Source organism: Heterocephalus glaber, unplaced genomic scaffold (assembly GCF_053883595.1).
Source record: "Heterocephalus glaber isolate CG9 unplaced genomic scaffold, H.glaber_assembly_v1.0 deba00001472, whole genome shotgun sequence".
NCBI classification, from domain to species: domain Eukaryota; kingdom Metazoa; phylum Chordata; class Mammalia; order Rodentia; family Bathyergidae; genus Heterocephalus; species Heterocephalus glaber.
In genome coordinates, this window is record NW_028258315.1 from 89,252,218 (window position 1) to 89,323,376 (window position 71,159).

At 47.0% G+C, this 71,159-nt stretch overlaps 1 protein-coding gene across 2 annotated transcripts; it reads left to right on the forward strand.

Moving 5' to 3' along the window:
* Nucleotides 1-7,427: 7,427 nt before the first annotated feature.
* Wnt5a (Wnt family member 5A) lies at nt 7,428-26,623 on the forward strand. 2 transcript variants are annotated; one of them, XM_004864328.4, is made up of 5 exons: nt 7,428-8,476; nt 14,008-14,141; nt 15,411-15,661; nt 20,021-20,313; nt 23,736-26,623. In XM_004864328.4, exons 1-5 carry the CDS (start codon nt 8,471-8,473, stop codon nt 24,192-24,194), a joined length of 1,143 nt encoding a protein of 380 aa, XP_004864385.2. In that variant the 5' UTR covers nt 7,428-8,470; the 3' UTR covers nt 24,195-26,623. The 2 variants fall into 2 exon arrangements, with proteins under 2 accessions (XP_004864385.2, XP_021099717.1); XM_021244058.2 differs by lacking the exon at nt 7,428-8,476 and adding an exon at nt 13,688-13,819.
* The last annotated feature ends 44,536 nt before the right edge of the window (nt 26,624-71,159 follow it).

A 71,159-nucleotide genomic window follows, 5' to 3' on the forward strand; every position in this document is an offset into this window, starting at 1 on the left:
AAACTATTTTCAATGAGGTCGTCAATACTGTAAAGCAGACTGTTTGGGTTTCAAGGTCTTGCTTTCTCAAACCAGCCTTCTCTAAGAGTCCAAAGGGCCTTTCTTCTCTGAGCCCACTATTCCATAAAGAGCAATAGCATGCCTTCTAATGGTGAAAGACCCACTCTCTTGCTAGAATATCTTTGGATAAATTTCTAGGGTTATCAAACCAGCACAAAGGGGGATCCCTAATGTTCAAGAAACTCTTTTTAGCCCTATTCCAGAGATATCTAGCTAAGACTTTGGCCCAATAACCTTACCTAAGCAACACTAACATCCAGAACTTACTTATAAACATCTTGGGGATTTCGGGTCATCCCAGTGTTTGAGATGTTCTAGAGCTTGTTCAGGTTTGGCACGTAGTAAGTGCTCAGTGATTATCTGTTAACCAAAATGGACAAACCAACATGATCTGACACACACTATAGTAACTGAATGAGTGAACGAATGAATGAGTAGGTGTTAGTTACATTACTGCATGTTAAAACAAATGCTTGAATATGCAGAGTAGGTAATCAATAAATATTTGAATGAGCAAACATTGAATGAATGAATGAGAGAATGAGTGGCATATATATTCTGTGTATGGCCATTATATTAGAATAACTCAAGTTACATCCAATAATATGTGAAATTGCTGCTCTTTGATTTACTTTCTGTGCTATGATTCAGACCCAACAAACTGACTCTCTAAATTTATGATTTGCTTTTATGTTCTGTTGGTGAATTTTGAAAGAGATGTTGATACCCTATGGATTGAATCCCATTTTCAAGCAGCCAACAGATACTTTTGAAGCTCTCTGAATTGAGCATGCAGAGGAAGGGAGGGGTGGCACTCTCGTATGGACTAATCTCTGTTATGACAGGGCTGCATGAGTGAGGGGAGGCCACGGTGGGGGGACTGTGCCCCTGGGCTGAGCAAAGAGGGCTGGCCACAGATGACAGGTGAGTGGAGCCATCATGTTCCTGTGTGTGCTCGGTAGATATATGTACCCACTGAAATAGGTAAATTTAATCCTTTGCCATTATTCATTTCACTTTCTTGAATTCTTTGGTATTTCCAAAGAGTGACTGCTTTTCTTCTGGGTTAAGTAGAAATCTTTGCTTAAGTTAAAACCACTTACTTTAAATACATTCAGTGACATCCAGATCTTTTGCCCTGGGAGTGTTTCTCATATTTTTTATGTGAATTATCACTTTACTTTAATGGACACTTGAAGATTACTGCATCGAGGATTAAACTGAATGGAGGAAAGAAACTTTTATGCAAAATTAAATGGTTTATTGAGATACACTTAGGAAATCATCATAGTCACTGACTCAGCATTGAGGATCATAATGGTAAAGTATACAAAATTAAAAAGATTTAGGATATAGTTCTGTTAACTAGAATTGGTTTCAGTCCCTTTTAAGGAGATTGAGAATATTTGAATAGGAGAAAAATTATATTAGAGTAACTCAAGTTTAAATCCAATAACATATGAAATTACTAAGATAAGTTAGAACACCTTGAAATGTTAAGGAAAAAAATCAGTCAGCTTCCTGGTTATTTTGTGTATTGCTTGGTGTCAGAAAAAACAACTACATGATTCAGTGGATCAACTTGATCCTTTTCATTTAGACATGTTGCTATTTCTCTTAAAACTTTTTTTCTATCAGTAGCTTTCTAAGTAATTAAGAGTGACATCTGTTGATGGGAATGTAAATTAGTATGGCAAATATGGAAAACAGTGTGGCACTTCCTCAAAAGCTAAACATAAAACTACCACATGAAGCAGTGCTTCCACTTCTAAATATGTATCCAGAGGAAATGAAACTGGCATATCGAAGAGGTATCTGTCCTTTTGTACTCTAATGTTTATTGCAGCAAAAAAGAGCACATATACATTTTGGCTTAGGCAAGCCCTATGTAGGAGGGGCCAAGGGGAAATGGGGACACATTTGGGGAACTAGGAAGATGCCATCTAAGAAATGGTCTTGTCTTTCTCCATAGGTCCATGAAGTGTAGTAGTTAAACCCCTGATATTTACACCCTGATCACCAACGTCCAAACCCTCGCTTAGCAGTAATGAGCCATGACGAAGCTCATCCCGTTACTCATTGTTTCAGGGTCTATTCTCTGTGCCAGTCACTGGCCAGGGACAGCTTTAAACAAGACAGATGAGATCCCCACCCTCCTGGAGCTTGTATTCTAGAGAAGGAAAACAAAAACTAGACACACAGACATGTGCACAAGTTAAAGACCATCTTAGATCAGAATGAAAGAAGAAAAGCATACACAGTATGGGGCAGAGGCTCGTGGGAGGGGACAGGGGTTGCTTTAGGTGAATGAGTATGGGGTAGGTCACCCTCAGGGAGCAAGAGTGCCAGATGGGCAGGGACACGGGGACACACACAGGATGGTACTGTGGAGCCTGGCCAGGCAGGCAAGCTTGTTGAGACTTGAGGTGAGAAGCACTAGGAGTCCCTGAGGGGCGACAGGCAGAAGAATGACAGGGCCTGGGCCGCACTGGGGACAGCCAGCCCACACACCCTTGACTTCACTCCAGGGACCACGCAGAAGCACAAGCCCAGGCCCTTTGCAGAGAGCAGAGGATTCCACGTCCAGTCCCCAGCAAAAGGCAAGACTGTGGGTGAGCTGCCGAATGTGCAGGCTGTCTGGTGTTCCTGATAGAGGCCAGGTGAGTCCAGGCCTCAGAGGAAGGCAGTTAAATAAGGGCAACTCTTTGACAGGTCTGCTGAAGGGGACTTGAATTGGTGTTCCAGGCATCAACTCCTGTCTCACTAAAGCAGCTCATGTTTACTGGGATGGTGACTTCTTTGCATCTTCCCTTTTCTCCACATAATGCACATAATAAGATCTACCTTGTGAAGGAGAATGAAACAAGACGATGAATATAAACCAGTGAAGACAGGACTAGCGCTGGGCACACAGTCAGCGCACAGTAAATGTTACCTGCAATTATTAGTATCGCTTGCTATTGACTCAGCACTTATCTGCCTCCTTCTTATTGCGTTCTTCTCTGTAGCCAGGGCAGATGATTGTATAATTGCCTGCCACATTTTCCCTCTTCCTGTGACCCCCAAGCTGTCCTGTCCTCCTCAGGCTCCTCCTGTGATTCTGGATCTTACCCAGCGGCCTAGGGACAGACATTTCTGGCATTGTAGCTATCATTCTTTGAGCTATCACCATAAGGAGATGCTAGACCAAGGTCTTTTGTACATTTGCAATTGTTAGACAACATCAGTGTTTTGTTTCTCATCTCTACTTTGCAGGTAAGGAGATTAAGGCTCAAATGTGACTGTGTAAGATCACTCAGTTACCAAGAGGCAGAACTCAGATTCAAGCTCATTCCTGCAGAGCCATGATGTCCTCTGAAATAAAACAGAAAACTAAACCCAAATCATTTGTCAGGCCCTTAAAAAACCACCTGAGTCTCAAAATAAGAGGGGTTCTAAGTTAGGTCAGACCCAGCACAAGGAGAGCTGGTGATTCTTGAGGAGCCTCCTGGAGTCCAACCTGAGTCCAAAAAGGTCCTCTAACCTCAAGGGACCTTTGTCCCCCATAGACCAGTGCCTGGTGGCAGCATAATGTACTGGTATTACTTTGACTGTGGCCATGTGGTGTGAGGAAGCCCCACCCCTTTCCGGCCTCTTTGTCCTGTTTAATGCTCCATCTGGGAGCCCTCTCACAAGGCCCTGCTGGTCTTGACTCTGAGGTGAAGGAGTAAACATCTTGGGGCTCTTTATTAGTTTATTTCAGAAGATGGAGCCTGTTTGTCCCTGGGGCCCGTCCCTCTTTTATGGCCTGCAGCCCTTCTTGACAAATTCTAGTGACTGGAGAGAAAACCGCTTTCTACAACAGATCATTAAAACACCACCATAAACCCAGGGGCCATAAAACATTATTTGCTGGGCATAAAAGAAAGGTAGATTTTCCCAGAATGACAGCCCAGGCCCTGCTTTCTCCTGCTGGGAAAGGCAGCACAAGGATGCAATCGTTCATAAATTCCTTATCTTGCACTCTGCTTTGTGAAATAACCCTGTTGGGAGAGCAGCCAAAAATATTGATTTATTTGTTCCACAGACTAAAAAGCATTTTTAATGAGAGGAGCATGGTGATGCCTTGCCAGTGTGTCTTCAGATGACTCAATCTGAGAGCACACACCCTCTTGCATAGACAGTTTGCAAGAGGAGACCTGGAGTTCCACAAACTGGAGTACCATGGTCAGGAAACTGCAGACAGACAGAGAGGCATCCACTTCCCCCTTCCAACTGTCTGCTTGCTTCACAGCCAAACCAATCAACACCCACAGGGGGACCAGTCCTTACAATGGAGCCTAGCTTCCCAGGACAGCTTGTACCTGCAACCCCCACGGAAGGCGCAGTGGGGATTCACATCATCCTCTGAAATAATTCCTTCATCTCTTCAGCCATTCATTCATTCAGTCACTATTGAGCACCTCCTATGTGCTGGGCACTGTTCTGATGACGGGGTCCCAGCCTTGGGAAACACAGATGAGGTCTTGCTGACACGGAGCTTATTACTCCTAAGGAATCATTTCAGCACACCTGTTGTTAATATCAGCAAATAAAACTCACATTCCCTTATCTGAAGTCCTCGGGACCAGATAGGTTCACTGGAAAATTTGAATTTTTTTGGAAAGTTAAAATAGCCTGTGAGGTTGGCAGAAGTACCAAGTAATCAAATGTGTTCATATTTCTTCAGTGAAAAGTATAAATATTCACAGCAAATGGAGTAAATCAAAACTACAAATGGTCTTGAAAGGAGTTAAAACCCTGTTTTGGGGCTGCTTTATCTAGAGGAGCCGGAGTCATTCATGGTCACGGTGGTATCTTCTTCTTAGTCCCTAATTTTCAAGGCCACCCCACTTCATTCTCAGTGTACTCCTTCAAAGTACATCATGTGTCTGCTGCTTGTTATATGAAGCTTTAAGAGGACTCTGAGGTACTGAGAGGTCTTACGATTTGTCCAAGATGTCACAACTAGAAAGTGGCAGGACAGGGACTCGAACTTGAAACTCCAGAGTTGGCCCTCTTCACCACTAGCCTACACAGTCTTCCACTAGAAGAGAGTTTGCATGGGCCAGGGATTTAGCTCAGTGGTTCTGCTGCCTGCCTGGCAAGTGCAAGGTACCAAGTTCGATCCCCGGTACCAAAAAAAAGAAAGCAAGAAAGTTTGCAAAACACAACAGCGAGTAGAACTCTTGGGGGCTGTTTCTGACACAAAGGCAACTGAACAAGAGAAGCAGGCAATTATCCAGACAACTCAGAAAACAGCATTTAAAAAAAATGGTTTGTAGCTGGGTAGCGTGTGTTTCTGCGTGGGTGGAGCAAATTCTCCGGTTAAATGGCCTTGCCATCTATCTGAATGCCCTGGACCCTAGGGCACTCTGCACCAGGTGCCAGGGGGCCTCTGTGCCCTGGTTGGAGCTCCATCCATAGCCACTCACTTCCTGCCACACATGCTGCAACATGTGAGCTGAGTCCTCGAGATCCGCTGCCTCGTGGCAAAGCTGGAGCGTTTACCCAGGGAGCAGTTGGGTTCCAATCGCCAAGGGAATCTTAGGGGGCAGCCACTGGGCAAAATAGCTGGGGAGAGAGGGAAGACTGCAGGGATACTCCTGGGGCGATTCATCAGTAGCACAGACCCCTCTTATTTTGTAGTATTTGCCTCCCGTGCCTCCCATGGTAGAATTGAAGTAGATGGGAAAACTGTGAATGGTGAAGGGTCGCTATGTGGTCAGAGCCTAGTGAGGGCCGGAGGAAAGGAGACTCGAGCTGAAGGCGGCGGGAGTCTCCCTAGCGGAGCTTTGAGAACCTGGGGCTTTCTGTCCTTTAGGCTTTGTGCGCCCTTGGAGAAAGGAGCGAAGCCAGAATGAGCAGGGGTATCCACCTTTTGCATTCCGTGGGAAGCGCGAATGGCCGTTTTTGCACTCCAAGCGAGGAGGCCAGAGTTAGGGAGGCGCCCAGGGTGGAGGAGACGTCCAATCAGCAAGGACAATAAGGGACTGGAAGGGGCTGCTCAGCAGGGACAATGTGGCTGGAGACTCCGCCTGCGCGCCCCGAGGGTGGTCAGCCAGGGGAGGTGGTGTGGGGGGATGGGGGGGGATGGGGGGGCAGAGCAAACCCAAACCACCGACACCCCGAAGCACCCAGGCCACGGATTTTGCCCCTTAAGGTCAAGTGCGTGACGATGGATGACAGAAACTGATAACTCGCGCGTGTGTATGTGTGTGTGTGTGCGCCCGCGCGCGTGTTCCACCTTTAACCGCTGGAGGATGGGAAAACGCTGCACATGAATCGCGCCGCCGGGAGGCACAGTTCGGGGGTGGCGCCCTAGTGTGCTGGAAGGAGGGCACACATCCCCCAGCCTGGCCGCGCCGGAACCCCAACTGCCGCGGTTAGCTGGAAGCCTGTAGAGGTTCCGGAGCCCGGAACCCGGTTTGGCCGAACTCCGAAGTCTTCTCACCTGAAAGCAGCCGCCTCGGTCCGCGCGGCAGGAACACTCCTCGCCCTGGCGGCGCTGGGTCGCAGCCCGACGCGCAGCGCCGCCCCAGCCCCTTCACCCCGGGGCTCCGCAGGACGGCGCACCCGCCCTGCCCTCCAGCCCTCGGGCTGTGCTACCCTCCCCCGGCGCGGGAATGAGGCCTCCTACGAGGTTCCATGTTTGGACGCGGTCTCTGCGGAGCCCCAGTGGGAGCAGTTTGTGATAACCAAGCCAAGGGGTCCAGTCCGGAAAGTTGGGGTTCAGCCTCTCGCGGTCGGCGGCTTTGGAAGAAGCGCGGCCAGCCAGCCAGGCGGCGGGCAGGCAGCGCCTGCAGAGTGGACCTTTCTCTTTCAACAGATGCTTGGGGGATGGGGAGCCAAGAGAAGGGGGCCCGAAGGGGGTACCCCGCCTCCCAGCACCCCAGCCCGTAGTACGGCTTTAAAATCCGGCGGAGTTTGTCATAGGCCGGCCTTAACACGCATGCGCATACCAAAGTTGAGGGTTCCCCCCCCCCCCCTTCCAGCCGGTTTTGCTTCTGCAACTTTACATTTTCTTTTTTCTTTTTCTTCTTCTTCTTTTTTTTTCTTTTCTTTTTCTTCGCCCGAGAACACCAGGGGAAAGAGGAGTCCGGGGAGAGGGCGGGAGAGGGCGGGAGAGGAGGCAGTTGGCCAGGAGGGCGGGGGGCGGTGGGGGACTCGTCCCCGCGGTCGGTCGTTGTGTCTGCGGGGCGCAGGAGCGCGTGGAAAGCCGCCGCGGGCTCCCCGCGCCCCCGCCTCCCGGAGTCCGGCCCGCGGCCGCTGCGCAGCGAGCTCCTTCCGCCGCCCGCCCGCCCCGCGGACCCGGCGCCGACCAGAGGTGGGGAGGTGGGCGGCCTCGCGGGCCGTGCACAGCCGGAGCTGAGCCGCCACGGAGCCCCGGGCTCCCGCCGCTCTCCAGCTCCGCGCCCGCGGTGCCCTCGCTCCCCTTCGCCTTGGCCCTGGCCAGGGCGAGAGAAAAAGAGGGACCGTAGCCGAAGAGAGAACAGGGGCGAGGAGAGAGCCGGCGTCTCCGGGGCAGTTACCCATCGCCTCCTTAAGCCACCCGCAGCAGAAAGTTCAGGACCGACTTCCCTCATTTTGCGCCCCACTTTTGCTAGACCCTAAAATGAAAGGACAGAATTCGGCGCTGCCCCTTGCAGCTCTGTTGGCGACTGGTGCGTTTTCAGTGGCATCGCCCGGAGAAAAAGCCCTGCGCGCCTGATTGTTCTGTGGCCCCCGAACTCCAGCGTGTGCGTGTGTGTGCACAGACGTCCACACACACTCGCGGCCGTAGGATCAGTCCCTGGAAGCAGACGCTTCGGCCACAGACCCGGAGAGGAGGAGCTGGAGAGCAGGAGGCGTGAGCCGCCTGGAGTTTGCAGTCCGTGGTGTGAATGAACCGGGGGCACCTGGGCGCAGGGATCGCCCCCCCCCTTTCCCCGCCTCAGGCCAGAGTTAAGTAGTGGGGCATTTTTTTTCACCCCCTTGTGAAGAATTTTTTTTATTATTTGTTGTAAAGTCTTTTGCACAATCACGCCCACATTTGGGGTTGGAAAGCCCTAATTACCGCCGTCGCTGATGGACGTTGGAGAGGGAGCGCCTCGCCGCGGAACAGTCGCCTGCGCGCCCCCGCCGGACCCGCGGCTCCTTCTCTGTTGCCGGCCCGCGCCCCTAGGCGCCCGCCCGGTTCCCGGGCCCGTCTCTGCGCGGCCCCAGCTTGGGAGCCCAGGCCCGGTCGCCAGCGCCCGCTTTGGCTCCGGTTCACTGCGCCCACCCGACGCGCCCGGGAGGACTCCGCCGCCCCGCGCCCGATAGTTCCCCCGGCGAACCCCGGCCGCTCCGCTCGGATTCCTCGGCTGCCCTCGCCCGGTGGCGACTTCCTCTCCGCCCCCTCCCCCTCGCCATGAAGGTAGGTGTTCGGCGCTCGCCACTTTCTCGCTTTCTTTCTTCGGAAGTCCACTGACTTCCCGCACCTCTCCCCATCCCCGGCCTCCGAGCGCCCGAGAGGCTGAGCCCCGGCGGGGCTGACGGAGACTCACATCTTCGCCCCCACGCTCCCCACCCGCGCTGCCTCGGCCTCCCGGGAGACCGCCCCTCGTCTCCCCAGCCATCTGCAACCTCTCCAACCCCGAGAAGACGTGGGGAAGAGCGAGGGCAGAACACTGCGGTTCGCGGGAGACTGTCCCTTCACCCCGAGAACCCCGAGTGTGATTTACCGTGTATCTTCAGTAACAGGATAATGATTTAACTCAACAAATATTTATCGGGCCCACTGCGCGGGCACCCGGGGAGTGTGCGGCCGGGGCTCGGAAAGGGGGAGCGGGGATCCGTGGTCGGGAGGCCCGGCCGAGGGTCTAGGGGACCCCGTACCCCAGAGCAGCACCCTCCCCACCCCCACTCCACCCCCACCCCCACCGCCGAGTAAGTAAGCCCGTTGTGGCGCAAAACCGGAGCGATTCAGACCCCTGTGCCTTTAAGAGTGCCTGGCGGGGGGCCAGCGGGCACCCCGGCCGGGGGAGCGGGTCGCGTTATTAGGGCTATTAGCCGCCGCCGCCGGTGAACTCCGCGCTTTGCGGAGGCGGTGGGGGCGGGGAGCGCCCTCGGTCCGGCCTCTGATCCTCAGAGCGGGGAGCGCGCGCCGACCCGAGCCTAGTCCGCCTTGTTCTTTAGAAACACTCTGGCCTCCCTTGGGAGAGCGGGCGGGCGGGGGACAGTTTGCGAACTCGTGTTTGTTTTAATTGTCAGTTGTATGTTAAAGTCGAGTCACACACCCAGAGGGTCACGGAGAGTTCACTTTTATGAAAAGTTAACTTTTTTCTTGCAGTATAACTTGCAGTATAACAACCTTTATTTACTCTTAACGCCTTCCAACTTTAGACCCGTATTTCCATTTTTCTTGGTCGTGCTGCTGAGAATTGGAATTAAGATATTTCCTAAAAGCAAAAGTCTTCCCCCTCAAAGAGGGTGGGGTAGGTTAAAAAAAGAAAAAGCCCTGCGGACCCTCGGGCTGTGTTTTCCTGTCAACCCGGCCACTTCTTTCTTTAAAGGACCGCTTGCTGTTGGGCAGTGACTTGGGCCCTGTAGCGCGATTACACCTCTGGCGAACCCTGGCTGCAGGACCAGCCCCAGATTTGGTTTCTAGATGGCCTCTACCAGGGAGTTCCAAGGGGTCAAATGCTGCTCTAGCACTCAGTGACCGACCTAGGGCCGGGTGTGTGTGTGTGTGTGTGTGTGTGTGTGTGTGTGTGTGCGCGCGCGTGTGTGTAGGGGGAAAGGATCCGTAGTCCTCAGGTCTTGGACACACTAGCCTTGGCCTCCCCCACCATGTGTTTTCAAGGGAGTCCTTCCCGGGGAGGCCCAGCCTGAGTCCCTCGTATTCTCCTCGCCTCCCCAGGGCGCTCCGGTGCTCCAGAGGTTAGCGCTGTGCGCTCACAGCTCGAGCGGTACCCGCTGCTTCCCTCTCCTGCGGTGCGGTGCCGGCTGCCCCCTGTTGGCTGTTTGGAGGTAGGACGCCTCCGAGCTCCGCGCCTTGGAGGGGCCGGCTGCTCTTCTCCCTCTCCCTTCTTTGCTCCCCCTCAAGCCTCTGGACCACCGTGGCCCCTCTCCTAGCACAGCCCCTCAGAGACCTCTAGAGGACAAGTGCATTGCTCGGCCGTTCCAATAAGAAGGAGGCTGTGGGTCCAACCCAGACAGCAGAAGGGGCTCCGGCCGCTGACGGAGGGAAGGGATGTTACCTCAAGTGCTAGTCGGAGGGACAGCATTCTCTTCCGAGGCCTCGGGTGTGGCTCCAGTTGGCTCCGTAGTTCTCTGTGGTCCCTGACAAGTGTTTCCCCTCCCATGGCCTTAGATTCTTATCTAGTAAAAAGTGGAGGTGAAACTGCTAAACTTTGGAGACTGGACTGATCTTTAATTTTCTTTCTTCCCCCACGGACTCTGCTCCCCTCTGGACAGAGTTGAGCTTGCGGAGAGAGTTAGATCGCCTGTGTGACAAAGTGTAAGTGGTGTGTGTGTGTGTGTGTGTGTGTGTGTTCGAGGGGATGGGAGCAGGAATAGGACGGCATAGATCATGCTTTCCTGCGACCCTCGCTTTCCTGGATCCCACGACGTCAGTTCTGAGGCCCCCGCATCGCATCAGAAGCTGGTCGTGTACCCTGCACCGACTGGGGCTCCCGGAGCTGTCTCTGCCTCCTCCTGCACTGTTCTCTTCCCTCCCAACCCCGCTGGGCTGTTGTGTGCACACGGCACACGTACGCAGCACAGCACTGTGGACACGCATACCCGCAGCCCGGGGCAGCTGTAGCCCTCAAAAGCACAGGCGCGAGGCGTGGGGAGCGATGGATCCTTTGTCTGCTCCCCGAAAGTGGACCCCCTACCAGCCTTGGCTGACCCACTCTCTCTCCCTTTCGCTTCTCTCTGCGGTCCCAGGGACCCCAAGTTTTTGGCTGCAATCCCCCCGCACGCTTCGTTTCTCCATCTCGCTCCCTGCCTTAGGAAGAGATCAGACTGATGGAAACAGTTTATTTTCCAAGAGCGGAGGTTTTTCTGGGAGTTTCCCCTCTTCCTCTTTGTCCCTGGTCAAAGGCACTTTGACCCCGTTGGTGTCCCTCCCCATTTCCATCTGCAGTCTCAGCCTCTACGTGTAGAGTCCAGGAGGAAAGGGACGCCGAGACCGGGAGAGGCAGGGCCCGTGACCAAGGGCGCAGGATTTTGCCCAGCGTCTCGCCATTTCTCTCAAGGGACCGCCTGTGCCCTTGGTGCTGCTCGGGCCTGCGACCGAGCCCTAAAGCTTCCTCGCCCCGAACCTCTGCTACTCAGCTTTCCTGAACAGATTTCCCTCTCCCTTACCCGGTCACCGCCCCCCCCGGCCCCCCCGCACTGCAGGTGACATCTTTAAACCCACGCGAAGGCTTGGGGGAGACTTAGGGAGGAGGCGCAGCTTGGAGTTGGTCTGCGTTGGAGACCAGGCGCCCAGACGCCCTCCCGTCTCCTCGCCCCACCCTGCGCCGACCCTCTCAGATGCCCTCTGCCCTCCTCTTCCGAGCTGGCGAATAACATTCCCCGGGGCCTTACGGAGCAGGCTCCTTGAGCCCTGTTCACATTTAGTTCATTCTCTGGAAAACCAGCTTCTAACCAGAACTTTTGTTTTAGCCCTGGTGTGAGAGTCTCCTGAGAGGTCTCACTGCATACTGTCTTTTCGGACCAGACCTCTAGGTAAACAGATGGGGATGTTATACCCTTCGATGTGGGCTTTTCGAGTCTCTCAAACTTGTGGGGCCTTTTCTGGATTGCGGCGGGACTGGAGCGGGAAGAAGGCCAAGGTGTTTCCGGGCAAGCGCGGAGGTTAAGTGGAGCCGCTACTCAGGGACGCCCCGCTGCGCACACCCTGGAGCTGGGGGCCACGCGTGCTTCTCGGAACCGGACAGCTGACTCCCAGCTGGGCCAGGTCTGGGGCACGGTGGACTCCCGCAGGAGAGTCGGCCCCGAGAGGGTTTGGTTTGTGTGGCTTCGGCTCTAACAAAGAGATCCTGTAATCCTCCGAATCTGTTATCAATTTCTTCCCTGCCCCGGCCCCGCCCCGCGCGCCCCGCCCGCGGCCCGGCTCCGAAAGCCCCTGCGGTGGGCGGCGATCTGGGCCACCGACTCCTAGGCCCCTCCGAACCTGCGTCTGTGCACGCGTGTGAGCGTGTAAGTGTGCAGGAAGGTGTGTGCGACTGTACGCGTGCGCCCGAGGCTTGGACCGCCATCGGGGAGAGCAGACTGCAGTCCCGGCTGCGCGAAGCCGACCTCGCCGCCTGCCCCCTCCCCCGGAGGAAACTTGACACTTCGGGCGGGGGTGGGGAACAAGCCTGAGCCCTCTCCCTCCTGGGCTGGGGAAACCCCGATTCCCATTCCCCCGGATGCGCCCCTAGCTTTGCGGTGCTTTGCAGACGACAGGGCCCGGGCTGCAGCCCCGATTTGCTGGCGCAGAGGACCGCATAAGCCTGGCCTCTTCGAGAAGCCGAAGGCGTCCGGGCACAGGAGGCGGCGCAGGGAAAACCCCGCGCCCTGCTCCCGAGCGTCTGGGGACAGCGCATCCCTTGCGCTGCAAGTTCCAGGCAGTTCCCTTCCGCCTCGGGATCAGGCTCACCTCTTTTTCCTTTCCAGCGGAGGGGACTCCCTCGGGCCTTATGGAGATCGAAAGGGGATTTTGGAAACCCGCTCCTCCCACCCGCACTCGCCTCCCTCCGCCACCGTCACCGCAGGTGGAGAAGTCACCAGTGGGCGGGAAAGGGCAGAGGCGTCCCAGGCCGACTCCTGCCCCTGGAGTGCTCGGGAGGGACCTCCGCGCCGGCCCAGTGCCCGGCGGTCCAGGGCACAGCTGCGGCTCCCCAGCCCGCGCGTCGCTGGCTCCGTCGGGAACTCATCCTCCGCGCCCTGGCCTCCCGGACCCCTGCCTGTCGGAACCGACCCCGCTGGTCTGAGGGGCTGCAGAGGCGAGGCTGGAGGCGGGTGGCAGCGTCCCGGCCCGGCTGGAAGAGAGCGATCGCAAAGTGGCCGACGACTCCAGACCGGGACCAAGAGAAACTCGAGTCCTCGGGGCTTCCCGTCCCGAGCTCCGCGGCAGCTGCCAGGCGTGGGGACCGGAGAGTGAAAACTCGGGGGTGGGGGTGCTCCTGCCCTTCCCCCGGTCGGTCCAGGAGGAGGCCGCGGGCAGGAGGGGGGCACTCTTTTCCGGTTTCCTTGCTCGGGAGACCAGACCTCGCTTCCCCTTATCCCCGAGGGTCCCCCAACTCCTCCCCGCCCCAGTCTGGCCGAAGAGCGTCCTAAAGGAAAGCCCGGCTGGTGCTCGAACCCCATCTGGAAGTGGCTTCCCCCAAATCGGCCCGTAAAGTGCTTGTGAAACACGCTGTCAATTGGGAGCCGCGCTTCCCAGCTGGGCACTGGCGCGGTCCGGCCTCGCCCCCCTGCCCGTCCCCCGCCCTGCCCCCACCCCCCGGCCACCCCGCCTCCCCGCCGCCCCCGGCGCTCCTCTCGCCCTTGGAATGAATTCGGGCTCCACTTGTTGCTCGGCCCAGGTCGGGGAGAGGACGAGGGTGGCGGAGGGTTCCGGGAGTGAATTCCCGGGGAGGGACGAGTGCAGCGAGGGGGGACGGGACTCCAGCGAGAGGAAGGAGGCCGCGCCTGGCACGGGGCTTGGACTCCACGCTCTGAGACATGTTTGTAATCGCTGGCGCGCCCCGCGAGCAGGATCCCAGCGAAATCAGACTTCCTGGTGAGGTTGCGTGGGTGGATTAACTTGGAAAAAGAAACTGCCTATATCTTGCCATCAAAAAACTCGCGGAAAAGTGCAGTCAATCAACAGTAAACTTAAGAGACCCCGGATGCTTCCGTTGTTTAAACTTACATGCTTGAAAATTATCTGAGGGGCAATAAACATCTGCTCCTTTCTTCCCTCTCCAGAAGTCCATTGGAATATTAAGACCGGGAGAAGCTTTGGGGACGGCTGGAAGTGCAATGTCTTCCAAATTCTTCCTAATGGCTTTGGCCATATTTTTCTCCTTTGCCCAGGTTGTAATAGAAGCCAATTCTTGGTGGTAAGTTTATTCTATGTGCATATTCTATTTTTTTTAAAGAGTCGTCTGTATGATGCTGCAATATTTAAAGGTGGGGAGTGAGTTTGGGTGCATTTATCTAATACGTATATGCATAGTATATTTTCTTTATGGTTATTTTAAGTCAGGATATTTTTTTTCCGGTACCAGGGATAGAACTCAGGATCTTACACTTGGGAGGCAGGCGTGGTGCCACAGAGCTAAATCCCTGGCCCTTTTCTTTTAACTTTCTAATATTGTAAAGCTTATCTTCAGTCTCATAGGGAATCGGAACCTATAAATCTAGGCCTTTTTCTATGAGGCCCTTGTTCAGGCATGTGCTTATAGCACATCATGTAATAAAAGGGAACAGAAATTCGCTTCTCTAATAATTGTAAGCCTATCTATAAAATGTACTCTTTGCCACCTCTGGGTAGTAAAAGTGAGTTTCACCTTTTATTTCCTGATACTGGAGGTTATTGACCTACGGAGTCTGAAGTGGCAGAGCCATAGGAAGACAGCTCAACTCCAAGTGGAGAATGTTTGGGCTTGAAATTTGATCAAAAGCAGGTGAACTTGAAGTAGTCCTGTGTCCCCAAGTGGGGCTTCTTTCTGGAAGGGCCTTGTAGATAGACTGCAATGTATCCAGAGATTATTTCTCGATATTTTACCCCTGTAAATGAACAGCATTTTTCTGACTGTCAAACATAACTTCTGTTCACTGGATACCCTGTCTTGGGTCCTTCACAATCACATAAGGAACCCTTTTTAAGTGTCAAGAAACGCAGTGAGTTTTTTTCACTCTCTGTACTTGACCCTCTGTTCTTGCATCAGTGGGAAGAAACTGCTGTCCCCTACCCGTGTCTAGTCATGTTTGCTTTCAGCATTCTTGTCTTTAAGGCAGATCTGTCCAATCTGGGGGCAAAGTGAATCAATTTCTCTGTAGTCAGCAGCTGGGCCCCAAAACCACCATTTCCCCCTTTTCTGAGTGGATGCTGGGAATACTGGTTTGGGTGTATGGCAGCAGGGCCAAGGAAGGGAGTGAAAATGCTGAGGAACCAGATGGTGGATAAACACTACACAATACCTCCGTGTTCTGAGTGGAGTTTAAACAGAGGAGTTTTATAAGCCCTTCTCATACTTTGTCATGAGGACAAGCAGGAGAGAAAAAGCATCTGTGTGCTTAAAAGTCTGTATTGCTGACATGCTTTCAGGGGCCCCTACCTGAAGAGTTCGTGTAAATCTTGAATGCACATCTCCCCCTCTTTGCAGGTCGCTAGGTATGAATAACCCTGTTCAGATGTCAGAAGTATATATCATAGGCGCGCAGCCTCTCTGCAGCCAACTGGCAGGACTTTCTCAAGGACAGAAGAAACTGTGCCACTTGTATCAGGACCACATGCAGTACATCGGAGAAGGCGCGAAGACAGGCATCAAAGAATGCCAGTATCAATTCCGACATCGGCGGTGGAACTGCAGCACCGTGGATAACACATCCGTCTTTGGCAGGGTTATGCAGATAGGTAGGAAGCCACTTCAAATCTCTGGAATTTTTTTTTCCTAGAAAAAAATCTTTAGTGTTTGCTTGCATGCTTGATGGATAAGGTACCTGCCAGCCTGTGTGATGGATTAGGAATTTTTGTCATTACAGAGAACAGTGTTAATTCTGGTCTCCATGTGTGATTGTGAGTTTGGGGCTTTTTTAACCAAATTAGGAGGAGCATCACAGACACCTTAGTTTTTCTGAACACTTTCTTTTTCTGAAGTGTATTTTGTTTAAAGTAGTAGCAGAATACTTATTTTGGTTTTTCAAAAGTAGATGTCGAAAGCTGAGTCATTTAGATCCTTTTAGACTTAAACTCATTGACTGTTATAAATTTCTTAAGCTACAATTCAAATAACCTGAGCATCCAGCTAAAAGTTGTCATCTTTCAGAATGCTGGATATGTTGGCAGTGTACAAGATTTTAATTTTCTTAATATAGATACTTCCTGAGGCTACAATGATATGTATGTCAAAAGTTTTATTTTAGTCCCAGAAAAATTTTAATTAGAAGTGATCTAATTTATGTGTGTGATTTTGACAATTGACAGAAAAACATATGCTTGAGCTCTCAACCTAGAAACTTTAAAATAGTTTTAAATGTACTGCTCACAGTCTGAGTTTTAATTTTAAATATGTTGTTGAGCTTGTTATTCCTTTCAGGGAGGAGATAGCATTTAAATTACTGGGCTACAGGCAAAAATTTTGAAAAACTCAATTCGCCTTTGGTTTGGTTTCATAGTCTAGGGTTCTGTTTGACATATGTGGTCTTATATGTGTTTTCTAGTGTGAAAATTGGAGGTCTCTTTACTTTTATGCAAACAAATCCTTATAATTAATATGACTGTGGTCATATTACAATAAGAAATAATTTATCAAAGCAATTAACTGTTTATACTGATGGAAGATAAAAAATTGGCCTGGTATCCATCACAGATGGATAAAATGCTTTCTCTAAAAACAGTGAAAAGTGCATTCATTGAGAACAAAAAAGAGTTGTCAGTAGACATTGGAGCCAAGGGGCTTCATAAACTAAACTAATTCAGGTTTTGAAGCTGCTCCCTGTAACTGAATGGGAAAATGGCCTGTGGCCCCAGCCTGCAAGTTTCCTGGGGCTTTGTCCTTTCTGTTAATCATTAAAATGTGCTAATGTATATAGTGGGGTCCAGTGGAGAGGCTACTGCAGGGGCAGGGGACAGGTCCCTGCATGTGGACTGTCTTCTGTAGTTCACTGGGGATGTGGTGGAGCCTCAAGATTCTCCTACATTCTGATATTGTTGTAAGCACTAAAGACTTTTAAAAACTCGGTTAGCATGGCTAGTCAGCCTGCCCCCTTCTTATGTAGTCTTCCTCAACCGTGTGCCTCTCAAACTATGGGACCCCATTACCTGGACACAAGTTAGCAAAAAGCATGCACCTCTGATGCTAACCAGAAGGAAAGGAACCTTTGGAGCTGTTTTTCTGTGTAGTCACTGGAACACGGCTTTAACATCTTCTCATCTTCATACGTGGCCTGTTTAGGGTCAGAATGTTCAGAATAAGCTATCATTTGCTAAATGAATTTGAGTTCTGCTGGAGATTTATTTTAAATGCGGTCCAAGATTCAAAGAGCCTGTTTTCCCAGCAAAATTCTTGTGCAAAGGCCTGTATTTAATTGTCCCTTGAAAGTATGCTCTGAGACCTGTTAGGTGGCGCTTCCGTTCAGAGTGATGGGATGTGGGTTGGAGGGTACCTCCTGATAGCCTCTGATGTTTTGGGAGAATGAGCTGCTATCCTGGGAGCAGGAGCACTGAGGCAGAGGCCTGCAAGGGCCTGATGTCTGGAAGCAGAAACTGCTGCTGGGTGGCTTGTGATGGAAGCCTGAGGAGGTCTTCTTTTTCTTACATGTTTGAAAGAAGAGATTGAGAGCAGGAAAATTAGATTTTTAGAGACAAGGAACAAAGAGCCAACTCCAGTAGTGGGGAAGTGACTTTCCTTTCATTTCTCCACTTCAGGGAATGTTTGACCAGAGTGAGCTAGGACAATTTTAAATGCTTTTGATACCCAAAGGTGTGTGTGTGCCCACCCCAAAGCACGTAGCACCCTCTGAAACACTGAGAGTAATTCTTGTCTGTCAGAATCTGACCCTGTGAGGTCTGAGAAACGCAGCTGCCACTTCCAGCCCCTGTTCAACTCATTTTCTCAAGGTTCCACTTGCCTCAGAGGCACCGTGCACAATGGTCTCATGAGGGGCCTGCTCTTCATTTTGGAGGCTTCCTCATTTTTCATCACGCTACCCTTTCCTTCTAGCTTTTGTCCCTGGCCTGTCTTTGTTTCCACACTGTGAAAAGATGTCAGGAAGGCGCCATTTTTAAGGGGTGTGAGGATCCAAGTAAACGAAGATTTACACAGAGGAAACCTGACTGAACCCCAGCTGAGATGGCTGCATCCACAGGCTGGGAGCCAGAGAGCGCTTCTCCAACTGCCCTGTTTTTTAAATTTTTTGCTGCAATTATCAGTTAGCTTAGAAATTTCTACCAGGTTTATATTCTGTGGCAAAAAGGGAAATGCTCAATATAGACTTCTAAAAGAAGCAGTATTATCTGTGTTTTGTCTGGAAGCCTTTTTATGCTCTGTGTACTCAAGGGACAGTGTCCTATTTCCCTCTGTCCTCACGGGACCATTTTATCTCCTCTTCCTCTAGCCACAAGCTCTTTATTCTACAAGGGCCACTGAATCTTCTGTGTTATCAGCGTTAATCCTCAGATAACTGCCTAGAATCTGCCTCCTCTCATTTGTTTCCATTCTCCTGATGTTTTCTGCCTCTCTAATTTGAGCTAGATAGATGTAACTCCCAGAAGGAACTTTCTGGATCCTCCTTGCAACCACCAGTGTGCTCCTCCTCAACTCATGCATTCCCAAAATGTGGGTGGGGAGGGTCTGTGGTGAGTCAGAACCGTCAGCACTTGAGGAAGGGGGCATGGAAGAGGGCTGGCCGGAAGTGTGGGCCAGAGGAGCCCACGGGAGGGGCGGGTGCATGGCCACCCTCCTGCAGAGCGAGCCCTCTGCTTGGGGCCAGTCCTGTGGTCAGCTATCCTTGTGCTGCACCCCCAAATTGTTAGCAAACTCTCAAAGTAAGTCGAGGAGAAACTGATTCCAGCACAGGGATCTCAGCAGCAGAAGGGGCCCTTTTCCCCCTAGGGCTTTAGTTCAATACCCTTATTTTACAGTGAGGAAAGTGAGGCCCCCTTCCCCACCCCCAGGCTCAGCTTGTGCTGGCTGTTAACCCCTTCTCTCTCCTAGTACATCTTTATTAAGTGTTTTTTTATTACATGTAGCAGAGTCCCCATATCCAAGTGGAATTTTAGGGTGTCTCTGGTGTTCACCTCCAGTTTTCTCCTTACACATAGGGCTCCTACAACTGTGTCACAGGGAGAAAGTCTTCGCCAGTATTGGGGAAGAAGAACCCCCCCCCCCCACCTTCCCTAGATTCTTTTCCCCCCTTCTTGCTCTCATTTTAATACTTTGAGAAAGTGTACCGGTCAGGTGATGGTGGGTGGGGTGGGGTCGAGGGGCAGGGGGTGGTGGCGGAAGTGGCATTAAAGAAGAGCGGGCTGATTGAAGAGTGCACACTCATATTCTTGAATGTGAGGTACTGGTCCAATCAGCTTGGGATTTAAGAAAGAGCAGATTTCATTTATGCCTCTCTCTGAACAGGTTAGAAGTATCCCAAGGGAAAGGAAAGGGCCTTGTGCAGCATGATGGAAGAGGAAGGAGAGGTTACAACAGCCAGAGGAGGCGGGTGTGCCAGGCCAAAACCAGTGTGGCCAGCACCAGTGTGGCCACAGGCAGTGTCTGGCTTAGCTTTCAGCCCTCAGACTTTCAGAGGCTCCAAGCCTAGCAAATCCAATGCTCCTGCTCAGAATGAAAATAATATCAAACCCAAGAACAAGGGTAAAGACATGTACCCTGATTCTGAGCTTTCCTTCAGTGATTTCTTTCATGTGCATTTTTGGCTCTAAGTTCTGAATATCTTCCAAAGAGCTGTACTGAAAGTCAATCCAGTGCTGCTAGAGACCTGCCTTAGGCTCTGAAATGTCAGTGTGAAGACACTTAAGCATCTGCTTCTCCTCTGTGACTTGTGGCTTCTGGCGAGGTGGGCCCAGGGCCTGGGCAGGTGAGGGGTGAGGCCTGAGGCTTCTCTGCCTGCCCTCCTCTAGGGGCTGCAGCGCGCTGGGGCTCGCCCCGGGAGGACCCGGGGACACCCCAAGAGATGTGTGCTGGCTTCTTGGCCTTCCCCAGCGGGGCGGCGGGTTTCGGGGTCCAGCCCCGGCAGCCCGGTGACGCGTACCCCTCTGCAGGCAGCCGCGAGACCGCCTTCACGTACGCCGTGAGCGCCGCGGGGGTGGTGAACGCCATGAGCCGCGCGTGCCGCGAGGGCGAACTGTCCACCTGCGGCTGCAGCCGCGCCGCGCGCCCTAAGGACCTGCCGCGGGACTGGCTGTGGGGCGGCTGCGGCGACAACATCGACTACGGCTACCGCTTCGCCAAGGAGTTCGTGGACGCGCGCGAGCGGGAGCGCATCCACGCCAAGGGCTCCTACGAGAGCGCGCGCATCCTCATGAACCTGCACAACAACGAGGCGGGCCGCAGGGTGAGTGCCGCCCGCCCCGGCCTCTGTCTCCCGGGCTGGCTGGCTCCCTCCTTTCCTCGTTTTCCGGCCTAAAAAAAGTCTTCCTGCTTCCTGTTTCATCTCCCTTCCCCCTTCCCTTCCCGTTCTCCCTCCCTGTCTCTCCTCTGGCTTCCCCACCTGCCATCTCTCCCCAGGTCCCCTCTGAAGAGCGGTGCACACCCCGGAAGCCCTCCCAGGCGTGAACCGCCCTCCGGGAGCCCAGCCTGGGTGCCTGAGAAAGATCCTTCCCTGTCTTTTTAGCCAGTCCCGAAGCCATGGGCTGATAGAGCCCAGAAATACAAATAGAAATGTTCACAACTCCCTTCCCCCTTCCTTGGAACATGTTTTTTTGGGGAGGGGGGTCCCAGTTTGTGAGAGAGAACAACGGGGCCCCTGCTGAGAAGGACCCCTCCCCAGCTTTGGGCCTTCTTCCCCTCCTTTTCTCTCTGCCCCCCAGATGCCATTAGGTCCGACAGATGGAGGGTCTCTAGAAGGGCTTTTCTGAGAAAATAACAGCATTTTTAGCAGTGAGGAATTTTACAGGTCTGACCGTCGGGCGGCGGGCAGGGGTCCCCGGAGAGGAACGTGCTACAGCAGTGTCCAGAGAGGACAGAGCCCTGCCCTCGGAGGCTCCTTCCCCGCGTGGGGCTATGAAACGTTACTCTGCAGTAGTTAAAAAGCCCTCCCCTTTCTTCCCTATGGTTCAACACATGGCACTTTATGGCTGCTCTAAAATGAAGGGGTGAAAACTTAACTTTGGCAGTTCTGAAAACCAGGGAGATTATTTTTTCACAGAACCCAAGGTAGGTGCCAGGAATTTTCTGGTCAGGGATTTCACTCTTCTATATTTTGGGGTGAGGGAAAAAGGAAGATAATCACAGAGTAGACCATAGAGGACTGGAAGGAGCCATAGACCCATCGGTCCTATACCCTCATCTCAAAGATGGGGAAACTGAGGCCGACAGAGTTACTCCGTGGCTGTGGAAGAAGATTAATGGACTGAAATACAAGACCAGGGTCACTTGCGTTACACTCATTCCGCACAGGCTGAGGTGGAGCGTGGGAGGTTTGGGAATGAGAGAAATGTGGGTTTAAATCCACTTTTCTCTGTTCGCGTGGGTTTCTGGGCCTCAGTTTGTACATTTCCGTGTGTCAGTGACCATGACAGGAACTCTCAGTTGGGGTTGCTCTGAGGTCCAAGTGAGATCATGGTGTGGTTTGAACCCTACAAAACTGCTGATACTTGACTATTTCTCCAAAATAACAATTTCATCTGAGGCAATTTAAGGTTTTAGTTTAGTGTTGGCCAGTAGTAAGTACTTGATAGATGATAAGTTAATTATTAAACATTAGGATATACAGGCTGTAGAAAAGCCACAGATTGTGTAGATAATTCCAGCTCACTAATGTGCTTCTCAGATTCCATGTTAAATACTTAGAAGTGTCAGGGAAGTATTAAACTCTGCAGTTTTGCTGGAGCTGCCATGAGGGCTCAGGTAATGGCTCCAGCAGAACTGTGGCCTCCCCTTTCCCAGGTTCCTCCTGCTGCGCTACCTGCAGGGTGGGCTGACGCTCTGCTCTGGACTGTGGCTGTCACCCACCACATGGTGGGGGTCAGGGGTCTGGCCCAGGCTCTCTGAAAACCCATAAGGCCCGACTCCCACCTCGGCCAGTGACACAAGTCTCCAGGACAAGTGTGCTGAGTCTTTGGGGCACAGCCGGGGAGCCCACAGTCCTGCTTTGGCCATCAGTAGTACTTTCTTAACACTTCGGCGCTTCACACTTCCGTTTTCTGGGGCTTGATAGCCAAGGAGAGGGTGAAGGGACGCTTTAGTGGTGAGAGAGGACTGAGGAGAATGTGGAAAGCACTCTTGCTGTTACGACTGCACTTCATATCTGCAAGGGATCAGGGAGCTGAGTTGGGCTGGAGGGTGAGCTTACATAGAAGACAGCTTTTCTCTAGGATGCAGGGCAGAGTGGTGGGAAGTAGGCCCTTTGCCAGGAAATCATATTAGAATTCTTCAGGGCATCAGCTTTTTGTTTTCCTCAAAGGAGAGCAGAGGTTAAATATGTTTGCAGAACCTTCCTCAGGCTAGCCGAGAGCACGAGCATCTTTATGCCAAGAGAGTACACTTCTGCCTTTTTGAAAAGAAAGCCCTTGTGAATTCCTGGAGGACGAAGGTAACTGTTTGGGTGGACGCGGCCTCCAGGTTCCTGGGAGGTGCTGGCCAGCACACCCACAGCATGGGAACCCTGGAAGGTTGCTGGCAGAGGGAGCTGTGGGCAGCAGGAACTATAAATAGGCAACCACTGCCTCCCAGGCTGCTGGGCATGGTGCGGTGCTGTGGGGCCAACCCATGGGCACTGCTACCGGAGCAGACACCATGCCCTGCCACCCTGGAGAAAGACCAGATTTACTGTGTGTGTCTTTCTGCCAGGCACTTTCCGTGCCTCCCTAATTTTACCCTGCAAACAGTACTGGCAGGTTGGTACCTCACAGTCCCTTCACAGAGGAAACGGACGCTTAGAAGGTGCAGTCATTTCTCTTAGTTCAAGGGCAGAGCCAGGAGCGGAATCCATATCTGCCTGGTTTCAGGGCAGGTGCTCTTGGCCAAGGGAGGGAGTCAGCAGGGCAGCGACCTGTGCGGGAAGCAGAAGCGAGGGCCCCTGAGAGCCAGGCCCAGTTTCCTCACGTTCTAGCTGCACGCCTTGTGCAGGCCGCCTGTCCTCTGTGTGTCACTGTACCGTCTTCTAATCCAGCCTATGTTACAACGCTGCTGGGATAATTCAGGGAGGTCAGCAGCGGGCTGGTCTTAGGGCAGCATCTGGCACACAGCAGTAGCAGTAGGAGGGGAAAAGGTTTGAACCCACTCCCACTGGGGCTGGACCCCTTCCCATCTCTCCACGTAGCAGCTGGGTGCCCATGGGCAAGCCACGGAGTTGGGCTTGGAGACTAACTGCCTGGGTTCGAATCCTGGCGCGCCACTTTGCAGTGCTTTGACTTGGAACTGTCTCTCCTGGCCTTACTTCCTCTCTCTCTGTGAAATGGGGTGATGCCCTTCAAAGTCGGACCACAGGAAAGGAATGGTGAAGTCTGTAGGATGCATGTTCATGTGCTTCTGCTCAGGTTTCCCTGCAAAAGAAGAGGGGACTGCAGTGACTCCCTCTTGCTCCCATCTAAAAAATGCGTGGCAGTCGATGATGTAATAATGAGTGGCTGAGAACATATTTGTTTGGTAGAGATTTTAAAAGAAGGCAGTTCGAGACTGCTGGTAGTGGAGTGTGAAATAAAACAGCCCCCCACCCCGTGCAGCCGCTGAATGTGACTCCTTTGTTAGCCTAGCCCGTACCTGCATCTTGGGCCTCCTTGAATCTGCGCGCTGACCCTGTCCCTTTCCCCGCAGACGGTGTACAATCTGGCCGACGTGGCCTGCAAATGCCACGGGGTGTCCGGCTCCTGCAGCCTCAAGACGTGCTGGCTGCAGCTCGCAGACTTCCGCAAGGTGGGCGATGCGCTGAAGGAGAAATATGACAGCGCAGCAGCCATGCGGCTCAACAGCCGGGGCAAGCTGGTGCAGGTCAACAGCCGCTTCAACTCGCCCACCACTCAGGACCTGGTCTACATTGACCCCAGCCCCGACTACTGTGTGCGGAACGAGAGCACGGGCTCACTGGGCACGCAGGGCCGCCTGTGCAACAAGACCTCGGAGGGCATGGACGGCTGTGAGCTCATGTGCTGCGGCCGCGGCTACGACCAGTTCAAGACGGTGCAGACCGAGCGCTGCCACTGCAAGTTCCACTGGTGCTGCTATGTCAAGTGCAAGAAGTGCACCGAGATCGTGGACCAGTTCGTGTGCAAATAGTGGTCCCCTGCCCGTCGCCCAGCCCCGTGCCCAGGACCCACTTATTTATAGAAAGTACAGTGATTCTGGTTCTTCTTTTTAAAAATATTTTTTATTTTTCCTCACGAATTACAGCCGGAACCGTGTTTTTTTTTCTGTTACCATCTAAGAACTCTGTGGTTTATTATTAATATTATAATTATTGTTTGGCAATAATGGGGGTGGGAACCAAGAAAAATATTTATTTTGTGGATCTTTGAAAAGGTAATGCAAAGCTTGATAGTATAGGATGAGAGAGAAATAATGCGTACCCTAGCCTAGCTGTGTGGACGTAGCACACAGCCAGAAGGTAAAGGAAATACATATTTTTCTTAGCTGTAGAGTCATCTGGGATGGGTAGGATCCAGCTGGTGCAGGGTGGTACAAATGTGTGCAAGATTTCAGCTTCTGTGACTAAAATGAATTGGAAATGCTCTGGTGCAAGATAAAAGGTCTTGAGAAAACAAAACAAAATCACAGAAGATGAGAGCGACCCACTTTCCTAGGGGCTGCCAGCCTGCTTTTCATATTTTCAAAATAATGATTTAAAATATAAGAGCAAGCGTCTTACATCTTCAGAGAAAAACAGGTGTGGCATGTGTCTTATTCTTCTCAAATATCCCATCTGTGGATTGTCTCTGTTCTAATAGCTTGTGAAACTTGGGGAGCAGTTAAGTAAAAAACTTGGGGAGCAGAAAAGTCTCCAGAAATTAGAAAATTTGAAATCTACATGGAGATTTGAAGGTGTTCTCCCCAAAGGATTCGGGATACAAGTCTTTTTGTTGGGAATGAGGTGTTTGTCTTAGAGATAGTGCTGGGTTCTTAAGTGCTAATGGGAATAAGACATGAATTCCATCCACAGAGCCTCAGCCCGAGCATCAAGATGATTGCATACAGAGCACAAAAACCCATTTCAGGAAAAAAGTGAAACCCACCTTCCTACTTGACCCCAAGCCCTCTCTGATCCCTCTGTGCTGCTGTGATGCTGGCCAGGCTTCCAAACAGCAGCAGCTCCGCTGGGTCCCTTTTGAGTGTAGGACAGGAAATGAAACATGAGGAGTTCCGGAAAACAGTTTGCTACTTAGGGATCTTTTTTTCTAAATCTTTTACTTTGAGGCACAGTAACTTCCCATGGTTTGATGACATTACTTAGCAGAGTCCACAGAGGTGTCACAGTGTTTCGCTGTTGGAATTCTGTGTTTATCCACTCGTGCTTTTCCTATTATACTGCAGGTGCACCCTAAGACTGTTCCTAATGTACTGCAACAGTTGCATTTATAAGGGGAGCGATGTGTTTTAATGGTGCCTGATATCTCAAGTCTTTTGTACATATCATATATATATATATATATATATACATATATAAATATAAATATAATTATATCTCAGTGCAGCCAGGATTTATATTTACAGTTTACTCTGGGCTTGTTTCTGGAGCACTGTTGTCCTTCACTGCAGTCCAGTTGGGATTTTTCCAAATGTGTTTTGAGTCTTGCGTTTGGCCTGTGGCCCTGCTGGGATCATACCCTGAGCACCAGGAAGCAAGCTTGTTTCTGAGGCAGCTCTGCAGTCTGATTCGCTGAAATGCATGTTGGTTGGAAGATTGCTTTTCTCTTTCCTGGCCTGCTCCTCTCCTCAGCCTCCCTTTCTGTAGACACTGTGGAGAGGGCATCGTTTGTTCGTCACAGACATGGACATTAATAGATACAACCCAGAAGCATCCTGATCATTTCGCTTTGCTTAGTTTGTTCCACAGAGTGGAAATGGGTGCCTGTTCAATTTGGTGGGTTTGAGTCCCTGAGGAGAACCCAGCTCACTGAATAGATAGCTAATTAAAAAAATATTTAACACAAGGACACCTCTTTCCCCAAAGTGCCATCACATGTGTTCTTATCTCAGATGGTCACTGTTTTCAAGGTTTCCCAAAACGCGCCTCTCCTGCACCCTTCCTGGGCTCGGTGGCCTTCGCCTGCCCTCAGCCAAGGAGTTCTTAATTTATTGCACAAGGGTATTCACTTCCCCTCAGCTGCAGTGAATTGCAAGCAAAAGATCTTGAAATTAAAAAGCACTATTGAGTTTAAAACGTCACTTTTTTGGTTTTTATTCTACAAAAACCATGAAGTACTTTTTTTATTAGCTAAATCAGATTGTGTTCCTTCTTAGTGATTCGTGTTTATGAACAGAGTTGAGTTTAACAATCCTAGCTTTTAAAAGAAACTATTTAATGTAAAATATTCTACATGTCATTCAGATATTATGTATATCTTTTATGGCCTTTATTCTATGCTTTTAATGTACATATTTCCATCTTGTGTGATTTGTATATTTCACTGGTTTAAAAAACAAACATTGAGAGGCTTATGCCAATGGAAGATAGAATATAAAATAAAATGTTACTTGTATATTGGTAAGTGGTTTCGGTTGTCCTTTAGATAACTCACATGGAGATTTTTGGAGAAGTCATGAGGGATAGTGTAGGATAACTACATGTTAAAATAATGGAAGAGTGGAGAATTTTACAAAAACCAAACTATTTGGAAGCTTCAAAAGATTTCTATATGTAGCAGAACAAAAGGGGAATTCTCTTTTCCTATATATGTTCCTAAAAAAAAAATCAAGCAGATGGCTTAAAGCTGGTTATAGGATTGCTCACATTCTTTTAGCATTATGCATGAAACTTAATTGTTTTAGAGCATGTTGCTATTGTAACATCCCAGAGAAGAGCTACAAAGCCACATACTTTTATCCATGACCAGCGTTTTAGTTCCTCCCACCCCGAAATGTATCTTTGTATTTACCACTGCAACAATTGCACCTCTCTCTTTGAATTTACTGTGGGCCATGTGTGATGCTCCTCTGCCCCTTTGAAAGCAATTTTTATGAAAGGAAAGCCTCAGTCCACAGAGAATGAAAACTTTGGAAACTTAAAGGTTTGTTGTGTTAAGTGCGATTCATACACATGCTTGCGCTTCATGCAAATGTGCACTGGGGCTGGCCAGGGCTGCAAAGATTGATCCTCCACCCTTTGCTTTTTTTCTTTCCAGATGACGTCTAACGTATTGAAACCTCTTAAGGATGCCAAAAACACATTATTTTAAAAAACAGATCAACATATAGAGTGTTTTAAATAGCATTTCTGGGCAAATTCAAAAGGCTTGTGGTTCTAGGACTCACATCTGGTTCAGTTTTTCCTGAGTTGTATATTGACCAGTGTTCTTTATTGCAAAAACATATACTGGATGTAGTAGTGTCAGTGTATTTTTTCTTCTCATCCTCAAGTGGATTCAAAATCTTCCCGATACGGAAAATTAGCAAAAAATGTATGCACAGGCAGTGACAAACAGCCATGTTCAAAATAGCATTGTGGGCTCAAGTACGGGGAAGGCTTTACCTTCAGTCCAGTCTCTCTGCTCAGTTCTTGGGGCTACTCGACCTCCCGAGGCTGGCACTGTAGAGGTGTGAGCCGCCTCCGGAACTCACGATCTTGCCAAGGCTGGTTCTCTGATGATTTCTGCAAACTGTCCTTCAAGCCCCTGGCATTATCACATATGCCGTGGTCATAGGGTGCTGGGCCTTCCACATGGGACACTGGTACCAGCTGACTCCCAGGAGATCAGCACAGGCAAGCCTCCGAAGGCCAAATGGCCCACAGTAGTAATGTATACAGAGGGAGAACAGTGCCTGTAACTTGAAGCACGTACTGAATGCGAATGCCCACCAAGGTGCAGGTCTGAAATACTGCATTAGCACTGTAAAGTATGCATTAAAATATTTATTTTTTAAAAATAAGTATTTTCTAGTCTTCCCTCTGTGGAATGGTAAGAATGAGATGTCATGTTTTGAAAATAAGATAATGAAATAAATTTTTTAATTCAGGAAATAAGAGGCATAGGAGTTGAAACTTAGAAATGGGATCTTATAACCTACCTATTGACATAAACTTTACACTTAAATCTGGTGATTTAATACTGTTTTATTTTAGGGAGACATCTTGTTAACTAACTTTAAAACATGGATGTAGAATGATGACAGATTGGTATGATTTTTCAAAAAATGTATCGATATGAATCTAGAAGGTTGAATGAAAATGCTGTCTGAGTATTTCAAAACCAAAAAGCAATGGGGTAAAATCGCATTTTAGACCATTTTTATATGCAGTGTACAATTTGCTGGGCTAGAAATGAGATAAAGATTATTTATTTTTATTCATATCTTGTACTTTTCTATTAAAATCATTTTATGAAATGCAGTGCAGTCGCGTATGTGTGCTTAGCAGAGAGGGGTGTACATCTGCTTGGGGGGGCTGGGGTTCTGGCACAGCGGTGTGAACCTATGGTGCGCATGCCATAGCAGGCTGTCTGTATCATTGGAAGCTCTAAAAGGTTTGCCATCATTGGCCTGGGGCATCCAGAAAGCACAGTAATATTTCAGGCATGTAGACAATATGATACTTGGATCGTAAGGATTTACTTTGTATTCTCACACTCCTTTTCTTTCACCTATTGCTCATTTTTCCATTTCTTACATGCTCTGCTGCTGTTAATGCGTGAGCATTGTCTTGGGGGGCTATTCTGTGGGGTGGACAGCTAGTACAGAGCAATGAGGTCACCACAAATTCTGAGGCCAGGAAAGACCGAACGTCCTAAGGAGAGACGCAGTGTTTTGAGGGGCAGAACAGATCAGACCACCTGGAATGTTGCCTTCTCCTTTGGTTGCCAGTGAGTTTCTTAGCTCCGAGTTCTGTCTTGGCACCACTGACATCTTGGCTGAATCATGCTTTGCTGTGGGGCCTTGCCCTGCGGGTGCTTAGCAGTTTCCTGGAGCGCCCACTGGATGCCAGCGTCGCCATTCCACTTGGGATGGCCGAAAATGTCTCTAGACATTGCCCAGTGTGCCTTGGGGAACAAAATCACCCCCAGGTGAAAACCTGGGCTTCAGATGGAGGGACTGAGATTTGGAGCACTTGGGGAGCCCAGGCTGATCCCAGTGGGGGACCAATTGCCCCACAGGTGCCCTGGGGACTCTCACTGGGCAGGGTTTGGAGATCCAGCATCATCTCCGGAACAAGCTGGCTTAGTAGCGAAGAAGGTGGGCTCTGGGGCCAGATGGTTTGGGGTCAGATGCTGCCACTCACTGTTCATTTGTAAAGGTTGCATAACCTCCCTGTGCTCTGAACCCTTGGCCTTTAAACGGTCCGCCTGTCTCTTAGGGTTGCCATGCAGGTAAAATGGGCGTTTTGAGCTGGTGTTACCACACACAAAGAGTCGATAAACTATTTTGGAGAGGAAGAGGATAAGGAGAAGGATGTGGGGACAAGCCTGAGGGCCCGGCAGTGCGGCCAGCTGCTTAATACACTCAGTGCGGTTGGCTCCTGTGAGGAAGGCACCTGTGGGAGGCTGCAAACTTGTGTGCTGCCTTCTAATCATCCTTCCAGGTCTTCCAGATGTGCTGTCCTTGATTCGCATAGCATTTAAAAAATACTCAAATTGGCTGCCAATATTTAAATGAGGAGTACAGTATCTTCATGTTAAGATTTGTGTTTCTGGGTTGAAAAATGGGAAGAGCTGGCCACTTCGGTATGTTTGTGCCAAGACTCATGAGGATGTAGCAGCAGCCAGCCAGATCCAGCAGCCTGGGTTCCCTTTTGGACAGGGCTGGGGATCTCCAATTAGCCAGTCATTTATGTCACCTCGCTTGGCCCCTATATGCTTTGGCATTTGTGATGTTTTTAACAGTGGTGTTTTTTTTGGTTTTGTTCTCAGTCAAGGTTTCTTCACTTCAGCACCATTGACATTTTGGGCTGAATAATTCTCTGATGGGGGGTGTCTTGCAACTGCAGGATGTTTAGCCTCTGCCCACTCAATGCCATTAGCACCTTCCAGCCCTGACACCTAAAATGTCTATAGACATTGCTGAAGGTCCCCTAAAGACCACTGGTCTAAACCAGAAGAGCGTGCACTTACACGCAGGCCAGCAAGGTTAAAACAAAGAAAGAAAACGAATCACCAGAAAATTCTTTCAGTGCAAAGAAATGCCTAATGTATCACAGCAACTCGATAAATATTTAATGAGTACATGAAAAGCATATCCCATCCTGTGTTTTGGCCCCACCGTTCACTGGGAGTGTGGCCTTGAGCAAATTCTTAATCCTCTCTGATCTTAGGGTCCTCAAATGGGACGCAGGGACGAAAGCAACTGCTCAGTTAGGGTTGGTATTTAAAGGACACGATATAACCTGCAGACGGCTAGCTCCAGAGCCCAATAATAGCAGCGATTTAATAAACAGTACAATTACTTTTAAAAGCAAAGGCAGTAAATCACCAGCTGAATTTTCCTAGACACACAGCCAAATAAGCATGAGCTCCATTCTTTGTTTCTTCTTGCACTGCAGCTTCTAAAGAGCCTCCCATCACTCACAGACCCAAGATGCTCCACAAGAAGCGTTTTGTGGCCAGACAAGCTTCGGAGATGGTCAGCGGCTGATCTGCACCCTGCTGAGATGAGGATGCTCATTAGCATACTGGCAGCACTATAATCAAAGAGCAGCAGGAAGGAGCCTGCTGTTGAACCTGGATGGAAGGTTTCTGAGGTCTGTTCCCTGCGCACCTGTTACCACCTCCGGGTGAGCTGGGAGGTGCTGCTGTCAGGCCCCCTGGCTGTGCTGTGAGATCTGGCACCGTGTGGCTCGGTGCTGGCAGCTGCTGAGACAGGAAAGGCTCCCTGGTGTCATGTCTGCAGAGCTGCGCATCACAGGCTCCCAACCTGGGCGGTGAGATGGGGAGGCAATGCGGGGTCCTGGGACAGGGACCAAGGCACAGGGAGGGGAAGAAAGAGGAGGAAACAGAGTGAAGCTGGAAATGGGGGAAACGGAAAGTATAAAAGGCAGAAGTGGCAAATAAAGAGAAGATCCAGCTGTCCTCTGACCACCACCTGCAGACAAATCTCATCTGAACTAGCTAAAAATAAACATGTTACAGGAAGGTAATATTTGACAAGCGCTTGTTCCTGCCTCACCTGTGCTGAAGGTTTTCTCTTTCACCCCGCTTTGGAAAGATTCCCAGGAATCTTCCAAGGTGGCTCTTGAACCCTGGTTCTGTATATGGCCAAATGGAAGCTCGGAGAGCTCAGGTCTGGCCCCAGAGCCGCTCTGTGCACCTGAAGCTGGTGTTCCACCTGCGTCCGTGAGTGAGGTGGTCTTTCAGGACAGGGGCTTCCTCCCAGGTGAGCTGGGGCAGTCTGGGCAAGGCCCTCCTTGGACCACATGAGGCTTGTTTTCCTGGGTGGCTGGGAGAAGCCCTGGCTGTTGGAAAAAAGAGGCCTTTTGCTGATGTATATGGGCTACTCAGGATGTGGCCAAGTTGCCCGGTGTCTAAGTAGTGCTCAACCCCCACTCTGGGATAGCACCTTTAGTAGGATACCCTTCTCCCACCCCACAAACCCAGAAGGAGGGACAAAGTCATTCACCATCAAGAAAACCTAGCTCCCAGCTCTGTGTCCTTTGGCCACTTACTTAACATCTCTGGGCTTCAGTTTTCTCATCTGTCAGATGAAGTTATGATAATGTTACAGGGCAGTGGTGAGGACTGTGAATTCCATTAGCAAAGGGCCTGACGTGGAGTATGTGCACCAGCAGTAGTGGGAGTGGTGATGGTAGCCTTCCCTGGCATTGGGAGAAACCAGTCTCCTTTTCGTCACCGGCTGTCAGTGACTCATGAGCTTTCCCTGACGCAGCACATTAATTGCAGGGCCCTTGCCACAAGGCCTGGGAGGCGGCTCCTAAAGGTTCCTGAGAAGGTTCCGGCTGGGGAAGCAGAGGGTGGACAGGCGAGGAGGGGCTCAGCCTCAGCTCAGACTGGCCAGCTCCTCCCCCTCCATGGGAAAGGCTGCAGGATGCTTTCCCAGGCTTCAGGAGAGACCTGGACACCAGCAGGGGCAGGGTGAGGACTCACCTCTCTACAGAGCAGGCATCTGGGGCCCAGGAGGAGAGGCCAGTGCCCTGGACCCACAGCATTTCCTGGGGGCTGCGAGCTGTGTTCCTTGAGCAGCCACTAAGCTTTCTCTGGGCCGCTGTTTCCTCATCTGTAAATGGAAATAATAAGGCCCGCTGGCTAATTATCGGCTCTCATTTACTGAGCACTTACATCCACTGACCTTGGTATTAGGTATTTCCCCTTATGCTATTTTGTTTGACCCCACAGTGTCTGATAAAAGGAAATGCTCACTGTCCTCATTACTGAGGAGGAAGCAGAAACCCCGAAGAGCGACTCTCTCCAGCTACAGAGGCAGGAGGAGGCAAGGCCAGGTGTGTGTGTGTCCACTTCCCCACGAGGTCAGAGTGCCTCAGGGAGCTGGGAGGATGAAGAGGAGGGCCTGAAACTTAAGCTCTCATCCTAACCAGAGGCCGGTGGTGTGGCGTGCTGCCCCCGAGCTCCTCCCACTGGGGCCAGGAAGGAGGTTTACCTTGCACAGGAGCTGAGGTCCCGAGAGTCCTGGACCCAGGCTTGGTGACTGGTCCTCAAACACTTTCACTGTCTGCACCTTGTGCCACACTAGCTACCACTTTGATCTGTGGCTTTGGGCAAATCCTTTGTCCTCTCTGGGCCTTATCCTGCAATACTTGCACGAAGGTTGGGAAAGGGTCACATGAGTGAGTTTGATAGACTGTTCATCAAAATCATGTTCTGGGGCAGGTCTTACACTGAGGTCCACAATAGGACCGCAAATCCCAGTCTTTGGGTGTGAGATGAAATTGCATGAAATTTGGTTTACACTGCTTTGGCACAGCCCTGCCAGGACCTAGGGAGCACATCTACTTGGCATGCTCGCCTCCCTTCCTCCCTCCCGCACACGCCCAGCACACCTGATCCAGGTGCCTCTCCCGGCATGGAGCAGGGGCTTTGGAAGCAGAAGCACCTGCACAGTCTTGGCCAAGGTTCTTGACCTTTTGGACCTTTTGGACCTTTCATTTCCTCCTCTGTAAAATGGGCCAAGCTTGTCCTCTTACAGGAGTTTTGTGAGGATTCCACAGGAAGTGGTTTGTGCAGTGATGGCCATGCACAATCACTCAATAAATGGTGAGCATCATATTATTATATTAGTCTGCAAACCCTCACTCCTGCCCTGGAGAGAGCAGCTTGATGCGTTGTTCAATGGCAGGTGATTTACTAGTTAGTCCGATGCGCTGCTCAGCTGATTGTTTCTTGGGCTCATGTTTGCTGAGAGGACAGACAGAAAGACAGCACTTTCCCTTCACCTGGCCCCCAGCGGTCTTTAACGGCAGGATTTCTGGTGTAGATTTGGATTTCCTCTCCTAGGATCTCTCCTGACTTCCGGGCTTCAGGCTGAGCCCAGGACCTGCTAGGTACATTCTTCCACTCCAAACTTTCCATGTGTACCTGTGGGTGCCAGGTCTTTTGTTGGGTGCAGAGATGAATATAACTCTCCCTTTCCTTGGGGAGCTGGACATCCAGATCAAGGCCTGGGCAATCCCAGGGCAAACTAGGGAAGAAGAGTTTCCCAGGGCAGCCCCCCTTTGCTGGCAGTAAGACCATACTCCATGCATGTTTTCCACGAGCAGTTTAAACCACTTGAATTCGGGGCTTGAAAACCAAGAAACCAGTTCTGAGTGTTTTCACCTCTCCCACCGCTTCCTCCTAAATTTCATTAGGGCTGACAATTTGTATATCCACTTACAATGTAATGTGATTTGAATGGCTGACCATAACTACTAGAAATGGAGGTTCCCCTGGGTGCTGTGCAGGGAGGAGGTGGCTGGAGATGCTCCCCAGGCAGTGGGGCCTTCCCCGAAATGGGTGTCCACCCAGGAGACGGGAGGGACTGCTTCTTGGCCTCCTTCCTCTTCGCCCTGCAATCAGTTTTGTTTTCAGAGGCTGAGCTATCTTGCAGTTTTTGGCATGCAATAAAACATGCTCAACCACAAGGTCTCCGTCTAGCCAGGACGCCAGCCCACTAGCCCCACTGTCTCCGTGGCTCGGTGGAATTGATAGTGTGTGTCCTGCTCTGGGCTTTCCTTTTTGTTTTGGCTTTGTAACTAAAACAGAGCTGATGCCTCAGAGATGGGATGTTCAGTTTCACTTTATCCCTTATCAAAGATTTATGCACACAATGTGTGTGTAGCTCTTATTGTGTCATGGATTGAATCCCTGTCCTGCCTCACGTGGTGACCCCAGGCATGGCACTTTCCTTCTCTGAGTACCAATTTTCTCCTCTGTAAAACTCAGCGGGGGCTTCCTGTCTTGCAGAATAAATTAGGCAAAGTACCTAGAACTGCACTGCCCAATATTGGACCCGTTAGTCACTTAGAGCCATTTCAGTTCAAATCAATTAAAATATTGAGCTCTACCATCAAACCAGCCAATCTTAGGTTCTCAATAGCCACAAACCTGAAGTGACAGGGTAGCTGCAGGATTTCTCCCCACCACGGGGAGTTCTGGACAGCACTGGCCTAGAACCACAGCCGCATGACACAAAAGGATCTGAATGAGGACCTGTGTCCTTCACTGCCTTTCACTAGGACAAGAAACCTGCAGTCAACGTATGTGTTGAACTAAGTCAGAAATATACCCTCCCTGGAGCAAATCGCCAGGAATGCCAATCAGCCCCATGGAGACCTTGCTGCAGGTTGCTCTCCTTAGTAATCTGGCTCATTGGCTCACAGATGGGTCGCCCTGTGGAAGAATCTGATTGTTCCAGCTGTCTGTCCATTATCCAATCAACACCCTTGAGGCTCGAGCCAGACTGCTGGGGAGTACGTTCTTAAACTGCCCTATGGTCCGGCAATCCCTCAACTGGGGATATAGTCAAAAGAATTGAAAGCAGGATTGTAAAGAGATAGCTGCTCTCTGGTGTTCCTTACAGTATTATTTTTCAACATAGTAAAGACCTAGAAGCAACCTAAGTACCCAGTGGATGAATGGATAACGGAAACATGGTATGTACATGCCGTAAACTGTTATTTGGCCTTGAAAAAGAAGAAACCCTGCCAGGTGAGACAACATGGCTGAACCTGGAGGATAGTTTGCTAAGTGAAATAGGCCAGGCACAGGAAACGACTGCATATTTCCACTTACATAAGGCATCTAGGACAGTCAAACTCATAGAAACAGAGCAGAATGGTGGCCGGCAGGGGCTGCAGGGAGGAAGGGGTGGGGAGTTGCTGTCGACAGGTGGAGAGTTTCAGTCCTAAGAAATGTGCGGGTTCTAGAACCAGCTGAGCCATATTGTGCCTATAATTAATAGGACTGCGCTGTGCTCTTAACATTTTAAGAGGGTAGATCTCGTGTGTTCTGAGAGGGAGAGACAGGAAAGGAGAGAGAGGAGAGTTGAATTTTAATGAAGTATTCAGAAGTGCTAATGCTTCTCCTTTGGGGGTAATGTCATGTTCTCTGGTTTATTAGTGAGACAATTTGTCACGTAGTAATAGACAACTGACAGCTTGAATTTTTCTTTCTGGGAAGTATTTCTCCTGTTCAGTGTGATGTTGAATTTGTATCATTCTAATGAACTTATAGCTCACCCTGTGAACATGTGATGTTTAAGAGGCACTTCAAGCATCTTAGTGCTTGGTATCCGAGGGTCTTCACTCTCCTGTTGTGTCTAGACTTACTGTCCTATTTCATCATGGAAATAAGCAGGTAAAATTGGTCATGTGTATGCATGGGTGGGGGAGAAGTGCAGCAAAGTGTTTCCAGAAACTATCTCTAAGTGGCAGAGTTTTTAAGTTTATTAATCATTTGTTCTATATTTTTACAATGAACATGAATTGTTTTTGCAGTACGTAAAGGTTGTTTTAAAACTTAGAAATGGATGAATGTTGTGAGGATTTACAGGTTTGTAGTTACCCTTCTGAATACTTTGGGGAAAGTTCACTGTTAATTAAGGGACACCTTCATGCTTGAAGAGGGGAAAAGTTTTAGCTTCCAAGGGTCCAGGATTGCTCAGAGTTTGGTAGTTTGAATCTCCCACCTCACTCCCTAAGATGTCATAGGAGCAGTTTTCTGAGGTAGCTCCTGAGAATCCAAATGGGTACTCGCAAGGAAATTTCCCTGTGCACCTAGGACAGTACCCAGCACCTAGTAACTGTGCAAATGTGTTGACTGATCGAATGAACCAGGAAAGAATATGAGAATCTGAAGAATCTAAATCAGACTTTGGATTTCACACAGAGAAACATGGGGAAGGAGGGGATCAGGTGATGGTTCTTTGGCACAGAACATTTGGGTTCCCCTCGGGATCTGATGTGGGGCTGGAAGAGCACAGGTCGTGTGGGCAATCAGTGAGGGAGTTGAGGGGCGATGCTTGAGGAATTGTGCTAAATAACAGCATGAACCACACTACCTGGTGTTTTTGCTGGGGAAGGTGGTAGAGGGAGACCTGTGCCCCTAGCTTGGACATGCGTCTTCAGCCAATACATGGGGTTCCCCTTAGCTTGCACAGAACTGCCCCTCTCTGTGGGTGTTTGCCTGGTGACTTGAAGATCCAAAGGAATTGACTGCAACTCACTCGTTTGTCCGCTTGATATCTTTCTCACAAAGAGAAACTTTTATTATTATATAGGGTCCCTCATTATACCTGATGTTTACACCACGAAATCTCTCGGGTCTGGTAGCGATATGGCTATGGCAGGCTTCTTTTGGTTGGTATGTGTCTCTTTGAACCCTTTTACTTTACTGCTCTGCATCTTAGGCCTCAGGCATTTTAAACATCCGGAGTTTGCTGACAATCTTTCCAGTTTAACTGAGTTCAGTTCACTACATCGATTATAATTATCATCATATTTTGAGTTTTCTGTGTGTCTCCTGGGTAAAAACCACTGAAGTCAGAGTCAGCAAGCCCATTCCCATCTTCATGCCATCCCTTCCTGAATCATCCCAGCAAGTCTCTCTTCCCACCAGTAGGATCTATCTTTTCCATTATCTGAAAGTAACTTTAAATTACACTAGAATAACATGTGGTACCAGATTCGCAGCACCAAATTATTTCAGATAATTAAGTTTTATTTTCTGTGAGGCAGTGTTTTATATGTTTCAGTATACTGTAAATAATCATACCCATGTTATATAGCACCTAGGCATTTCATAAAACACTTTTGACCCTAAAATAGGGAATTTTGAGGGATCAGGTACTTCATGAATAGAATTCCCCTTTAACATATAGTTGTCCTTTGCTAGAAAATTTTTAAAGCTTAATTTTCCTGTGCATTTTTAGAAATTTAATACCTACAAATGTATAAGGTTATTGTGATTCATCATTGTTTTCAGTAGATAATAACTTAGATAACTGCTAGGTGGGGAAGTGTTGAAGAATCTAGCAAAGTACGCAGATCCTGAATAAAAGAGTCCCCTTGATTTCCACCCACGAGCTATACTGCAGTCTGAGGGAGTGGTGTGAGATTTGGGGCAGGCTTGGATTCAAATCCTGAGCTGCACAGCTATGCTGGAGTGGTCTGGGTCAGTTACAAGTCCTCCCTTTCTGCTCTTCTGCCTGCAGGATGAGGAGCAACGTTACTTCATGAGATTAAAGAATAAATGTGGTATTGTATGCTAACAGCAGGTTATATGGTTACACTCATAAGAACTGGTGTTTGCCTCCTCTTCAGCTTGTCTATTCTATAAAACTGGACTCTTCAAATGACTGTTTTGTTTGTTTGGCTAGCTACAAGTTAGTATGGAAAGCCACAGTTACACATAATGACACTATGTTTCCTGAAAACAAATGTCTAATTCTGGCAGGTATTGAATTCAATAGAATACTTTTCCTAATTTTTTTAGTTTGGTTTTGTTTTTTTGGTACCGGGGATCGAATTTGGGACCTTGTGGTTGCGAGGCAGGTGGTAGAAACACTTGAGCTAAATCCCTGGCCCTGTTTTTCCTAATTTTTAAAGTTTCCCAAAACCAGATGATCAAATCACGAGTGTCAATCACTCCTCATGTGTTCAGGGTAACACCTCAAACAGTATCAGACACATCACCTTGACAGCTTGTTTGGACATTCTAGCAGGGGAGCACAGCTACCCGTATACCCCTGACCGAGGAAACGGTCCTCCTCTTTTGGGGGTGGTCACTCCCTTCCACCAAGTACGCAGCACGGAGCGGTGAGGGAGGAAGAGGACACCTGCCTGGTCAGCCACATCAGCCCAGTCAACCCTGGTGATCAATGGGGTGACAGATGTCACAGCCAGATCGCCCTCACGACCAATACCACATTACCACAAGATTAAAAAGAGAGAATACTCAATGCTGGTGCGTATGTGGCAAGAAGGTTGCCCTCACACATGGGGCACTCAGTACGCGTCATGGACCATTACATGGCTCGTGCAGTCTATTCTCATATTCCTCCTGCTAGGCAGTCATCATAAGGAAATAATCAGGGATAGGTGGGTGAGTAAAAATTTATGTAGCTGTGTGTTCACTGTGTCGTTATTTATGGTTGTGTGATATTAGAAACTACCTAAAGGTCTAACAATGGGGAAATGCTTAAATAAATTATGGCACAGCCAGATGATAAAATATTATTTTACCCTTCAGATGTTGGTTTACAAAGAATTTTAATGACAAGGGAAAGCAGTTCTGATCTGATACTGAGGGGGAAAGGCAGGCCACAGAAGAGTATATGCAGCATGAGCTTGGCTCATGCTTAAAGCATCCTAAAGGAGCTCTGTTCTTTCGAACAGACCCTGAGGAGTATCGGGATGTGCAAAGCATTAATGGTGTGTCGTCTCTGTGTGGGAGGATCAGCATGCGTTTCCTTCTTTAACAATTCCTTTCTCCAACATGCAGGATTCCTTTTGCGGCCAGGAAGAGCAGTTGTTCTGTGCTGATTGTTTCTTAAAGCTTGGCCTGGACTCTGGGCTGTGAAGTCTTCAGGTACAACACCTCCCTGGTCAGCGTCCGGGGTGAGGCTCCCGACTTGGTTCTCATCCACGCTGTGGGTGAAGAGATTCGGGGAAGGCCACCGTCCTGTGCTGGGCAGAGTGCCTCTGTGCCCGCCGGGGAGCCCGAGGTTGGGAGAGGTTGCCGCCGTTCTTCGCTTGAGCTTTACTCGCCAAGGAGAGAAAGCACACAAACCCGCCCTCACGGCCTGCTCGGGCTGCCAGAACCAAATGCCATGGACTGGGTGGCTTCAACGGCAGAGATTCACTTCCTCACAGTTTGGTGCTGGAAATCTGAGAATGAGGGGCCGACGTGGCTTATTTTGGGTAAGTGCGCTCTCCTTGGCTTTCAACAGCTGCCTTCTTACTGTGTCCCCACATGGGGCTGGGAAAGGGGGCGGGAGAGCAAGCCCTCTGGTGTCTCCTCCTCGAAGGGTCCTAATCCCATCATGGGGTCCCATCTTCATGACCTCATTGAACCCCAGTCATCGTTCAAAAGCCCATTTAAAATACCATCCATGGGAGGTGTTTTAGGGTCTCAACATAGGAATTTGGGGGGCACAGACATCCTGTCCTTAACACCCCTGTCTATCCAAATGCTTCTGCCTTGGGCCTTCATCAGAGCAACCTGAACCCCACAGACCATCACTAGAGACCTGGGCAGGGAACCAAGATGGCCTCAGGTGTGTCTCCCTGGGTTCACAATGGGAATAAGGCTGGGTACTTACTCATACCAGAAGCTGCCATTAACTGATCACTTCTTTCATGGTACCATCATGAGTGTAATTCTTGTACAACTCGTGAGACTTTTATAACTGTGAGATAATTACTCCCTTTTACAAGTGAGGAAACTGAGGCACAGAGGGATTAAGAAGCTTGAAATGACACGAAAGCATTGAAGAGGCATCTGCACTCCCTCCCGTATTTATGACAGCACTATGCATAATATCCAGGATCTGGAGTCATTCTAAATGTCTACCAGTGGCCAGATGGATAGAGAAACTACGTATACACACAGTGGAAGGGTATCCAGCCATAAAAAACGAAATTCTGTCATCTGCAACAGCAGGGGAGGACCTGGAGGATGTCATGTTAAATGAAATAAGCCAGGCACGGAAACGCAAACGCTGTGATCTCACTCATGTGTGGAATCGAAAGAAATTGCTCTGGTAGAAGCTGTGAGTGGGATGCTGGTTACCAGAGGGTGGGGTGGGTAGGGGAAAGCCATGGGAGGTAGGTCAGTAGGCGCTACGTTCAGTTAGGTAGGAGGAACAAGTTGTGGGGTTCTGTGGCGTAGCGAGGTGAAGATAATTAGCATTAGGCATAGCATGATAGCTCGAGGAGAGGATTTTGGATGGATTCACTGTAGAGAAATGATAAAAGTTGAAAGTGATGGATATGCAAGTTACACTGAGTTGATCAGTACTCAATGCGTGTATGAATAAGACAGCACGTTGTATGTCATAAATATAGAGCATATATATAATATTATGTGTCAATCAAAAAAGGTACAGAAGAAAAGAAAAAATGAAGCTTGCATAAAGTCACAGGCCTAGAAAATGGTAATGCGGGGATTCAGGACTTTGGCCATTTGTGGTGTTGTTCTGACACCAACTAGCATGTGAGTGCAGAGAACAGCTGCAAAGGTCCAGAGCCTGGCTCTGAGTGCTGAGCCAGTTACTCTGTTCCTCCCAGTCCCCCTGGGTTCTCCTTGTAAGGTGAGGCTGGTTCTTGCCATGGGGAATTGCTGCATGGATTCAGTCCTGCAGGAAGTGCGACTTGGGTGTCAAGTGACTGCAGACATTGACCCCTGTCTCCGTGCTAGATGCTTTGGAGTTCCTCATGGGGAAAGCATGGGACCTGGTAGGTGGATGGCAGGAGAGGCCCAGAGGGGCCTAGGTGCTCCTGGGAGAACTTGAGGGGCTGGAGCATCGGTCCCTGGCTCTGCCCAGCATCAGTGTCTGACAGTGAGTGGCTCAGGAGAGGCTGGGCACACGGGCCCACACCTGTCAGGCATTAGCATGAGGGTGAGGCGGGTGTGGCCAGGCAGCAACCAGCTCCAGACGGTGGGGCAAGTCTGGGCCCATGTACCCTGCATCCAGGGGCCAAGAGCTCATTAAAGAGGAGGCGAAGGAACAATTACATGCAGACTTCTGAGGGTAAAGACCACGAAGAGAGGGGGCTGGGAGGGCAGATGTTCTCTACCTGGGGCCCTGGTGTGCCGGGAAGGCAGGAGGGATGAGAGGAGGCAGAGACAGCTCCTGAGGTCACTTACTGTGGTTGGGACAGGGCCAGCGAAGCATCCAGGGTGGCCATCCAGTGTGGGGAGAGCAGCCTGGGCCCAGGGCTGACATGACCTGAACTGGAAGCCTCGGTGAGCTCTGGAGCGAAGGAGGGGCAGGCTTCAAAGGGAGGCAGGGATGGGGCTGTGACTGTGCTTGGGACTGAGGAGGTGGCGGAAGAAACCTGAGGGGTGACCATGTCCATGTTCTTTATCCAGGATGGGGTCGTCCAATAGGAAGACAATGCCAGCCGCATATGTAATTCAAAATTTTTCCAGTGGCCTGTTATAAACAGAAAAAAGTTGAACTGTAATCATTTCTTTATATCAAACACATTTTAGTATTTAATCAACATGGAAATTATTTGGCCATTTCATGTGTGCCTTCTACGGGACAGCCTGGAGATTGGGCAGCTCTGATGCAGTGCGTCTCAGTTCAGCACGGCTGCATCCAGGGTCCCAGGTGGCTCTGAGCCGTGCTGGGGTCTGAGGCGCAGCGCGAGACGGAGAAAGCTTGTGTGTCGATGACCACAGCTGTGCCTTTGCCCAGGTTTGCAGTCCACGTGTGTCCTGACTGCTAAGGAGGGCGGACCTGGGCTGGGGCACTGCTCACCCCGAGTCCCAGAGGGGCGGAGGGCCCCTGGCGGGCTCTGTCCTCCTGCTCTGCTGAGCTTGGGCTGGGCCTCCTCTGTGTGCCGAGTTGAACATTAACCCTGGATCTCTCGGGGATGTTCTAAGCACATGAAGTTGTTTTTTATCATTAACCCTGGGACCGTAATGTTAAGTGAAATAAATCAGACACACAACCTTAAACATTGGATGGTTTCTCTTATATGAAAAGCCCAAAGTAGAAAGAGCAAAACAAAAGATAATAGGAAGTAGGGAGATAGACCTTTCTCCAAGGGGAAGGGGATGAAGAGGTAGGGAGAAATAGAGGGTGAGAGAAGGAATTCAGATGTGTTACGGACACGGGCCAGTTCCCCATAAGGAATGTAGACATTGTATACTACACACATGGACCGATCAAAACAAAAATAGTTTGAAACAAAATATTACTTTCTATTTAGAAGGACTGCTGTCGCCCGGCGGTGAGGATGTAGGGTTTCAGTCCCCTGGAGCTGTTCATGTGATGGCAGCTTGTGGGGACAGTGTTGGAGCCTTAATTGGGAGTGGCTGGGAGGAGAGAAGGTCCAGCAGGAACCAGGGTTACAGGTGCCGAGGGTAGGGCCCTGGCCTCCTGATTTCAGACTCCTGGGTCTCCTTGGTCCGGGGAAAAGGAATTGGCATGGGGCAGGTTTTCTGTGTTTGTGGGAGACCTGAGAAGCAGAATTGGAGGCAGATACTTCTGGGTTGGGCTTAGCGTAGGAGGCAGAGGCAGGAATGAGGGCTCCGCACCAGGGCAAATCTGGAAGCTTCTCCGGGGGTGAAGACAGAGCACCCGGCCATCACCCGACCCATCCAGGGCTGGTGTTCTGCTCCCAGCGTCCCAGCTTCCTCTACCGCCAGGGTCGGCACTCACCCAAACATTTTCCAAAGCAACCTGACCCCTTTGTAATGTTGTGTTCCAGTTGCGTTTACAAGAAATAAGAACAGGGCCGGGGATTTAGCTCAGTGGCACCGTGTCTACCTCACAAGCGCAAGGTCGTTGAGTTCAATCCCTGGTACCAAAAAAGAAAAAAGAAAGAAAGAAGAACAGTGAAGAGCTGGGAGCTCAAATTTCTCCCCCATTCTGCTGCTCCTCCTCCCTTTCTGGCCCCAAGGAGGGACCTTCCACAGTTCCTTCTCAAGTATGACTCATAGAGCTACCTGTGGGGCGAGGTGGGCTTTGACATTTGCTTGCTGCTTGGCCCTGGAATCCATCGGTGTGACTTCGGCTTACTACTTTCTGAATATTCACTGAGCACATACTCTGATTTGATTGGTATTTCCCTAATGCTTAGTACCTTATGAAAGTGGTCTTGATCTTGTGGATTGTCTAAAAGGATCTTGGGGACCTTCTTCAGACTCAAGGATTGCACTCTGGGGACTGCTGTTTTAAAGGAAAGCCATGGAACTAAGAGAGCTTAAACCAAAGAAACCTGAGTTAGGCTTGGGGGCAGGAGACTAGGTAACAAGGAGGGCATCAGAGTGTTTCAGACATGGGCACAGTACGTGCAAAGGCCCAGGGTTGACAGAGAACATAGCACTCTAGAAGAACTTCATGATTCCTCTGCCTGGGGTACACTGGGCTGCTATAACTCCATGTCACCCTCGACTCCTGCCACTAACAGTTGTGGCAATGCTGTCATATACCAGATACAGAGTTTCCTCTGGGAGCTGGCAGTCTAGAAGGGGCTAGCATACTCCTCTTCCTGTTCAGCATTGCTATACGTGCTGTGGTGAGGAAGGTGGCTTTGGTCTGTATGCGTGCAGCATGCGGCCAGAAATCAGATCTGGAAAGCTGAGGCAGAAGGAGGAGGTCTAAGGTCAGCCCCGAGGTGAGTGTGGCAATTCAGGCATGTGTGTGCGTGTGTGTGCAAGTGCGTGCATGCGTGCCTGTGCCAGGCTTACCATGGGCTCTGGTGGGAACGGGAAGGGGCCCTGGGGGAAGCTGAGGAGCTGGGCAGGGCCAAGCCCACCCTGACACCAGACCCAGTGTTCGTTGTTGCTGAGGGCATGAGCTAGATTCGAGCCAAGACTCTGGCAGTTCACTTCATCCTTTTGGGACCACCTTACAGAGTCTGCTCTTCTCTTCTTAATTAGAAACAGATTCTAGAGCCTGGCTGCCGGGGTCCAGACCCCAGGTCTGCTGTGAACTGCCTGTGTGACCTTGCATGTGTTACTCAGCCCCCAAACTGGGCGTGGTGGGCACACCTGTCATCCCAGCACCCTGGGAGGTGAGGCAGGAGGATCAAGACTTTGTGCCTAAGTTGCCTGAGCAATTTAGGAAGGCCCTGTCTCAAAATAATAGAAATAGAGCCGAGGATGTAGCCAGTCTCTGTGCCTCAGCTCTCCATTCCTGGGATAGGAATAATAATATTACCACACAAGGTTGTTGGAGAGATGCTGACAGTTGTATGGGGAGTTTCGGGGCTTAACTGTTGTCCCCACAGGGGATGCTGGGCCCCTCCTGCCCTCTTCAGATGACGCTTAGGAGCAGAGCGTCCTAGCCCTGGAACCACCCTGGGGCTCACCTGGCCGCCGGCCCGTGCATTCGGTCCCCGCTGCGCCTGCTGGTCTGTGCCCTGCCCAGCTGGTGTTGGGTGGTGTCCACCCCTGCCCTGTGGCAGTGGACTGGAGCTGTGAACAATGCTAGCAGGAGAGCCCAGGGAGAGAACAGACCCAACTGGGTTCGCCCAAATTCTTGGTAAGGAAACCAGGAGAGAGGAATAAAGTCGGAAAAGTGCCAATCTTGCATCTGTCACCCTTTTCTTCTGATTTTGGGAGAGGTGTTGCAAGTGTATTTCATCCAGAAGAGAAGAGCCTGCGGCAGTGCTCCATTGTTTCTCTAAAGTGCACAGGAGAAGCTGTGAGCCTGAGGCGGCGGGCAGGATGGGATGAAGTGGAGGTCGGCAGGTGCCCCCAGAGAGAGAAAAGCCCAGAAACACGGCTAATCCACCTGGCTAAAGCTGAGTTGCCCTTGGTGAGGCTGCTCCTGTAGCTTCAGGGGGCACCTGCTGTCATTCATGGCTAAAGGCCGGACCCTCCTGACTGCCCACTGCTGGGGAGAAAAGGGCCAGCGAGGCACAGCCTTCTAACCCAGAAGAACTTGCTTTCCTGGGAGCCACGAAAGCCCAGCTCCCCCACACCCTGGACATGGGCATGTATTTCCCTGTGTAGCTTCACCTGAAGATGCATTGTGAGGAGGGGCATCCAGGCCTGATCTCGGGGCCTTGCCAGGCTGTTGAGGCTTCCCTAGGGCGGGGATGTGGTCAGAGCCTGGCATGAAGGCTTCCCGGCTCCCTGGCAGTTCTCCCTGTTCATCCTCACAGTATTATTTTGAGTAACACGAGGTGGGGGAAGAGTGCTGATTACGGCCTCCCAAGGGCTGAGCTGCTGCAGCACCGAGGCAAATGCAGGGAAGAGAGAGGAGGCTGGCTGCACAGGTCCCATCCCTGCTCTGCCTGTTAATGCCCCGGGGGTAGGGGTGAGTGAGACTGGAAAAGTGGGACAAGACGACCCACCCAGAAGGTTGTAGAGAAGGAGAAATGAAGCTGCAGTTGTGCCTGACACCTAGCACTGTAGATGATCAATGAAGTTTGAGAGTATTTATCAGCTGTGAAGTACTTGCTCTTTGCCAGGCAGTGCGCTCAGCCCTTGGAGTGTGTTGGTCCTCGTTATCCTGACAGTCGCCCAGCAAAGGTGCCACCGTGATTGGCCCCCCTTTGCAGTGGTCAGGTCAGTGGCTTAAGGTCACGTAGCCAGGCAGGTTCAGCTCACCTCCAACTGATTCCGAAGTCTGCCGTCTTAGTGGCTTTCCATATTGCCGCCAGTAATCAATGGGCCAAATTTTCACTCTACTTTCTGTTTGGGGGTCCTTGGGTAAGCCAACTCCTTTATCTGAGCCCATTATCTCCCCTGTTAAAAGAAGAAACATAGCCTAAGAAGCGTCGTGCAGAAGAACTAGGCTGGAAGGCGGACTTTGCACTGAGACCCTGCTGTGGCTCTCTTGCTAATCTTGGAGAGACTCGGGACAAGTTACCCCATTGCTCCCTACCTCAGCCCCCCATGAATATTTAGCTCTCTTGACACTGAGTTCCTGTTTTACCTCTTGCTACATGACTTTATTGGATGGAACTCTTCTCTCTTTAAGCCTTAGTTTCTCCATTGGTTAAATGGGGCAGGAAAAGTGCCTCTTTCAGAGGATTGTGGAGTGAAATGAGGTAATTTTTGCATGGTACTGAGCATATCAAGTGCAGCTACATCTGTCCACACCACCTACAATTGGCATCCAATTTCTACCCCTGTCTCCTTGAGAATGGAGGCATGTCTCAAATATCTATACCCTAAGGTTCAGCGCAGCACCAGTCCATGCTCTCAGGTACCTTCTGAGATGGCGCCCGAGCCCCTGCGTGCCACAGGTGAGGAGCCTGGTCCAGGAGGGGACAGTCTATGGCAGTCAGCTAGCAGAACAACAGCACACAAGTTCACTTCCAGATTAAGGCTAGTGAGGTTTCCATGCCAAGGCACTAGTGATACTTGGGATGATTTCACTTAGTCCCTGAGGGTGGAAGTGGGGCTGTCCTACCTAAGGTCTGCACTAGACATTGGGAGCTGGTGAACAACTTCTGTAGAACTGATTTTGGGAGTTGTTCAAGCCTGAAAGAATGTGGAGAGGATCTCTGGGGTATGAACTGGGTAATTTTCTGGATTTTTTTTATTGTTACATTTAAGGTATACAATATAATGACATTCATCATTGGAAATTTGCACCTTTACATAATCTCTCTTGGTTCTTATTTTTTCCCCCTTCCCCTGCCCTCCCTTCACCCCCTCCACCCCTCCCTATTTACAAAGACTTGGTTTCCATTTTTTCTTTTTCTCACATTAATTCCATTCTCTTCTTTCCTTTCCCCTACCCCTCCCATTTCCCCTTCCCCTTTGCCCCTTTTCTTCCTATTTCACATTATCTGTTATACCTTTTAGTCCTTATTTACACTTTCAGTTTCTCACACTAGAGAAACTATTGGTATTAACACACGTGTGTCCTATTTATTTCACTTAAGAGTATGGCCTCAATGTGCATCCATTTAGGTATAAATGTCTCTAGTTTCTCATTGTTTATGGCTGAGTAGTACACCATTTTATTAAAAAAACCCACATTTTTTTTATCCAGTCTCCAGTTGATGGGCACTTGGGCTGCTTCCAAGTTTTAGCTATTACAAATTATGCTGCTATGAACATGGGTGCACACATATCGCTGTGGTATGATTCTTTTAATTCTTTGGGGAAGATACCCAGCAGGGGAATAGCTGGGTCAAATGGGACTTTCAATCCTAGTTCTTTGAGGTATCTCCATACTGATTTCCACAGTGGTTGCACCAGTCTACACTCCCACCAGCGGTGGAGCAGGGTTCCTCTTTCCCCACAGCCCCACCAGCATTTCTTGTTGGTTGATTTCATGATAGCAGCCATTCTTTCTGGAGTGAGGTGGAATCTCAGTGTTGTTTTCATTTGCATCTCTCGAATGACCAGTGATGTTGAACATTTTTTCATATGTTTATTTGCTGCTTTTACTTCCTTGTCTGAGAAATGTTTGTTCATTTCAGATGCCATTTTTGGATTGGGTCTTTGAATTTGGGAGGTCTGATTTTTTTAAGTTCTTTATAGATTCGAGATAGTAGATGTTTGTCTGAGGGACTGCTGGTGAAGATTTTTTCCCACATTGTGGGTTGTCTCTTCACACTGTTGGTAGTTCTTCTTGCTGTGCAGAAGCTTTTTAGTAAGAAGAGATCCCACTTGTTGATTGTTTGTGCTACTTCATGGGCAACTGAGGTTTTGTTCATAAACTCTTTTCCTACACCAATGTCTTCAAGAGTTCTACCTAACCTCTCTTCCAGCCAGATCAGAGTTTCTGTTTTAATATTTAGATCTTTAATCCATTTTGATTTTAGTTTAGTGCATAGTGAGAGATATAGTTCTAGTTTTAGTCTTTGGCAAGTTGAAACCCAATTTCTCAAGCACCATTTATTAAAGAGGCTATCTTTCCTCCAGCTAGGGTGTTTGGCTCCTTTGTCAAAGATGAGGTGGCCGAGCATGTCTGGAGCTGTTTCTGCATCTTCTAATCTGTTCCACTGGTCCTCACGTCTGTTTCTTTGCCAGTTCCATGCTGTTTTTATCACAGTAGCTTTGTAGTATAATTTGAAGTTGGGGGTTGTAATGCCCCCTGCCATGTCTCTGTTACCTAGAATTGCTTTTGCTATTCTGGGTCTCTTCTTGTTCCAAATGAATTTTTGGATTGCTTTTTCAAGGTCTATGAAGTATGCTGCTGTGATTTCAATTGGGATTGCATTGAATCTATGTAGCAGTTTTGGAAGTATAACCATTTGCACTAGGTTGATCCTTTCTACCCAGGAGCAAGGGATGTCTTTCCATTTCCTGATGTCGTCTTCAATCTCTCTTTTCAAAGTGCTGTAGTTTTCAGAGAAGAGGTCTTTGATTTCTTTTGTTAGGTTGATTCCTAGGTATTTCAGTTTTTCGGATGCTATTGTGAAAGGAATTGTTTGGCATATTTCTCTCTCAGTGAGTCAGTTGTTTGCGCAGAGGAAAGCTATTGATTTTTGTGTGTTGACCTTGTAACCAGCTACTTGACTGAATTTGGTTATTAAGTCTAGGAGACTTTTGGTGGAGTTCTTGGGGTCTTCTATATAGAGTATCATGTCATCTGCAAATAATGACAATTTCACTTCTTCATTTCCTATTTCGATTCCTTTTATTTCTTTCTCTTGTCTAATTGCTGTGGCTAATGTTTCCAAAACTATATTGAACAAGAGTGGTGATAGTGGACATCCTTGTCTTGTTCCTGATTTTAGTGTGAAGGATTTCAGTTTTTGACCATTTAGTATGATATTCGCTGTTGGTTTTTCATAGATGGCTTTTATCAGATTGAGGTAGAGACCATCTACTCCAATTTTTTGAAGGGGTTTCATCATAAATGCATGTTGGATTTTTCAAATGCTTTTCCTGCATCTATTGAGATGATCATATGGTTTTTATCCTTGGCTGTATTGATACAGTGTATTACATTGATTGATTTGAGTATGTTGAACCATCCCTGCATCCCTGGGATGAATCCCACTTGGTCAGGGTGTCTGATCTTCTTGATGATCTTCTGCATTCTGTTTGCCAGTATTTTATTAAGGATTTTTGCATCTATGTTCATTAGTGAGATTGGCCTATAGTTTTTTTTTTCGGTTGGGTCTTTCTTTGCTTTGGGGATCAAGGTGATGCTTGCTTCCAATAATGATTTTGGGAGTATTGCTTCCCTTTCAATTTCATTGAAGAGTTTAAACAATAGTGGCAGCAGTTCCTCTCTAAATGTCTTGCAGAATTCAGCAGTGAAGCCATCAGTACCTGGGCTTTTCTTAGTTGATAAGTTTTTAATTATGTTTTCAATTTCATTGATATTGGGTTGTTTAGAATTTCTACGTCTCTTCATTCAACTTTGGTAATTCATATGTATCTAGGAATCTGTCCATTTCTTCTGTGTTGTCCATCTTATTGGCGTATAGGCTCTGGAAGTAGGTATTGATGATCCTCTGGATTTCTGCTGGGTCTGTTGTAATTTCACCCTTTTCATTCCTAATTGCATGGATTTGGGCCTTTTCTTTCCTTTTTCTGATAAGGTTGGCTAAGGGTTTGTCAATTTTGTTTACTCTTTCAAAGAACCAACTCTTTGCTTCATTGATTTTTGTACTGTTTTCTTAGTCTCCATTGCATTTATTTCTGCCCTGACCTTTATAATTTCCTCCTTTTATGGGCTTTGGGGTTGTCCTGCTCTTCTTTTTCTAGAAACTTGAGGTTCAGCATCAGCTTGTTTAGTTGGGCTCGCTCTCTTTTCCTAATATGCATATTCACTGCTATGAATTTCTGTGGTAAGACTGCTTTCATTGTGTCCCATAGATTCCAATATGTTGTATTGTCATTGTCATTTAACTGTAGGAACTGTCTGATTTCTTCTTTAATTTTCTCTGTGACCCATTGGTTATTTAGAAGTGTGTTGTTCAATTTCCACGTGTTTAGGAAATTTTTGTGTTTTCTCTTGGCATTGATCTCCAATGTAATTGCACTATGGTCTGATAATATACAGGGATAACTTCAGTTCCTTTGCACTTACCTAAATATGTTCAATGAGTGAGTATGTGGTCTATTTTGAAGAATGACCCATGTGTAGCTGAAAAGAATGTGTATTCTGATTTTGTGGGGTGGAACACTGTAAACATCTGTTAAATTCATTTGTTCAAGAGTTTGATTGAGTTCTAGTATTTCATTGCTTGTTTTTTGTCTAGTTGATCTGTTTGTGACAGTGAGATACTGAGGTCCCCCACTACTATTGTATTAGTGCTTATATGATTTTTCATGTCCATTAGTATTTGTTTTATATAGTTGGGCACACTAATTTTTGGTGCATAGATATTTGTGTTTGTCATCTCTTCCTCTTGGATTGTTCCCTTTACAAGGATGTAGTGTCCTTCTTTGTCTCTCTTAATCAGTGTAGGTTTGAAATCCACTTGGTCTGCAAAAAGGATAGCTACTCCTGCTTTTTTTCGGGTTCCTGTTAAATGGAGTATTGTTTTCCACCATTTAACTTTCAGTCTGTGAGTTTTTTTTAAAATTAAGTGTGTTTCTTGTATGCAGCATATTGTTGGATCTTGCTTGTTGACCCATTCTGCCAGTCTGTTTCTTTTGATTGGTGAATTGAGACCATTAACATTGATGGTTATAACTGATATGTATTGACTTATCCTTGTCATGACTTTTTCTTCTTGTTGGATTGTCCCTCTTTGTGTTTAATTTCTTGTGCCAGATGGATTCATTCTCCCGGGCTTTCTGAGGTTATGATCCTTGTTGTCTTTTCCCAGGATATTGTTTAAAATTGTTTGGAATGCTGGTTTGGTATTCATGAAGTTCCTAAGGTGCTCTTTGTCATGAAATTATCTTATTTCTCCATCAATTTTGAAAGATAATTTTGCAGGGTACATCAATCTGTGTTGGAGGTTGTTTTCCTTAAGGCTTGAAATACATCATGCCAACCTCTTCTTGTCTTGAGGGTTTGCATTGAGAAGTCTGCTGTGATTCTGATGGGCTTTCCTTTGTATGTGATTTGATTCTTTTCTCTAACTGCTTATAGACCTTTGTTCTTCTGTTGGATTTCTGGAATCTTAATAATTATATGCCTATATAATTTTGATCAAGGCTAGTTGGAGTCCTATATGCCTCACTTATCTGAATGTCAAGTTCTTTTCCCCTGCTTGGGAAGTTTTGTGCCATCACTTCTGTGAACAGTTTTTTAATGTCATCTGCATTCTCTCCTGTTTCTTCATTGACTCCAATCTGTTTTATGTTATTCTTCTTTGCATCTAGCAGCTGCTGTATTGATTTCTCATGGTCTCTTACAATTTTAAAGAAATTTTTTCTTTTCCTGGTCACTAATTACAATCCTATCTTCTATATCTGTAATTCTATCCTTGCATTTGCTCATTCTTCTGTGTAAACTTTCAATGGAGTTTTAATCTCCTGGAAATCTGTTTGCATCTGTTTTATGGATTCCATTTGTTTCTTATGTTGGGATTCCATCATGTTCCTCAGCTCCTCCATTTTTTTATCTGTGTCCTCTCTAGATTTATTAATCATGTCTTGCACTATGGGCACAATCTCTGCTGTTATCTGAGAAATTATTTCTGATTTCATTTTTTCCAGATTCCTTTTTGTTGCTAGTTCAGGGAGTCCAGCTGGTTGAGTATCAGAGTGTTGCATCTTGTTTCCCTTTGGGATTGCTGTGGGTGATTTGGAAGTCTGGTTCTGACTCTTGTGTACATATCTTCTCATTTCCATGTGGGGAATGTGCTGCTGGTACCTTCGTGGCTCACCGCCTCTGTGCTGGGGGTGGTGGTAGGTTGGCCTGGAAGCCTCCTACTCTGCACTGGGAGCTGTGGCACATTGACCCAGAAGCTTCCTCTGCACTGGGAGCTCTGGCACGTTGACCATGAGAATCATCTTGTACATGTTTCTCAGAAGGCAGGCTTCTCAGGTGCCCTCTTTCCATCCTCAACCTATTACTGAAGTTCAATGTCCTTAGATCCACACCTCTGTTTGATATCTTTCCTTGGACATCTTGAAAACTCATTCTTGATTTCTCTCCCTGCTCCTATGCATGCTGCAACTCCCCAGCTTGTCCCCACTGAGCCCAGTATAAGCTGGAAGTTTGGCTCCCACCCTCCCCACTTCTCTTTCTCTACATCCAATTCATCACCAAGTATAATGGCCTCCACCTCCAAAATCTATCAAGACTCTACCCACTTTTTACATTACTGTGACACAGCTCCTGTAGGATCTTTTCCCATCCTCCTGGCTGGCCCCAACCTGCATGTGGGCTGAGTCTCCTTCAAGTCACTCTTGCATTCCTGGACTAACCAGCCACCTTGTGCTTCTGTCTTCCTCCTTCAGGCTCCATTATCAACACTGCAGGGAGATGGACCAGCCCGGCTTGGCCTCATCTGGTCTTCCTGCCTCTCATTCTCCTTGCCCCTGAAATTGCTTGTTTCCTGGCTCCACTCTGGCAGGGCTTAGTCCTTGCCATTTTATTGTCTGGACTTTTCCTAAGCTAACTTCTTGTCCCTCTGAAGATCCCAAGGAGCATTTAGATAAGGAGCAATTAGATAATGAGCATATGGGTGGGTTTGTGTTTCGTAAAACTCTGTGAACACGGAAATGTGACATTCATCTCATTTTCATATCATGAAATAGGATTCTTTCAGTTATTAAAAAAATCTATAAAAATGTACAAGCCATTTGCTGCTCTTGGGCCTTATAGATGTATGTAGTGGGGCAGATTTATCCTTCAGGCAGTTATTCAGCCCTGGTCTAGAAGGAAAGCCCCCTGAGGCCCAGGGCCTTGTCCATCCCAGTACCCAAATGGACTAGAGTTCTTGGAAAATGCTAAGTATTCAATGAAGGGAAGAAAGATGATGTACATCTCTCAGTACAAAGGAAAGGCAGTTGTAGAGATAGGATGGGGGAGACTGGTCTGTCAGAATCTCAGCACCCCACATCCATCTCTGCCTCTAGCAGAACCCCACACTGAGATCTGTACTTTCCCGGCCCACAGGTGATTCCAGGTTGATCAGAGCTGTAGCTTCTGCCAGGGGTCCCCCAGGAGGACAGGAGGACAGGAAGACAGGCTCACCAAACTTCAGCGCCTGCATAGGTCCTGGATGTTTTGGCCTGGTACAGGGAGTTGATGTCTGAATACATTGATATTTAAGTACTTTATGAGGAAAATTATTCTTGATCTTTATAAATGAGACTCAACCTTTCAAGCCCACCTGCCATTTGTATCATTTGTACCACTTTAATCCTTCCCGCTTTGACCACTGGCTCAGAGTCAATGTTTCTCTGATTTCTCTAGTAGTATTTGTCCCCTGAAATAGCTTTGACATGAAATGCTTTTCTTAATAATACTCTCAGAGGGAAAATATTTGGCTCTCTCCTCCATAATTTATGATGGAACCTGTTTATTGACTTGTGGTCATTCCGCTGGTGGCCATCTGATGCTGTGGACTGCTGAATGGGGCCCCTTTTGGATTGTGTCTCTGGACACCATTAGGAACATTTGGAAAGTTGAGACAAACTCGGGCCACTGGTTGAATTTTGGGAAAAATAGAACTAAATCCTGCATCTGACCTTGTATCAAAATCTTGGATGAGTTAGAATAAGAAAATATTCTGAATAGTAAAACGTATAATTTGCGGGGATATTGTCTTAGTTCCTTTTCTCTCATTGCTGAGACAAAACACCCAACACCCAAAGTCAAAGGGGAAAGGTTTATTTAGATCCCAGTTTGTAGAAGTTTCAGCCTGTAATCTGCTGGCTCCAAGGCAGGGTGGCACACAGCAGGGGTATTGCAGAGGAGAAATGGTTCATGGCACCCACAGGGTAGCAGAAGCAACAAGGGGCCTTTAGGGTGGGTGTGTCTCTGCTCCTTTTATCTTATTCAGACTACCGGGATTAGGGTGGTGCCATTACTCAGTGTAGTGGTTTAGTGATCACACGCCCATGATCCTAGCATCACACATTCCAGATTTAGCTAGCTTCAAAAAAGCATGAGGCTTTGGGGGGCTGGGGGAGGACATCTAGACACAGCCACAACAGATGTGAATGCCTCTATAAATACTACCAAGATGGGAAAATAAAGACCAAGTCGATTGCATAAGAGTGAAAAATAATTTCCATCCAGCAAAAATAAAGACAATCCAAGGAAAATAATGAGAAACCATAACTTTGCAGATTTATTTGCTGACAAAGGGTTAATTTCTTTAATGTATAAAAGGCTCTAATCACAGAGAGGAAAAGCCCAACTGAAATGTGGGGATACTATGTAGTGGTGTGTGCGTGTGTGTAAATGTAGTATAATATATACATATCTTAATAGAAACACACATATAGGACATTAACAAGTGACTACAAAATAAACATAACTGCAACTAGCCAATGAATATTTGGAAAAATGTTTAATCTTCCTAGTAATAAAATCCCCCACAAGTTAAAACAGCCTGAGACATCACCTTCCACTTGTGATGAAGATAAAGACTGTGTCAGTGTGTGCCCAGCTATTGGTGAGAAAACATAGCTCTGTACATCCGCAGCCCCACACTCAACAATTCTGCTTCTAGAAACTGAGATTCAGACAATAATTGGAGATTTTCCAGGTTGTCATCACCATTAGAATGGGGACCCTGTCTAGCGTGTGTTCCTTCTAGGTGCTTGATAGATACTGGCTGAATGGATGGGTGTGGGCGTGACTGGCCTTAAGGAGATGTAGACCAAGGGTGTCAGGGTGCTTTGAGAAGCGAAGCCTGGAGACATTTTCCATGTTCCTGGAGAGTATTTTCCTTAAATATCAATAATCTAGGTTGCCAAACAGTCAGTAGTTTAACGAACTGCCTGGCAGTTAGTTGGAAAAACTGTTAATTCAGTCGAGATGATGCCTCCAGGAGTGGTATGGGGTAAATATTATTTGTATTTCCTCAAGTAGCACACTACTATTGCTTTTGCCTTCGATCAGGATAGAAGCATCTCAAATGCTTTCTCTATTAAAGGGTTAAATATACTCGCGATCAACAATTGATGGAGATTTAAGACCTTGATAGACTGATTACAAATACAAATTCAATAATGAATGCCTTCAGCCTTCTCTGATGTCATGACTTTGTAGAAAATACTGCTGTCCACTTTGGCTGGCTCTATACACACACGTGGGACCTCAGTCCTGTGGTCAGGCCCCGTATCCAGAATCTCGGAGAGTAACACTCTTACTTGCCGAAATCTAATGAAATCTCATATTGACCTGAGGTGGCCCCCAGTGGACAGATACAACCTATTTTTAGGCTACATGTGTCCTAAGAAGAAATCTTTAATTAAAATAGAGGATGTTTAAAATGTCTTTCTCTCTCCATATTGGTGCCCGCTGGCTTGTTTTCCCTAATGTCATTAATCACCAATGAAAGAATGTCAGAATTCAGTCAGTTAAGTGTCCTGTTGAAATCTTCCTTCTGTGGCCCATTAGTCACATGACTCAAACTGTCAAGTCTCTGGATCTGGGCACTGCGCTTCAGGCCAGTGACACTGAGAGCTTCAGACAATTGAATTTAGATCATTTCTTTAGCAAAGACCACCCAGGCAGAGCATAGCTCCCACAGTGTTCTCTAGGGTCTTGCTGTCAGTGGCAAGTCGGTCACATCCAGGAGGAGGAGGTAGAGAATGTTCCCTGGTTATGAGACCATGAAGGGCCTGATACAGCTTCCAGACCTCCATGGAGAATGGGGTTAAGTAGCAAGCAAGTGATGAAAGGGAGATACCTGTACAATTTTTCTGAATCAACAAGTTCAAATACCTTTGGAAACTGGAGGACTACGGTTACTTTGCTTTACCTACAAATTATCTTGCAGAAAGCGATACAGATTAGACTTCATTTTAAAAATGGTATCATGGGTACCTCAGGCAGGCTGGAGCTCTGTCCTGTGTGCTTTGTGCATTTACACCTAATTCCTGTAGACCACAGCTGCCCTTTTTGCACTAGGTTCTGTTATTATCCCCTTTTCACAGATGAGGAAACTGAGGCACAGAAAGAATGTGCAATTTCCCCAAAACTACTTCCTGGTGGGTGTCAGCACCAGGACTGGAACCCGGGCAGCCTGGTTCTGCAATTGGGTGCTTAGTTGTATCTTCTGTTTTATGACTTGATGATTAGCCTAGAATTTTCCTCTATTCCTGGTAGATTTTAAGTGGAACATACTTCTCAGAGTGTAACCTTCAGATTCCTTCCCTCTAGTTACTTCCCATGTCCTAAACTCAAAGGGTATTAGAAAGCCATTATTCATGAGATGCAAAGGCACTTTTGTGCTGTATTTGTGGGAGTCTAAATGAAATCTGTGTGACCCTTTGGCACAATGTTTTCACTTTTAGAATCATATTCAAAGGAAATAAACTAAGATGTTTGCCCAGAGATCTTTTGTCTTCTCAGATCTTCAGACCTGATAGCAGTTCCAGGCATACAGGGGACATTCTACCAAGAAATAGTAAATGAGCAAATTCTAAGTTACACACAATAAGAAAAAATACACAAAACCTCAGTATCCACTCAGGATAAAGTGATTTTATAGCCATTGACAAATGGTCTGGAGACTTTATAAATCATATTTGTAGAGGAGTAGTAGCACTGATAGTAACTTTTAAATAGCCTAGTAAGTGGGTATATCAGGCACCAAAAAGTGTAGAGATTATTTTCTTGGCTCCTATAATATAATAACCATAGCTCCAATCAGCAAAACGGTATGTTTATAATTTTAAACAATCTGGTAGAATTCATTTCCAAATGTCGGTGGTAGTTAGTTACCTATAGTTGACAAGTTCTGGATAATTTGGTTTTGGAGTGTTTTCTACATTTTATAAAATCATTATAAAGTGAAATAAATATAATTACCTTTGTAAGCATAAGAAGTAAATATTTAAAATTGTATTTTCTATGGGGGTCACAAGTATTTATGAAAGTAAGAAATGGAGATAACTAAGGAGAGAAAAAAATGTTGATAAGGAAACCCTGAAAAGTTAATAGTGGTTGTACTTACCCATCCGAATGAGAAACTGTTTCACTTCTTTTAATTAATTGGGATTTTCCAATTTTCCAATAATGAAAAGACATTATTTAAACAATATAACATTTACTTTTTGAAAGCAAGAGGAAGCACCTAGATAGGGAAGTTGGAGGATTGGCTGCAACCCATTCACTGCTCAGGCGCTTCAGTCTGGTCTCCATGTCTTCTCGCCTCTGCCTGGGGTTCCAGTCATCTTGCTGGTCTACTGGGGGCCATCATGTCCCAAGGATCTGGTGCATAATAGGCTTTTTTATATTTCTTTAATGAATGAGCTAGTTTTGGATTAAGTTGTTAATTTAACATTTTGAAATGTTTTTGCTTTGTAACTTGTGATTTTTCTTCCAGGATCCATCACCTCTAATAGCGTCCTGTCTCAGGCCCCCTGTTCCCTCTCAGAGTGGAGTAGTCCTAGTCAGCACTGCCTCCCGACACACCAATTTGGATCTTGTGGAAATTGCTTCACAAGTAGTAAGGCTGACCCTTTTCAACTCCCACTTTTGTTTGGTTGTTTAATTGTCATTCATCTTCACAGCAGTTTCTTTCCCAGGAAGTGGCCATCAGAATAGAGTCTTTGACAAAGCTTGCCCTGTGGCAAGAACAGGCATCTTGTTACTCATCTCTAAGGGGACGGTTGTCCTTCCCCAAGGGCTCCTGGCTGGACTAAACCAGATGACTTATAAGAAAATCCAGAGCACTCACAGATGCCTCTGTTGTCTTTATAAGGTGAGATAAAAAGTATAGTAAATGCTGCTGCCCAGTGTCTTCCAACAGAATGGTAGGCTCATGAAATACAGTGTGGCCTCATCCACTTGATTAACTGGATCTGATGCCATCACACCCGGGCTCTCTCCTAAAGTCAAAATGACCATGAAAGGTAAATGTATTAACTTGATTCGGGACATTGAGGCCCACATGACAGTGCAACTGAAGACACTGCCAAAAGAGGACTTCCAAACTCTTCAGAGAGTGGCAAGAACAATGGGATAAGTGTGTTCCAGGTGAGAGGGACTAGAGGGAGTGTACTCTTTTTAAAAATTAATTTTATTGCCACATTTTAGATATACAATATAATGACAATCATGGTTGGAAATCTGCACCTTTACATAATCTCTCTCTTTTTTTCTTCTTTGTAATTGTCAGTTTTATTTGTACTTTTTATTTTATTTTTTTCCTTAAATTCTTTTATTGGTACATTTTAGGTATACAATACATTTACATTTCTCATTGCGTGCTTGGACCTGTACATGATGCATCTTGGTTCTTATTTTTTCCCCATTCCCTGCCCTCCCTTCACCCCCTCCACCCTTCCCTATTTACGAAGACTTTATTTCCATTTTTTCCTTTTCTCATAATTTTTCCTTTCCCTTCTTTCCTTTTACATAATCTCTCTTGGTTCTTATTTTTTCCCCCTTCCCCTGCCCTCTCTTCCACCCCTCCATCCCTCCCTATTTACAAAGACTTGGTTTCCATTTTTTCATTTTCTCATATTAATTCCATTCCCTTCTTTCCTTTCCCCTACCCCTCCCACTTCCCCTTTGCCCCTTTTCTTCCTATTTCACATTATCTGTTATACCTTTTAGTCCTTATTTACACTTTTAATTTCTCACACTAGAGAAACTATTCAGTATTTATACATGTGTGTCCTCTTTATTTCACTTAGGAGTATCACCTCAATGTGCATCCATTTAGCTATAAATGTCTCTAATTTCTCATTTATTATGGCTGAGTAGTACTCCATTTTATAAAAAAATGACATTTTCTTTATCCAGTCTCCAATTGATGGTCAATTGGGCTGCTTCCAAGTTTTAGCTATTACAAATTGTGCTGCTATGAACATGGGTGCACACATATCACTGTGGTATTATTCTTTTAATTCTTTGGGGAACATACCCAGCAGGGTAATAGCTGGGTCAAATGGGAGTTCCAGTCCTAGTTCTTTGAGGTAGCTCCATACTGATTTCTACAGTGGTTGCACCAGTCTACACTCCCACCAGCAGTGGAGCAGGGTTCCTCTTTCGGCATAGCTCCGCCAGCATTTGTTATTGGTTGATTTCATGATAGCAGCCATTCTTTCTGGAGTGAGATGGAATCTCGGCATTGTTTTCATTTGCATCTCTCGAATGACCAGTGATATTGAACATTTTTTCATATGTTTATTTGCTATTTCTACTTCTTTGTGTGAGAAATGTCTGTTCATTTCAGATGCCCAGTTTTGGATTGGGTCTTTAAATTTGGGAGGTCTGATTTTTTTAAGTTCTTTATATATTCTACATAGTAGACTTTTGTCTGAGGAATAGCAGGTGAAAATTTTTTCCCACATTGGGGGTTGTCCCTTCACACTGTTGGTAGTTCCTCTTGCTGTGCAGAAGCTTTGTAATAAGAAGAGATCCCACTTGTTGATTGTTTGTGCTAGTTCATGGGCAACTGAGATTTTCTTCATAAAATCTTTTCTTACACTAATGTCTTCAAGAGTTCTACCTAACTTCTGTTCCAACTGGTTCAGCGTTTCTATTTTAATATTTAGATCTTTAACCCATTTTGATTTTAGTTTAGTGCATGGTGAGAGATATAGGTCTAGTTTTAATCTTTGGCAAGTTGAAGCCCAATTTTTCCAGCACCATTTATTAAAGAGGCTATCTTTCCTCCAGTGAGGGTGTTTGGCTCCTTTGTAGAAGATGAGATGGCTGAGTGTGTCTTGCATTGTTTCTGGATCTTCTAATCTTTTCCACTGATCCTCAGGTCTGTTTCTTTGCCAGTACCATGCTGTTTTTAATCACAGTAGCTTTGTAGTATAGTTGCAGGTTGGGGATTGTGATACCCCCTGCCATGTCTCTGTGGCCTAGGATTGCTTTTACTATTCTAGGTCTCTTCTTGTTCTAAATGAATTTTTGGATTGTTTTCTCAAGGTCCATGAAGTATGCTGCTGGGATTTCAATTGGAATTGCATTAAATCTATATAGCAGTTTTGGAAGTATGGCCATTTTCACTATGTTGACACTTCCTACCCAGGAGAAGGGGGTGTCTTTCCATTTTCTTTCTTTCTTTCTTTCTTTCTTTCTTTCTTTCTTTCTTTCTTTCTTTCTTTCTTTCTTTTTTGTTAAGTTCTTTTATTGGTACATTTTAGGTATACAACACAATTACATTTCTCATTGGGAATTGTACCTTTACATAATGCATCTTGGTTCTTATTTTTTGCACATTCCTAGCCCTCCCTTCACCCCCTCCACCCTTCCCCATTTACAAAGACTTTATTTCCATTTTTCCACATGTTTATGAAATTTTTCCAGTTTCTTTTGCTATGGATCTCCAATTTCATCACACTATGGTCTGATAATATATAGGGGATAATTTCAATTCCTTTGCACTAACTTAAACATGTTCTATGTGTGAGTGTGTGGTCTATTTTGGAGAATGACCCATGTGTAGCTGAAAAGAATGTGTATTCTGATTTTGTGGAATGGAACACTCTGTAAACTCTGTTAAATTCATTTGTTCAAGAGTTTGATTGAGTTCTAGTATTTCGTTGCTTATTTTTTGTCTAGTTGATCTATTTGTGACAATGGGGTATTGAGGTCCCCCATGACTATCGTATTAGTGGTTATTTGATTTTTCATGACCATTACTATCTGTTTTATATAGTTGGGCACAGTAGTGTTTGGTGCATAGATATTTATGATTGTCATCTCTTCCTCTTGGATTTTTCCCTTTACAAGGATGTAGTGTCCTTCTTTGTCTCTCTTAATCATTGTTAGTTTGAAATCCACTTGATCTGCAAAGAGGATAGCTACCCTTGCTTTTTGTTGGTGGGGGGGTTTCTGTCACATGGAGTATTGTTTTCCTCCCTTTAACTTTCAGTCTTTGAGTTTGTTTTTGAATTAAGTGTGTTTCTTGTGTGCAGCATATTGTTGAATCTTGCTTGTTGACCCATTCTGCCAGTCTATTTCTTTTGATTGGTGAATTGAGACCATTAACATTGATGGTTATAACTGAAATGTATTGACTTATCCTTGTCATAACTTTTTCTTTTTGTTGGATTGTCCCCCTTTGTGTTCAATTTCTTGTTGTGCCTGATGGATTCATTCTGCTGGGCTTCCTGGGGTTGTGCTCCTCGTTGTCTTTTCCCAGGATATTGTTTAAAATGGTTTGGAATGCTGGTTTGGTATTCATGAAGTTCCTAAGGTGCTCTTTGCATGAAAGTGTCTTATTTCTCCATCAATTTTGAAAGATAACTTTGCAGAGTACATCAATCTGGGTTGAAGGTTCTTTTCCTTTAGGGCTTGAAATACATCACTCCAAGCTCTTCTTGCCTTGTGGGTTTGTGTTGAGAAATCTACTGTGATTCTGATGGGCTTTCCTTTGTATGTGATTTGTTTCTTTTCTCTAACTGCTTGTAGACCTTTGTTCTTCTATTGGGTTTATGGAATCTTAACTATTATATGCCTATGTGTGTATTTTTTTTGATCATGGCTATTTGGAGTCCTATATGCCTCACTTATCTGAATGTCAAGCTCTTTTCCCCTGCTTGGGAAGTTTTGTGCCATCACTTCTGTGAACAGTTTTTTTTTTTTTTAATCTCATCTGCACTCTCTTTTGTTTCTTAATTGACTCCAATCAGTCTGATGTTATTCTTCTTTGCATCATCTAGCAGCTGCTGGATTGATTTATCTTGGTCCCTTCCTCTTTTTTAGAAATTTTTCTTTTCCTGGTCATTAATTGCAATCCTATCTTCTATATCTGAAATTCTATCCTTGCATTGGTTCATTCTGCTGCATAAACTGTCAATGGAGTTTTTAATCTCCTGGAAATCTGTTTGCATCTGTTTTATGGATTCCATTTGTTTCCTATATTGGGATTCCATCATGTTCCTCAGCTCCTCTATTTTTTTTATCTGTGTTGTCTCCAGATTTATTAATCATGTCCTGTAATATGGGCTGTTACCTGAGAAGTTATTTCTGATTTCATTTTTTCCAGCTCCTCTTTTGTTGCCAGTGGGAGGCCACGTGGTTGAGTATCAGATTGTTCCATCTCGTTTCCCTTTGGGGTTCCTGTAGGTGATTTTGAAGTCTGGTTTTGGGACTTGTTTATGTGTCTTCTCATTTCAATGTGTGGCGGGGCTCTGGTGCTCGTGCCCATGTAGCTCATCTCCTTAGTGCTGGGGGCATTGGTAAGGTGGCCTGGAAGGCTCCTCCTCTGCACTGGGGTTAGTGGTACAGCAGCCCTGAAGGCTCACCTCCTCAGAGCTGGGGGAGAACTCTGCTCCAAGAGGGAATATTCTGACAGGGATAAATGGTACTGTCTTTTATGATAATAAAATTTCAACATTTGCCTTTTTTCTCACTCATAGCATGTGTGCACGTGTGCACGCACACACACACACACACACATACACACACACACACACACACACACTCCAAAACCCAATTCGAAATTCTGTGACGATGGCAGTGGATATATCCTTTTAAAATTGTTCTAACTTCCTACTTAAAAAAAAAAAAAGAACAGCTACATAGAAATGAAGCCAGAAAAAAAAGATCAACATCTACTTAATAAACACTCCAGCCCCCTCTCCACATGGTGAGGTATCCTACAGACTCCTGAGAAGAAGGGGCAGGGTGAAATCACTGAGAGCCACAGACCTATAAGGCCTCAGCAGACCCACGTTTCTGTGCTGCAGAAAGCAGGGGAGCAACAAGGTGCCACAGGTCCTGCGAGGAGGAGGGCCTAAAAATCTCTGCAGGTGAGATTCTGGCCATGATGCTGATGTGGGCACTGCACCAAAAGGGGCAGGCTTGCTTTTGATGGCCATGGAGCTGGGGGCATGGGACCAGAAGAGACAGGAACTATCCAGCCCCTGTGAACTCCAGCAACTGATCTATTCAAAAATCTCAGTGGCCTCCTATTGTTTAGAGTGTTATTCCTAGATCTTTTTGTTTGGCATTCAAAACCTTTCATACTTACACTCTGACATATTTTGCCAGCACAATTGCTATCTATATCTTTTATTTTGCCCTGTGTGCCAACCTCAGTGTTATTAATGCCCCATTTGCATTATCCCCATACTCCTGATCTTGCATTTCACACTGGCCATTAAATTAGGGCTTGGGTCAGTTCTGGGCAACATTCCTGAATCAAGCAGGCTTAAGATGCAATTGATGGCTCCCAGTTAAATTTTGGTTCAAAATACACACACACACACACACACACACACACACACACACACTCCTTTTGAAAGAGAATACTTCTTCTGTCAGATGAAGTTCACTTCCACAAAGAACACAACTATCAGCACTGTAGTTCTTGCTCCAATATACTAGTCTCACTTGACTTTCTGCTAATTTAAAATAATGTGTCTCTTAAAAAATTTTTGGGGGCTGAGGATGTACCTCAGAGGTACAGTGCTTGCCTGGCATATGCAAGGTTCTGAGTTTGATCCCCAGTTAAAACACACACACACACAATTCTTTGATCCTATGGAAGAAGTTTTTATCTCAAAAGGCATTTTCATGATATCTGAAATGCAGATAGAGTGTTTCCCTTTGCTCAGAGTGCCCACCAAACCCTAGGTCACCCTGGCCATGGACCACTGTAGTAATGTAGGGCTCTGTGCTCCTGAGTGCTGGAGATCCCACTGGGATTTGAACACCCGTACAGGAGCCTCTGGGCAGCAAGAGTGAGGGTGACTCTGCCTGTGCCCTTTCCCTGGCCCTGTAGCATGTGAACAAGGATCCCTTCTTCAGACAGGACATGGATGCAGCCTTTCCCTTTTTCTCCCACTGAATGTGGCTGATTTCATGGTGGGATGAAGATTTCAATATGCAGAATCTTACCACATCCTCGATCCGAGAAACAGATGTACCATATGATTTTAAGTGTGGCACCCAGGATTTGGGTCTAGTTCAAGCACCCAGCTCATAAAAGTCCAGACAATAAAAAGTGAAGATGTGAAAGATAAAAGGGTTTCTTTCAGATACGATAAAATATTGTTTAAAAATCATTCTTAACCATAGTGCTCTAACCTTTACATTTCCATTTTTATGCTAGACAAAAAAAAAAAATTAAATAAATAAAGACTGCTCAGTATATGAACCCAGACTCAGGAAATGAACATCTTCTGGCCATTAAAAGCAGGTTGTACTAATTCAGTAATGGCATTCGAATCACTCCTTCTGTGATACGGGGTTCACAGTCATACTTAGGAATGCATCCATCTCCTCATCTCAGCACCCTGCTAATGCTTTAATTCTTGTAGGTAAATCCTGTGGCAAAAAAGTAATACTGCATCTGGAATCTCTGACAAAAAGTTATCCAAGTTTGTCTAGAATTTAAAGGGAGGTTTGCTGTAACAATCGTGGAGCCCTCTGGAACATAATTATGGTTAGACATGAACCTCTAAGCCTTAGGCTAATGCATTTACCGGATATCATTTCAACTAACAGCAAACTAACAGCTTACACGAATTAAGCAGGTGCCTACTGCTGAGCCCTGCACTGGCTGTGCTGTCTTTTCCTAGCTCCCCAGCATGCTCCAGGCAGCTGCCGCTGGGCAGCTCCACATTACTGGGAAGAGAAGTGAGACTTGGGAGTGAACAAAAATAACCTGCCCAAGGTCAAACAGTGCCAGAATTTTGTCCCAAATCTGTCTCAAGAGCCCATTTTCTCAGTTTTGATATACTGCATTTTGCTAACTTTCAGGTTTTATAAAATGCCACCTGAAGTTTCTTAAAACCAGAGACCTTGTGTAAATGTGAAAACAGCCCCATTTTGACCCTGAAGTTCCAGGCCCCTGTTACCCTCTCTGTGCAAATATGATGTAGCTACAAGTAGTTTAATATCACTAGGTTCTTGTTTTCTCATTTGCAAAATGAAGGACTGGATGAAGCTCAGCACCATCCAAGAACACTTTCCCTTCATTTATGTGCCATTTCAACAAATGTTTTTTTGAAGTTCTACAATGAGGAAAGTACTGGCTGATATAATAATGGAATAAGGAGGTGCGATCCACAAGGTCTTATGGAAAAGAAAAATTCAAGAACAAATCCTGTATGTATAGGTGTGCATATATTTCTCTACACATAAACATCTATGGTACACATGTGCATACACCACACACACACACACCCCCCCACACACACATGAGCCTGTGAGGACAGAACAGAGGCAGGAATTTAGAAGCTGGGTGGTTTGGCAAGACAGTGACAGTGAGCTTCGAGGAGGCTGGTGTATTTTCAGTCCCCATGCATCCTGGACCTGACAGACTAATAAATATTTGGTGAATGATTGCATACATGAACTTGAGAGAGAATTGTAGTTTAGAATCAGTGAGGGAGAGAAGCCAGGTGGAGAAGAGAGGGTGGAACATGTATACCAGACAGCAGAAACAGCAAGGTTACAAGAAGCACAGGCAACCTCATGGTGGTTTGGGGATGGCATTGGGGACCTGGACCATGAAGGAGCATGTACATGGGTTATTAGCAGATGAGGTGGCAAAAGTTAGACTTGGGCCAGGCTCAAATAAGCCACAGGTTTGGCTACTTGTGCCTGTAGAGTTCTGTTAATGGGGACTTTTGACTCTGGAAAGACTTGTAGGGCTACTTGTTCAGGGGAGCTCTGGATGCTTTACTTATCCACATCTGTGGGACCCAAAATAGTTGAATGTGGCTGCCTAAAATTAAAAGAGGAACAAAGGAATCCCTGCCACAAAAGGATATTGTGGGTGAATCACTAATTTTAAGAAACAAACATAAAACCACACCCAGCATTACCAACCTAAGTTAGAGGAGACTTGTTGACATTAAGCAACAAGTGGTCAGGTTGAACTTTATGGGGACCTGTTTGGATACAGGAAGCTGCTTCTGTGAGGGTTCTGTGAGCAATTCAAGAACCATGAATTAGGGCAAATGGGATGTATCCTTGGAAATGTGAATTTTCAGTTGTGTCACTACAAGGCGGGAATCTTTCTCCACTTCTTGGATCTGGGCTGGCCTTGGGACTCAGCAAGGGAATGGAACACAAGTGATGGAGTGTTAATTTTCAGCTAAGCCACAGGAGACCTTGCTTAACTTCCATCCACTCTTGTCACAGGGCTGCCACCCTGCCAACAAGCCCTGCCTGGCTTGCTGATAGTCACCCCAGTTGAAACCTAGCCTTGCTCCATGTATCAGTTAGGGTTCACTAAAGGAACAGATTTAATATAAAATCACAGACCCACAATTTACAAGGTAGGCTTACAATGGCCACTTGCAGAGTCAAATGTGGAAGGTGCAAAAGGGCTGTCTGTGAGCTGGAGAGCCAGAGGGTCCAGTCAAAGGTTGAGGACCTGGAGCTCGCTGCCGAGTCCTGTGGGAGTCCATTTTGGAAACCTAAAGGTCTCCACCGGAAGGCTGGAGTCTGTGCCGGAAGTCTGGAGATGAACGCCCAAAGGTGATGGAAAAAACTGGAGCTCCTCTGAAGAAGCAGAAGCCAGACTTCCTTCCTTTTTAATCCCATCCAGGCTATAAGCCTATTGGTTGGTGCTGCCCACACCCAGGTGGTCTTCAGTAAACCAGTCATCCAGACACACCCAGAGTGCTGCTAAACCTGTCTGCTAGGTGTTTCTTATTCAAGCTGACACGGCAGTTAAGGTTCACACTCCAGATATGTGACGGAAGCCACCCTGGACCAGTTCCTAGCTAACCAGACAGCCGATGGTGGACATGTGGACGTAAATAAATGGTAGCTGGTTTAAACTGAGGAAGAAAGAAGAGTAGAGAAAAGAGGGAGGGAGGGAGAGGGGGAGGAGAGAGGAAAAGGGAATGAGGGAGGGGAGAGGAAGGAATGGGGAGGAGAGATGGAGGGAGGGGGAGGAGGGGAGAGAGATGAATGGTGCTTACCGAACATCTAATATTTACTACAAGTAGGTGGTCCTGGGCTAATCAATTTGTATACTTTGTTTCATTCAGTTCTTGATTGCATCAAATTGGTTCATAAGTGTATCAAACCCTTCAAAGAAGAGTTTGATTCTGAAGACTTCCCACTTGATTTGCAAACTGTATGTCAGAGGGTTTTAGTCAAAGGTTTTGGAGTCAGACGCATCTCAATTTGAGCTGTGATTCCACCTTCTACCATCTGTATAATCTTGATAATATCTTAAATATCAACCTTACTGTCAATTCCTGCATCTGGAAAGTGGGCTTACCAGGCATGGTGGACTGGCCTGGCTTGCAGCACTGAGTGAAGAGGAATTGTCTTGTTGCCTAAAAAGCGTGTAATATGGTTACTGGATATCAGTAACAGCATTTCCTTTTCAAATTTTTTGTTATAACAGAGGCATGTCCAACCCACAGACCACAGGTTGGACACACTTGGTTGTCTGACTCTGACACCTCTTATCCTAGTGAGGATGAGATGAGCTAACATAATCGGAGCACGCACCTTGTGCAGAGGCTGCTACCCCAGTGCTAGCACCAGAGCTACCATGGCCAGTGCCACCTGTAGACTCAGACCAGGCACCAACTGAGGGAAAGTTCTCAGCAGGAGTACCCGATCTTCCTCCAGTCTGCACCCTCATGGCCTTCTGCATAGCACACCCATTCCCAGGTTCCAGTTTAATTTTTTCCTATACCACATTTTCCTTCAGTTAAGCAATGTATTAGAGAGTGACAGTGCCATCGTAGGTGCAAATGGGAAGCTGCTCTCAATGATAAACAAGACTGAAGGGTTGCAATTTGGATAGTCGACAGCTGCATCTTCCTGCAGCAGCACTGTACCTGTCGGTACCCAGCCGGATGGACGCCAGCATCAGGGAGCTGAGCACTGTCCAGCCTGAGCACTGGTCTTGCAAAGCTGTGCGGGGTGGGGTCTTCTCTTCTTGGAGCATGGTGTGCTGCCTGGCACATAAACAGTAGTTGATAAATACTTGCTGAATGGACAATTGTATTTCTCCGCTGCCAGGGAGGGTCCAGCAAAGCTCCCCCTCCACCCTAGTAAATCAGAGAGCCCCCTAGAACACCAGCCTCCAGCTGGCAGCTTGCCTATCACTCTGGCCCTCATCAGCAGGGGAGAATGAAAGGGGCTGTGTTACCAAGTGGACCATTACCAGCCAGCACAGTTCCCACTCGAAAGCTGGGGTAGCAGGAGTCCGTGTGTTTTCAAGTTCTTGTCTAAACTAGCTCTTAAATTTAAATCCCGAGGTCTGCCTTCTTTACTGAAAAGTCTGGTATGAAGAAGTGGGACAACAAACTTTGAATTAGGTCACTAGATGAATATCAAATATTAGGTGGTAATGAATACTGAGCAAAAAATAAAGCCTGGAGCAGAGATGGGGAAGGCTGAGGAGAGTGAGCCAGGGCTATCTAATGTGGAGAGGCTCAGGCAGAAGGAATAGCACATGCAAAGGCCCTGAGGTAGGTGCATGTTTAGCATGGCTGAAGGTGATCAGTGAGATGTGTGTGAGCTGGTGAGAGCCCTAAGAGGCGATGTCCTGTAGCTGATGGGCTATCGGGTCACAGATGGCCTGGTGGCCCCCAGGAAGGGTATTGTTTTTGCTTTGCATGAGGCAGGAGTGTTTTGAGCACAGGAATGCTGCCTCAGAGCCGGGATGGTGGCGACTTGAAGGATGGTGAGAAGTGGCTGAATTCTGGGTAGAGATGATGGCTTTGCTGATAGTTTGATGTGGGGCAGGGGAGGGAGCCCCAGTAACAAACAGGGAACTCCCGTCTCTAAGGTTAGGCCTGTTATACAAGGAGAGGGGCGGTCACTTTATCATCATCAGGGGCACTTTATAAGATGCCTACCTGCTTTAATTAGTCCTACCAGCAATGGACTTAATTTTCCTTTTGGAAACCATTTCCAGGTTCAGAACCTTCTATCAGCAAATTGCAGCTGGTCAGCCAGGGAGGAGTTTAGAGGTCAAATAAATCAGTGCATGCATCCTACAGCGGGGCTCAGTCGAGGGGCTGGAGATGATGGCATGGCAATTAATGGATGTTGTTAAGTTACACTTTGAGAAAGCAATTTCATTTTCAATCCTGTTTTCATTATCAGGAAGCAATCTCAATTTAGTGGTAAATCTTCCAAAACTCTTCTTGTTTTCTCTTTTTCATCAGGAGAGATGAGGCCATGAACTCAGAGCTACGGCAGGCAATGAGATCTCCCTAGAGTCTCATAACGTGGTTTGGACTTCACTAAATACAAATGTAAAGTGTATTTCTTTTTTTCCAAAAGCATGTTTATTTGTAGAATCATATTCATTTTTAGACTTATATTGGTGGAGCATACCAAGTGACTGTAACATTTTATATAAATTAATTTGTTGAAAGCACTAGAATACTTGCAGATATTCTCATGTTTGATTTTTCAAAAAACACGGTAGAGCGTATACATTTATGTACAATAGTACAAACAAGTTCACAGCTTGATAACTCTATGCAAAGTGAGCATGTGTGTAACCACTGCTCTGATTAAGACATAAAGCATTAAAATATCTCCAAAGTTCCTTTCTCTGTAACTAGTCTCCCAACTCTGACTCCGCCACCCAAACCATCATGCTTATCCCTGCTCCTTAGGTAAGTGTTTCCAGTTTTGGGTATACGGAGTGAGAATCATCTGGTGTGAATGTTTTTGTGTCTGGCTTCTTGTGGGTTACGTTATGGTGTTTCCTCTGAGTTGATTATATAACACTAGTTTATTGTTTTCTTATTGCTACATATTATTTGACCACATTAATACATTACAGTTTATTTACCAATTCTGTAGTGAGTGGACTCTGCATTGATAGTATGTCATTGCTATTAGGTACACAGGTTTTAGCCATTCTTGTGGGAGGATAGTTATGCCCATGGTTTTCATTTATATTTTCATGTGATTAATGGAATGGGACACCATTTTTCTGTTTATTGGTCATTTGAATAGCCCATTTTTTGAAATACCTGATCAGAGCTTTTACTTATCTTTTAAATTGGTTTATCAGTCTTTTCTTTTCTTTCTTTTTTTTTTTTTTTTTTTTGGTACTGGGAATTGAACTCGGGACCTTGCGCTTATCAGTCTTATTTTTAAAAAATTGGCTTTAAGTTTTTAATATAGTGTATATATCAGGTCTTTTTTGATTAAGGCATTTATAAATACCTTCTTTCACACCATGGCTTGCTTTTTGGTGTTATTGTGGTCCACTTCATCAATGTTTTCCCTTATATTGGGCTCTAGATGTATCTAGGTTATTTTCTAGGCTCTCTGTTTTGTTCTGTAGGTCTACTACCTAAGCTTATACCAATACATTAGTTTAATAAATAATGATTTGGATATCACTTCATGTACATTTCTAGTCATTTGTCTATTTTCTATGAGGAAATGTCTATTCAAATCCTAAGCCTGTTTTTAGTTGGGTCTTTTATGTTTTTAGTGTTTAGTTGTAAGAGTCCTTTATACATTCTGGATACTAGGCCCTTATATGATTTGCAAATATTTTCTATCATTCTGTTGGTTGTCTTTTTGTTTTCTTAATAATAATGTCCCTTGTTGCACAGGAGAATTTTTTAAAAATATGATGTTAAACTCATCTGTTTTTCCTTGTGTTGCTTATGCTTCTGGTACCATATTAAGCTGTTGCCTAATAGCCGTGAAGAATTACACCTGTTTTCATTGAAGAGTCTTAAAGATGTAGGTTTTACATTTATATCTTTTGAGCTAGATTCTCTGTGTGCTGTCAGTACAGTCCCAAGTCTCCCTTTCACATACAGGAATTCAGTTGTCTCAGCACAGTCAGTTTATTGGTTGATTAGTGGATAGACTATTCTTTCCCCCACTGAGCAGTCTTGGCACCTTTGTTGAAACTGGTTGGTCATAGACGTTTGGATTGATTTCTAGACTCTCAATTCTATTTCACGGGTCTATATGTGTATCTCTATACAAGTGCCACACTGTTTTGATTTGTTTAACAAAACATGAGTCTCC

Coding starts and splice junctions, on each gene's coding strand:
- Wnt5a (XM_004864328.4), top strand. Junction 15,662..20,020: donor TGGCAGGGTTATGCAGATAG/GTAGGAAGCCAC, acceptor ACCCCTCTGCAG/GCAGCCGCGAGACCGCCTTC. Junction 20,314..23,735: donor ACAACGAGGCGGGCCGCAGG/GTGAGTGCCGCC, acceptor CTTTCCCCGCAG/ACGGTGTACAATCTGGCCGA.